This window comes from Miscanthus floridulus, chromosome 9, assembly GCF_019320115.1.
Source record: "Miscanthus floridulus cultivar M001 chromosome 9, ASM1932011v1, whole genome shotgun sequence".
Lineage (NCBI taxonomy): Eukaryota > Viridiplantae > Streptophyta > Magnoliopsida > Poales > Poaceae > Miscanthus > Miscanthus floridulus.
Genome location: NC_089588.1, coordinates 141,003,883 through 141,075,971, shown reverse-complemented (window position 1 = coordinate 141,075,971; position 72,089 = coordinate 141,003,883). Strand labels below are relative to the sequence as shown.

The following is a 72,089-nucleotide window of genomic DNA, read 5'->3' as shown; positions in this document are numbered from 1 at the left end:
ATCTTGGACCCAATAGATTTTTTCATCCACGTCCACAAAATTCTTATCCCTAGGGCACATTAGAGCCTGTGTAAAAGTTTGGTACCATTCTGGATCTTTTCGTGGGTAGACTTAGTTCAACCTATAATTAAACGATGTCGTCGCGCAAAAATTTAATTAAACCTCAGAAAGTAGCAAACCTTCTCCGAAAAATCCCAAGCTTAGTGTTTCCTTCACACATGGCACGTGCAAGCCTAAGAAAAAGTTTGAGACCAATACGACACCAGAATGCCTATGAACCATAGAAATCTTGATAACCTATGTGTATAGTCATGGTTCGATGAAAGGGCACATCGAATTCAGCTCAGCACCGCACTGATGAACCAATGCCGCTCTGGGGCAGGAAATTGCCCAGAGCACACCAGGTCTCTCTGGACATACAGTCCAGAGCGCACCACAGCGGATGGCTCTATGAACCTCGTGGCATCTCCAATCTTTGGCGTTGCTCTATCTTCAGTAGCATTGTTCTAGTACCTCATGTGTGCACCATTTTGGTGGACTACGATGGATAACGATATCTGTGGTAGGTGGCAGCAGTGTTCCAACTGTTGTGGTCATGAGAACACTGTTGGCATGTGAGGAGCATCTATACATCATTGTCGGTTTTAGTTTAAAAACCGATAGTGAATTGGGCCTTCTATGTCGGTTTGAGTAACCGACTGTGATAGAAGCTATCACTTTCGGTTTTAAAACCAAAATCGGCAGTGAAGGGCCCTGCACCCATCTTTTAGTAAAAAAATATAAAAAAACACTGTCGGTTTGGAGCCTGCCATCGCAGCCTTTTTGTAAAAAATATAAAAAAGTTTGGCCCGCTGAATTAGGATAGGGAGTTTAGTTAGAATGGTTTTATTTTTTTTATTTATCCCATTGTAATGCACTACTAAATAATAAATGCAAAATCAAAAAAAGTTTGGCCCGCCTGGGATTCGAGCGCGGGTCTCAGAGTACAGAGTGCGTGGCCTTAACCGCTGAGCTAGGATAGGGAGTTCGCTAAGATTACTTTTCTTTATTTATTTATTAATAGAAATAATGCAGTTAGTTTATATTCTAAAATAACACAAAAATTTGTGTCTTGATTATTTAATTCTATGATAATTAATTAATGGCTTATAATTATCAAATAATAGTGTTTGTGAACATCATCTTAATATTTGATTACATAGTCAATAATTAAATTGTAGAGATGCACACAAAATATAAATTAAATATTCAGTGTGAATTACTGATACAGCATCTGCATAATGATTACATAGTTAACAATATCTAACTATCTTTAGGTGCATCAACAATTAGGGCCTCATTGTGATCAATTCGTATATAAGCAGGTTCATCGCCCTCTTGAAGGATAGGTAGGGGTATGTTCACCCCGAATGGAGGCATTTCCTGATAGCCCCTATAGTCTTCTTCGTCCGTCACTCCATCAACACCGACAATCCTCCTTTTCCCTTCTAGGACTACTTTTAGCCTTCCTTTTGTCTTGTTGTCCCTTGCATAGAAGACTTGCATAAGATCTCTTGCAAGGACAAAGGGGTCGTCTCTGTATGCGGTCTTAGTGAGATCAACGGTAGTGAACCCTTCGCTGTCAGTGTTGATTTCCTCGAGCCGGACCCACTAGCAGCGAAAAAGAGCTGCCTTCAACAGACCGTTGGCTAGCTCCCATATCTCCTCTATAAAACCATAGTATGTCGCCTACACGTTGCCATTTTCGTCGTGAGCATCAAAACGAACACCACAATTTTGGTATGTGCTCTTTCTATCTTGCTTTTTGTGTAAAATGTGAATCCATTGATCTCATACCCTTGGTACTTAAGATATGTACTCAAAGGTCCCTTGGCTAAGGCATCTAGTTGATTACCCAACTTTATTCCAAGCAAGCGACGTCGTAACCAGTTGACAAATTCATCCTTATGTTTTTATCCTGCCAAGCCTGTGACTTGCTCGGATACAGAGTTTCAGCGATTGCCTGTGCTCGTCAATGTATGGCATCACACCCTCAGCTTGCTGGAGAACTATGCCTGTCTAAAAGAAGCAAGGTCGTCTACTGTAATAGATTTCTCCCCGATCGTTCCTTTGCCACGTAGTCTTCCCTCGTGACGAGATTCTGGAACTCTGACCCTTTTGATGTCCAGATAATATGGGCAGAACTCAATGGCCTCCTCTGTTGACCATCCTTCAACCATGCCCCCTTCTGGCCTAAATCTGTTCCTAACATACCTTCTGAAAACTTTCATGAATCTTTCGAAAGGGATCATCTGATGAAGGTACATTGGGCCAAGGGCTCTAATTTGGTCAACAAGATGAATGAGCAGATGCAATGAGATATCAAAATAAGTCGGCAAGAAATGCATCTCAAGCCTAATGAGAGTTTCGGCTATGTCCCGCTGCAGCTGCTCTAGCGTGGACACATCAATGACCTTTTTTGAGATCGCGTTGACGAACGAGCAAAGCTTTATGATTGGGGCGCGGACCTTTGGGGGGAGGATACCATGCAGGGCAATAGGGAGCAGCTGAGTCATAATGACATGACAGTCATGGGCCTTCATAGGGCCATAGTTGAACTTGAGTTCTCTCATGTTCACTAGCCTCTTTGGGTTCGCACAGTAGCCCGTCGGGACTTTGAGTTCATTGAAGAAAGAAATAAGCGCATGCTTTTCTTCCTTCTTCAATGTCCATGACACAACCGAAAGTTTGAACTGGCCATTCTATAGCTCCACGGGATGCAGCTCCTTCCTGATTCCCAAGTGTTGCATGTCCAGGCGTGTGGCTAGTGAATCCTTCGATGTCCCCGTGGTGTCCATCAAGGTGTTAAGAGTGTTAGCGTACACGTTTTTGGTGATGTGAATGGGATCAAGACAATGGCGTACACTCAGAAATGGCCAGTAAGGTAGTTTCTAGAAAACCGATTTTTTCTTCCAAACGCTCCCATTAGGCGCTACTACTGCATTGTCCACCTTCCTAAGGACAACCTTCAGTTTGTTGAGTTCTCGAAGTATCGCAGGCCCGTCTCGATATTTTGGAGTTTACCGTTTCTCAATAGTACCGTTGAAATCTTTTCTGTTCCTACAGTAAGGGTGATCCTTAGATAGGAACCTACGGTGTCCCATATAAACTATCTTTGAGTTATTTGGCAGATTTACCGTATCGGTGTCGTCCAAGCACTCGACACATCCAGTATAGCCTTTTGTCTTCTCTTCGGACAACGAACCTCAACCTAGCAGGTCGGTGATTGTAGCAATAAGTACTCCCTTGATCGTGACATGTTCCTTTTTGTACTCATCCCAAACATCCGGCACACTCTTTTCAAACATCTCCACTAGTTCATCGATCACTGGTTCCAGAAACACATCAATGTTATTCCCAGGTTGTCTTGGCCCTTGGAGTAGTAGTTACATTTGGATGTACAACCGCTTCATACAGACCCAATGTGGAAGGTTGTATATACAGAGCGTCACTAGCCAAGTGCTATGATTGCTTCTAACCTGGTCAAAAGGATTCATCCCATCTGTGCTCAAAGTAAACCAAAGGTGCCTTACCTCTCCACCGATGTCCTTATAGAACATAGTATTGATAGTCCTCTAGTCATGCCCATCGGCGGGGTGCCTCATCATTGTATCTTTCTTACGCTCTTCGCCATGCCAGCGCAACAGCTTGGCTGATTTTGCACATGCAAACAACCTACGCACCCGGGGAGCTATAGGAAAATACCAAACGACCTTTACGGGACCTCCTCTGGTCTTGGTACCCTCATCTGATGGTCCTTCCTTGTATCGTGGAGCTTCACACTTGGGGCACTTGTCCAAGTCTTTGTATTTTTCTCCACGGTACAATATGCAGTCATTGGAACACACGTGGATTTTTTCAACCTCGAGGCCAATGGGGCAAATCATTTGCTTGGCCAAGTATGTCTTTTCTGGCAACTCATTTTTTTCTGGGAGCATTTTCCTTATTATACCCAACAACTGATCGAAGCCTTTATCACTCAATCCGTTTGTCGATTTGAACTCCAACAGCATGATGTCGGCTTCCAGTTTGCTCATTGGACAATTCCTATACAATGGTGTTTTGCTATCTTGTCTCATTTTCTCTAGCTTTCTCAACTGTCTTTCACTAAGACATCCGGTCTTTACATTATGCAGCAGCTAAGAAATGCTATCGTTATCCTCGGTGTCGTCAGCTAGCGTGTTCCTAAACACATTATTAACTGTGGCCGTAGGTTCCGTGTTGACACCAAGTTCCTCATCAGCATCGTGGATGGCTACGTTAGGCATGTCCACATCATCATCGTTTTCCTGCAAAACATTCGCACTAACCCTCTGATAATCAAGTGCGATCGTATAGACTCAATTTGACGAAAGTTCCTATGATTCTTGCAATCTTTGCATGGGCAGAAGATAGGGTTCCTATTCCCAGTATGGGCTTTGGCATCGATGATAAACTGGCTGACGCCACGCATGTACCTCTTGTCCGTTCGGGACAGATGCATCCACTCTCGATCCATCTCTGCACAAAAAAATACTGAGACAGTAATTACAAAGAATTAATAAGAAATCAAGCTTCATGAACAACAATTGTAGCTCGACAGTACCATTTTTGGAAAACATTATTGTACACTAATTATTGGAAAATTGAAATTGGTAGCCCCGGCCCTATAAATTAAAAATCATAGTAAAAATAATTATTTCCACAATATTGAAGAACAACTATTCTACTCTACTTCTAAGAACTAATTATAGCATCACATACTAACAATGATGATCTTGACCACCATGGAATAAGTGGCTAGAAATTTAAATGTGTTCATAGACACCAACCGTTTGGATGATGGATTCACCACAATTTGAGTCTTGCACAAATGTCCAATTGAAAAAGTGCTCTCTAGAATGGAGAAAGAACTAGAATGAGAATCAAGCAATGTAGCCATCAAAACGAAGCTAATTAAGCAACAAAATCAAAGGAGCGGATATTTGTTACTAATCTTAAAGCAAAAAGATCAAGCCATTCTTCAAAATCCAAGCGCTAGCTTCATGGTGAAGAGCAGCCGCAATAATAGAGGGAAGGGCCCAAACGCGCACCTCTGTTCTCGGGATGGAAGAGAGGAGGAACGAGAGGACGGCTGCAGCCTTTTTGTGTTGTAGGCTTATCACCGTCGGTTCTTGGCTAGAATCGACAGTGATAGTGCCCAATCACTGTCGGCTCTTGGCTTAAACCGGTAGTGATGAGTGCCCACCAAAACACTGCTGGTTTAAGCCACAAACCGGCAGTGATGTGGTCCTTCACTGCCAGTTTTAGCCCAGCCCCAATCATTTTCTCATTTTCAAGCTCATAACTGGTAGTGAAACTACATCACTGCCGGTTCTCACAAATCTGTCAGTGATGAGGCTGACAGTGATGTGCAAATCTGGCGTAGTGATTGTATACTTTAGTATATATAAATTACGTAGCTATATGTACATAGAGAGACTAAATGGTGCTGGAAAGGACTTTTGCATTCAGAATTGTGCTCTGAATTTTATGGAGTCATGACACGGCATCACCCTTCAGGCTTTAGTACACCGAAATCCTTCTTTGTCGCTGAATGCTTGTCATCTCGTAGGTGGCAAGGATACAGGACCGGGCAAGCGAGCGATATTGTACGTGCAGCTCGGTACTCTGATCCATGGTCCATGCATGTCTAAGTGGTTCTTGTTGACGAATGCCCGGCCTGATGAACTTTATTTTCGCGCTGGAGCTCCGTGCATCTACAAGCATGCCGACGAAGGACGGTGGACGGACAGACAACAGGTTCTGCGGCAGCCGCAGTTGCGTTACTGCATCACCTTTATCGCTGATGTTGTGGTAGTGGTACATAAATACGTCAAGTCTTTGAAATCCACAACAGAAAATGGAGTAACACAATTAGATTGCATCTACTCCAAACAGGAGATCAGGAAACAAAGGGTCCGGTCATCCGGACTTCATGCAACTACTGCTCGAAAGCCTGCGCTTAATGCTGTAAATTGGAAGGAAGAGCTAGGCAATGTCGTGACTTCACTACTGGAAACTCGCATTCCACACAGAAAAATGCGAATACCGTTAGAAATTTTTTTTCTGACGGTGTATCCTCAGAAAAATACATACGGAAATATAATGACAGAAAAATTCACTTGTTCTGTGTGTTCGCCATCAGAAATAATTTTTTTGTGGGTGTTACATGCACAGAAAAATTACGTTAGCCTAGATTAAATTTAAATGTTGTGTGCGTTAATCCTCACAGAAAAAAGAAAAGCCCGATAGAAAAATGATTTTTCTGTGGGTGTTACACGCACAGAAAAATTGCGTTAGCCCAGATTAAATTTAAATGTTGTGTGTGTTAATCCTCACAGAAAAATCGAAAAGCCTTTTTTGTGTGGATGTTGTCCCGATAGAGTCGTAGAGGTACACTCACAGGAAAATTTTATTTTTCTATCGGTCTAGGTTAACGCACAGAAAAATAACAGACCAACGATAGAAAAACCCTTAACCATGCAGCAAATTAGATACAATAATTATATAGAAACAGAACAGTAGCAACAACATATTAAATATGGACTGCCATACTGTAATTTCATCACAACATAATAGATAGCATACATATAAAGATCCAAATGTTTAGCACATTCATTAATGGCATCCGGGCTACATATAGATGACGTCCAAATGGTCCGGCATCAGTACATTCAAAAGCATTACCATCTCATCTCAGCAGTTCATGAATTTCACTACTGATAACTACAACACTACATATGCAAGTGTAAATCCAATTGACTATATGTTGCCTCACTGCCAGCCTTCCTACTGTCCTCACTTGGCAATTGCTCCTGCTTAAAAACAAACATGTCCCACTGAGTGAAGGTATATATAGTAATAGCTGAGAAAATTTTAATGGTAACTATGGTAATAGCTGAGAAGATTATCAGCCTATACTTTCAAGTTACATGATGTCATTTTCATCACAGGCTGAAAAGCAAAGATTTTCATCATTTGCACCGCTGTCAGCTGACAGTGCAACAACAATACATGGTGCATCAGCAAAAACAGTTTTTACATGCACCAAGCACTGAGGTACCATATAGCAATGTGAATTCAGAGATAGATGCATGCATCATAATAAGAGCACTTAGTTGCAGCCCAAATTAGCATATCTAATTTTTCTCAAAGACACAGTAGCCGGGGCTCAGAAACTAAAGATCTTATATGATATAGTGTAGGATAATAGGATATGCAATAAGCAGGCTACAACTGGAAGGTAAATGATATGGGCTCATATCTGCAAAACCCCAAATCACAGGTGCTTGATATATGAACCTGTATCATCAACATGGGTATGAGAAACTGAAATTCTTCGCTAAGAGTTACTGATCTAAATTCAGTAGACTATAAGGAAACTGGAAAAGTATACCTTGACTACTTCAGCTCCACCACTCTGGTATGCGATGTGAGGTATTTAACCTCTTCTGAGGTGAATGAGCAGGAAGGATTCACCTATTGAACAAGGCACGGCATAAAAATAAATTAAAAAGTGTATACAACACTCCATTAATATAAAAACCTAGATACAAACCGTCACATGTGTGCATAATAGCCCTTATCATGATAAAGACAAACCTAAAATATCTTGGCCAAAGTCAGAAGGCAATCCATGAAACTCTGTCCTTGTTCAACATTCGATCAACCATTGCTATGCTTGGATATCTATAACTCCAAAAGGATAAGGGGTGTGGTCATGGTTGAAAGCAAAAGAGCCACAGTGCATTGCTAGACTACATCATCGATTCAGATTTAAGAAACTTTGGTGTTGCATACATACTTATCCCATGGACAAGGCTAACTGACAGACCCAAGTCCCCAATACCCTACTGTATTGCAACAAATTCTAAAAATAAACTACATAGTAGTATAGAACACCAAGCAAACATGTATAGGTGGCGACAGTCAAATTGTCACACAAGAAAGAGGAGCCAAACCTGATCCAATCTGAACAAACATTCAAGTCCTAACTCTTAGCATCAATCGGAGCACAAAAACAAGCTCAAATACATGTGTCAGCTTAGCTAATATATTGAATTAAAAAAGTCATGTTCTTCTACAAATAGCAATGCAAAAATCACGCTCTATTGAACTGAGCTGTAATTTTAAGCATAGAAAAAATACTGAAATTTTCTAGATCATATTTTTCATAGCTAGAGCATATCATAACAAAGCCTACAAAATTTGTTTCATATTTTTTATCACACTTCTATAATTACTTATGAATTAAACAAGAACCAACACATTTATTCATTTTCTGAAAAAGATTAAAGGCTGAAAACCTTTTCTCAATCTCCTCCTCTCTACTCTCTCTCACTGACACATGGGGCCATGTCAACACTGACCCCTCCTGACCTAGACCGCGCGCGCGTCGGCGGGTATGCCGCGCAGTTCACCGATGGCGAGGTCGACGGCGACGGTGAGGACACCAGAGTGCTCCCCGAAACCACGCGCATCGATCTAGAGTATCGGTTGAACGGATAAGGACTCGAAACAAGCTCGACCGCGGCCATGGCGGCATGGCAGTGCATGACACGGTGGCACAACGATGAACTCGCCGTTACCTGCCCTAATAAGCCTAGCTAGGACTCGTCACACGTCCCAGAAGCTCACCACGACTTGATAGGCTGCTTGGTTGGATCAGAGGAGGTGCAGAGATAGTTGCGGATGGTGAGAGCGGACGTGGCAATGTGAATCGACGTCGCGACGGTGTTCCGGCGTGCCGTGCATGGTAGCTGTAAAAAGGAAAAGTCAATCACCAACCACCATGGCATCAATACGAGCTTAGAGCAAGGCAGAGGAGGGAGAGAGATGCACCCGAGCACTCTAGCCACGGTGAGGGTCTCACGGCGGTGTTGGCGGACGACAGCGAGGAAGACAGTGGCGTGCAGCTGACTCTGACAAAATTGGATGGCACAAGTAGGCTCATTGATGTTTTGAAGTTGGTGATAGAACCTACTTTGGACCAAGAAAGTAAGGAGGATCCGTTGGAAGGTGAGCATATGAAGAAAGAGATTTGATAGTATGGACTAAAAAGGAAAGGTGTCCTACTGATTGGAGTTACCTGAGAATTGTTTGGAGCACCTATCAAAATCTTGGAATTAGTTAAGCAATATACTTTGAGTAAGGTTATCAGAGTGGCGCAGTGGAAGACGGTGATAAAATATGAAAGGTGCAACCTTGGAAGAGACCAAGGTGGTAGAGAACACCTAGCTTTTTGAAACAATTTATGAATCACGAGGAAGGGAAGAAGATCTAGGCAGAGTATCCATATCTCTTCGATTACCATCTTCCGAATCTCGAGGACGAGATTCATCTTAAGAGAGGTAGAATTGTGACACCCTAAAAATTGCAATTTTGAAAGTAGGTTTAAAATGATTTATTTTGGTATGTTATGTCCTCATGAAAATTTAGGAAATAAAACTTTTCATTAAATTAAAATTTATCATAGGGTTAGAAATACATTTGAGCATTCAGGGCACAGCATATGAAGTATTTGGTTGATTGTTTTTTACTAGAATTCAAAATGAATTCAAATTCTTTTGAAATGTATTAAAAATGGCTCTGAAATAAAATAAAAGAAGGAAAACGAATTTGAAAATGAAAGGAGTTTCAAAAGTTTGAAAAGATCAGTTTTGAAAGCCTACCAAAAGTGCTCATTTTGATTTGAATTGAAAAGTGTATTTGAAAACATATTCAAACTAATTTAAAATTGCATTTGAACATGACTTTGAAAATTCAGAAAAGAAAAAGCGAAAGGATTCCTCTCTCCCTCCCCTCTAACCTTTTTAGTCCGAAGGCCTAGTTTCTCCCTTCTCTATCTCCCTCAGCCCTTCCTACAGCCAGCCCCGCCTGCTCCTTCCTTTCTCCCTCTCGGGCCGGCCTAGCTCTCAGCGCGCAGCCGCTCTCCCTTAGCTTCCTGGCCCGTTCCCCACGGCCTAATAGCAATAGCCGATGGCAGTCCCGCCGTTCAATCACCGATAGGCCGGTCCCACACGCCAGTCTACAGTGTGTGCCACGCTGCCTTCCTTCTCTCTACGACTAACACTCCAACCCGATGCCCACTCTCTCTGATCCGTGGGCCCACGTCGCCAGTCGTCTCCTACCTCTCATCCTCATGCCAGACTCTGCTCCGCCGAGGAATCCATCTCCGCCCCAACTCCTCCATGGCATGGCCTTCGCGCCATCGCCCCCTTAAATAGCGGCCCTACGCCCGCACCGCCTCCCCCAAACCCTAATCGCAACAGCCGTGCCCTAGAGCTCTCTCACGCGCCGCAAACCTAGCTCGCCCCACCGCATGCGATTCCGCCACGGCTATGCTCCACCGTCACCTTCTTTTGCTTCCTGGCCTTCACACCTTGGTAAGAAAGCTTTTAGGTGTCTATTTTTGCCCTCTCATCCTCCTTCTCTGTCCGCACGCCGTTGTCGGAGCTTCATCGGTTTACCTAAGCCACCAAATCAAGCCCAAGGTCATCTCTGTGCCGCCGTGGCCCTTCCCTGTCTCCTATCCGAGTTTGCTGCTCTCACCTCTTCCTCCCAGTGCTTACACCTTGCGAAACCATGGCCCATAGTCCCTTAACCAGTTTCTCCGGTGATTTTTCTTATCGCCGGCAAAGGTAGCCGCCGTGCTGGCTTTCCCCTCTGGCCGGCCGATCCTAATCTCCCTTCCTTCTTTTCTCGGCCATCCAAAACACGATGAATGGCTCAGATCTGTTTTGACTGAAGTCAATACCAGTCAACACCGGTCAGCCTAGTGTATTTACAAAAGAGCCCCTCTACTTATTTGAAATCAACCCGCCATCCATCTCTGTTCAAAAATATTTATAAAGAAGACCCTCTTTCTTCTGTTTTCACCCCTATCCTTTTCAAAAATAATACTCGCAGTCCCTATCCGTGAGCAAAATCCCAATTTCTTTTATTTTAAATCAACAATCAAGTTTCAATTATTTACAACAATGTCACTTCCTTGTTTTGTAGCAACGTGTAGATTTGTTTTCAAATCCTTTTTCACTGATTGGTGTATTGTTCTAATGTAGATACACTTGTATGTTATGCATGTTTCTTCGGATGCTTGTGTGGTGCTTTATGGTCGTGTCCAGTTGGTGAGTTTTACGTGGTGATCAAGAAGCAGTTCTTTGAAGGTTACGAATCAACAGAAGAAGGATCTAAGTGTGAGGCAAGTATAGCATGGGATCATCCTTGTTACCTATTCACCTTTAATCACTTAATTGATATTGCATGTGTCTACCTTGTTGCCACTAAGGATACCCTAGTTATTTGATATCTTGTACCTTGACACCATGGGTGATTTGCATTGGGTAGTATTATGCTAGTGCTCAAGATAAATAACCATGATCTTGTAACTTGATTAATGGTATATGCAATAAACGTTTAAAAGATGCTTTTTAGCAACATGGAATCAATAGGGCTAGAGCATTGGGTTTTTATGGTGCTCTAGTTTCTCTCCCTAAGGACTTATCAGTAAGAGATCATCCGGGACTTACAGTACAACCATGAGGGCTACATGGCTCTGGCTTTAGTCAAGTATGAGGTTTTTTCTAGCTTGTTAGAGGTTACCTTTATGGTGCAAAACGGGCTTGACAAGACAGGTATAGGACAACCTCTATTCCTATGAGTATAGCCATGAAGGTATTGTGCCATTCGAAAGGGGGTTCCTACATCTGCTTGCCACCAAATCCTAGCGGCCCTAACTTGTTAGACGAACCTTTGAAAGACTTCATAGTGAACCCTGCCGACCTTCCTTGGAAGTGGGTCAAGAGGCTAGCTACCTCGGGCGGAAGAGCAAATCACGACTCACGGGTAAAGTTGTACAACCTCTGTAGAGTGTAAAACTGGTATATCAGCCGTGCTCATGGTTATGAGCGGCCTTGGACTCCTTACTGAATAGATGATGAACACTGATGATAAAGATGCTCACTTAAGATTATTGTTTTTGCTATACATTATTCTTGTTAACATGATTAGGTGGTTATTTGGGGCTATTGTCGAACTTGTTGCTACTCAATGGTTAAAAGAAGACTTGCTAAAAGGTAATTGCAGTTAAACCAGTGTCAGCCTTTTGAGCTTCATAACCTCATGTTATATTGCTGAGTACGACATGTACTTACTCTTGCTTTATTCTTTTTAATACTTTGGAAAATACCGGATGGGTACCAGATTGCTAGAGTCTGGAGGAGTTATGCTTGTGATCAACCAGTCAGTTGTCCCTGTGGATTTGGAGCTTTAGAAGAACTTGCGGATTAGAAGATGTGAAATGTATTAGAGGAACTTGCAGATGCACTTAGAAAATTGCTCAAAGCATGAAGTTCTTACCCTTACAATTCAAACAATTAATGCAACAGAATAAGAATAGAAATACAGTTACCCTTGTGCTCCTTGGTAGCGTCATGTACTCAGCCTCCTCCCCCTCTGGCACCCCGTGCAGTACATCCTCACTTCCTCAACACCAGCCACCATGGACAAACACTCAGGCTCCCCATCCTCTGTGGAGTCGTCATCAAGGAAACGCACGACCACAACGGTGATGCATGCAGTAGTCGCTCACGCTGCCGACCCTCCCATTGCTAGTGCTCGGCGCAGCACCGAAACCCTTGCTTCTCTACGGAAACACGCGTTCCATATGTCAGGATGTCAGGAAACACTCCGGGCCCATAGTTAACACTTAAATCAGATATGCTAGATGTACATCCAACGGAGGAGATGTAGGGTGGGTAAGATTTTTTTAGGTGACAGATATTTTCCAATTCCTTCGCTCCTTTATAGTATAGATTGATAAAACCTAAGGCCCATATTAAAGGTTATGTGCAATATACTTTTAGTCCCTATGGAATTTTGACTAGACATTGACTCAACTTATATGGTTGGACTGTATGTGTATCTATTGAGACATTGACGGAGAAAAAGGGTTCGCCACATGTGCGCGTGAGGCTGCCGCCGCCGCCGATGCGAGGCGTGATCACGACACTACTAGAAATGTGGCAATTCATGTTGTATATGGCATGACAACAAGTATAAACATCATTAAATCATCTGGTTTATGACGTTTCTTGAAGCATTTTGGCTTAGTGACAAAAAAAAATTCATGATTCAAGTCCAATTTATTGGGTCATAATAGGTTAATTACACCTATGTCCGAACCCAACAGTGACCCTAATTGTATCACTGCTGGTTGATGCCTCAACCCAGCAATGATACTCAACATATCACCATGAGCCAATCCAGCAGTGATAGCTGTGAATTATATATTAATTATTCTGCATCCTACCCATGGACTTATCATCTTCCCCTAGCTGAAAAAGATATTGTCCTTGAGTTCGTACTGATTGGAGCCAAGGTGGTATTGATGCCATCCTTCTCGATGGAATACGTGTTGTGCTTCCCATCGTGCATACTGTGCCGATCATACTACCAAGGCTGGCCCAAAACAAGGTGCCAAGTATCCACGTGTATTTCCTCACAAAGCACATTGGAGTAGTGTTTACACTAAAATTTGAGAGAAGAGAGCGGGAACTCGTAGGCTTCCAAGATTGTGCTAATCAAGGAGTTGATTTTCTAAGGGTTGATATCTGTCGGTTTAGATGCGACACTGGGATCGATTCTCTCTGAAGGACGTCAACAGATAACGATGATGGGATATGATTGGCATCGAGAAGATGCATATCAGACTCTACAAAAGGGGAAAGATTAGAGTCCAAGTTATCTTAAAATAGGAATGTTTTCTTTGTACCAAAGATTGTACTGAGTCGTACTCGAGTAGGATTCGTTTTTAGGCTCCGGGTATAAATATCAAACCCCGGCTATTGTAAACAACACACAATCAATCCAATACAAGTTATTTACTTTTTTTGGCTCTGGCCACCCCTTAGGAGTAGAAGTAGAGTAGATATCGGCGAGTTATTCAGTAAGTACGGCTGCATCGATCTAGTCGACCTCCACTGCTTGTCTATAAGTACCGTCATAGTTTATACCTCTGTTCGTATGGCTGTATCGATCCGGTCAACCTCCACTGCGACTCTGGTATGGGTTAGTTATCGACTCTTGTCTAGTTCAAGTAAGGCTGCATCAATCTGGTCGACCTCCACTGCTCGAACTAGATTAAGGTTAAGTTATCGGCTCTATCTAAGGGTGGCGTTCCTTCGGATAGATTCATTAAGTTACCAATATTGCTTATTGGTTCCATTATTTATTCAATTACAGCAATATCACTTCGCTTGATTGGGATTGATCTAGATCGGCCTTATATCCTTTTTAACCCATCGTTTGTTAATCTAAATTTGATCTAATCTGCACTTTAAACGATGAGTTATGTTTTATCGACTGTTTTATATCAATCTTGATCGTGTATAGCGTGCGGTTAAGGCGTGTCTGATTTTGAGTAGATCTATTGGCTAGCGAAAACCGTTCCATGGCCCGTTATCATGGCCTGTGTGATTCTGCCTCACACCCCACTGTTAGCACCGTTGAGTGGGGATCGTTATTTGGTAGATCTGTTCCTGAGAGGGCATGACCTTAACTGTGCGCTATGCGTGAATCAGCTGTTTTAGCCGATATTGAGCGCTTTCACGAACAATTCACATCATGAGATCGTTGAAGTAGGGATAGGTTGAAAGATGTGTTAGCCTCATGATCTTATTATTGTATTACAGCCTGTATGATTCTGCCTCATGCCCCACTGATATTAGTAATAAGGTAGGGTCGTTGAGTCTATTATTGTTTCCACGGCCTGCATGATTCTGCCTCATGCCCCATTGGTCATAGCGATATATGAGATCTAATATGTTCATTAGATTTATCTTTATTAAATGGTTGAATGATGATGAATTATTTCTTTTACATAAAATGGGTTCGGTTACTTGTAGTCATTGGCTTAGCATAAATTAATCATTGTTGACATCCTTTTGCCAATGATCAATATTTGTCTAAATAATGATATCCATCCTAAATGATAACCGATTCTTCTTACACAACCCCATGAGCTTTGACCAATTTATTCTTATGAATATGCTAGAATCGACTATTTAGTCGATCTCCTTTCATATTGGCTCTCAGAATCGATTCTTCTTACACAATCCCATGAGCTTTAACCGATTCTTCTTACTGATGAACTTGCTCTCCTTGTCAATTGAAGGGTCAAATTGATTGGCACATCTCGGTAGGAGTGCACAGGATCGACCATCCCTACGCTGAAGCTAGGTGGATCTCCAGTTCCATCGAGCGGACCCTTCCAGCTTGCTCATGTGCCCTCGGCACGGGACAAAAATTCCATGTCAACACACATTTCTGGCACACCTGGTGGGACCCCACAATCGTCATGGTGGCTCACAACAACAATGACATACTTATGATACATTATGAAGATATATCTGATGGAGATAAAGATGTCATCGGCAAAGCTATAGAAGAATTTTAGAGCAAATGTTTGTTGTCCTACACCAAAACACGTGACAACACAATTGTTCAGAAATTTCCACTACCAAGAGTTCTATTACACAGGCAGACAGACACAACTGAAGCTGAAGACAGACGTTTCTTTACGGAAGTTGTAGACAAATCTGTTCGTAATGCATGTCAAGTCATAATGAAGCTTTCTTAGACACATTCGACAATGCCATGAAAGAAGCGATTCATGGGTTTCCAGTTGGTCAAGCTGGGCTGGTTTATTACAACATTCCAGATCCGTCGACCCAAGGAACTAATCAAGTCGGTACAAGCCATCAAGAACGAGCACCAACTGGTAATGGCAATGTCCAGGCAGTTTAGGGTTCATCTAAAAAAAGCTCAAGGTACTACTACGAATCAAATACAGTATAATCCTGGACCGTCAGTACAAGATGTGCAACAGCGGGCGGGGCAAGGTCAAAGTTAGATGTTTAATTTTGGCACATCAGGCAACGTACCATCGTCGACTCAAAAAATAGCACCATCGATTCAAGGATCCGTAGAGATATAGATCCTCATGTCTACAATCAGAGACTTCAAGCAGCAAGCCAGCAAAGGACCCAGCAGATGGAGATTCCATAGGGTTATCACTATGGCACAGATTATAACAACCTTCACATGATTCTGAATCCAGGGTATCAAGGCACACAGGATTTCAATCCACAGATGGGTCAGCAGGTGTAGAGAAATCCAAATTTAAATGTTGATGAGTTGTTGCTGAAGGTGACCAAGATGCTGAAGAATCAGTTCGGTCTAAAGCCAAAAGGGCTGACCTTTTCGTACAAATGCCCATATCCAGAATGGTATGATTTGGTTGTTCTTCCTGCAAATTACAGGCTTCTGGAATTTGCTAAGTTCACTGGCCAAGACAGTACAAGCACGATAGAATATGTTAGTTGGTATCTTACACAATTGGATGAAGCAACAGTTGAGGATTCCCATCGAGTTCATTTCTTCTCCCTGTCCCTGTCAGGGCCCACCTTCACTTGGTTTTCATCACTGCCAGTCAATTCCATTACCAATTGGGCTCATCTGGAAAAGAAATTACATACATATTTTTACACTGGGACTGGAGAAAAGAAGATTACCGATTTGACAACTATAAGGCAGAAGACCAATGAATCGGGCACTGAGTTTCTTCAAAGGTTCTGAGAAACTGGAAATTTGTGCTTCTCATTAAACTTGGCTGATTATCAGTTAGCTGCTTTAGCCATTCGAGGAATGCCGCCAATGTGGAAAGAAAAGCTGTTGGGATAAGAATTTGACAACTTGGGTCAATTGGCTCAACGAGTGGCAGCGCTCAATTACCAATTTCAGAGTATGCATAGGGACACTCGATTCCAGAAGAGTACCACAGTGGCCGAAGCTTATAATCCGTACTTAGTTGATGATGGCTATGAAGCTGAAGAAGAAGAGGTTGCTGCGGCTGAATGGAATTGGGGCAAAAAGACAATGATGGTGCCAAATCTTTGGGGAAGAGGAGTCGAGGAAAGCTATGATTTTGATGTCACAAAATCAGACAAACTCTTTGTTTTCTTGCTTGAGAAGGGACAGATCAAGTTGCCTGATAATCATGTTATGTTGCCCCCTGATCAGTTGAAGAATAAGAAGTTGTACAAGTTCCATAATGCTACTTCTCATTCCACTAATGAATGCAGAATTTTCTGACAGCATATACAGAGGGCTATTCAGCAAGGAGGGCTCAAATTTGATACGCCTCAGAAAATGAAAGTTGATGATAATCCTTTCCCAAGAGATTAAAACATGGTTGATGCTAGGCTGATCAAAGGGAAGACTAAGGTCCTAACATCAACCCAATCTAGAGAAGCTGGAACAGTCGATTCCAAGATGCAAATATCGGCTCACGAGTACAAAGAGATTAGAAGATGCCGCGCTAAGCAAAAGAGCCGATATGAGCAGGGGAAAATGTCAAAAGATGGTGCGACAAAGCCGCGAGTCACATCTCGGATCCTATTGAATAAGTTGTAGCGGCAGAGGGAAACGGATTATCAGCATTGGTTAAAGGATCAAGAATATTAGCGTCAACTGAAAAAAGAGAGGTATGAAAGGAAGCAAGTCGAATCACATTGGAATTGTCCTTTCTTTAGACATTACTGGAATAAAGGTTTGAAGTTGCCTACCAGACATGACTGTCCAGAATACAACAATCAATATTGGGGTTTAGGCAATCACAAACCAACCGCTGGTATATCCATGCTCAAGATGCATATCATCATAATAACATGGACCGGCGCTTAAAAATGAAAGTATTCATAATCAGCTGGGAAAAAGAGTGGTTGATCAAGATTGAGCTGATTATGAAGGCAAGAGAAAATATGTTTGGTAGGAAGGCCAAAGATGTCCAGGAGGTTTGACAAGAAGCCAGAAGAGAATGGTGCAAAGCTTAAGAAATAAAGAGTTGGAACAGGCTTAGGCATCCGGTAAACCACAAGTATGGCGTACTAAGCAAACAGCCGATAGAAAGCAATCATCGGCGAATATCCAAATGGCTTTTCTGTTGCCATCAGAATTCAGAGTTCCAGCAGATCAAGAAGTTTATTTGGATTTCGATAAATCAGAGGATGAGGAGATAGTTGCCAAGTTGACGGTTGTACAACAAGCAATATTTGATAAACCAGTCAAGCATCGGCACTTAAAGGCTTTATATATGAAAGGTTTTGTTGATGGGAAGCCAATGAACAAGATGTTGGTAGACGGAGGTGCTTCTGTCAATCTTATGCCTTACACCACTTTTCGTAAACTTGGCAAAGGACTAGGAGATCTGATGGAGACTGATATGATGCTTAAGGATTTTAGAGGTAATGCATCTAAGACCCGAGGGGCATTAAATGTCAAATTGACAATCGGAAGTAAGACTCTGCTCACCACATTCTTCGTCATCGATGGAAAATGGTCATACAGTTTGCTCCTTGGTTGTGATTGGATTCATGTGAATTGTTGTGTGCCATCGACCATGCATCAGTGTTTGATTCAATGGCATAGAGATGATGTCGAACGGGTTCACGCTGATGAGTCTGTGAGCATCGCAACAGTCGATCCAGTCTTATGGGAATTAGGAGACTTCGAATGCTTTTCTGGCATGTTATGGGAAGGAGGTTTCATTAAGATTAGCAATAAAAGCCAACAGCCGATGCAAGCTATCGGCTCTGAGAATTTGTTTTAGTGAATAGTCACGGCTTCACATCGGCCATTGGAATAAAGAAAGTAAGAATTAGTTCTGAGTATGGGTTTAGGCCGACGTATGTGCATGCTAAGTCGAATCATAAGTAATAGATCTATTAAAGGAAGTTATGTTTCACTTAAAGAGATGCTTGACCCGGATCGATCGATCGTTTAACCTTTGGTCTGGAAAACCTATCAATAGCGATCGATGAAGATATTTAAAGGGATATTATCCTAGCATTTGATTAACACTTGATAGCCGATTCGATTAACCATTGGCTCTAATAGCCGGTATTAGAAATGTATCGCCTCTAGTTCAAAAAATGGAAAATCTTCAAAGACATAAAAGCCGATACGATATGTATTGCATTCAGAGCAAAAAATGAAAACAAAACAGTCATACACAACGGCATCGCACTAAGACACATTCATGAAAGGATAGGAGTCTTTGTTCACCGGTTCACCCTAAGTACAATCTAATCAAAGACCTTGTTCACCACATCTTGAGCGGATGTAATGTCTACTATGGCCTCCGCTGCCATGCCGAATTCTTCGAGCAGGTCTTCATGTTCCTCAGGGCCATCGCCCATCGAGAAACTAGTACCCCTGGCATGGAGCTCGTACCTAGTTTGGACCTGTGTCGCGGTCAGCGCCACCACCACACCATGATGAACGTCGTGGAGGGCGATCTCCTGAACGCGGGCCGAGATGTCTTGGAGACGAGTGTCGATGGGGGTGCCCCGGGCATTGACGGCGTCTGTGGCAGCGTTCGCCGCTAGTTGGAGAGATTCCAACTGCACCGTCAGGGCTGGCAATCACAGGAACAAAAAGACTATCAAGATAAAGACAACGGAAATCGGAATGAGGCCTTCCTGGAATTCATCTTACCCACCACCATGGCGTCAGACTCAGCCAGCCATGCTCGGACGGCACTGGCCTCCTCCTCGGCCGCATGAAGAGCAGCCTAAGAAAACTCGAGGCAGATCTCGAGCTGGCCGTTCTCCTGAGTCACCTTGGAATAGCGATTCTGAGCCGCCCTCCACTCTCGGAGGAAGCGCCGGGCATTGTCGCCATTGTACGAATCGGAGGAATCTGACGATGAAGCCGGCGTGGAAGACCCAGCATCAAAGGGCTCGCTAGCCCTAGGAAGAGGACGGAGGCTGTCGTTCACAACAAACCTAGAAACAAAATAGAAGAGTTCATCACTATGAGTAGAAGATTACAGATCATCGCCATGAGCAGAAGTCATCAATCTCACCTCATGCGTCGGAGACGCTGGTTCATCGGCATGATCTCAGGGATCTCCTCTGCCGCGCGCTTGCCTCGATTGTCCTTGCCGAACATGAAGGATGATTGGATCTACAGGAGGCAGAAAGAAAACCGCTACAGGGTTTTGGAAGGTGGAGAAGTGTAAAGGAACAGTTGCGAATAGAGATGTGTTCGAGGCCGAAGCCCTCGGCTGGTATTTAAAGACATGAAGCGAAGAGGCGGACGCCTCGGGATGCACAAAAGGCAACCACAATTAATAGAAGGTGAAGTGCCACTTCACTAATGCCGATGAGAATATGGCGTTGGGCAACTAAAGGCAGAAAATCGAAGGGTTCTCTTAATAAAAGATGGGTTTTCAGACTTAATTGGATTAAGATTGGAAGTACGGAGTCGGCTACCTTCAAATTGGCTCTTTAGCCGAAACAAAAATACAAAGAGGCAATGAAAACATAGTTATGATTGATTCCATAAAAGATACATATCAACATACAGATTACAAGTCTAGAACGTCCTGGATGGTTTTCAGTACTTCTAGCCGAGCAGCATCAGCTTCTGCAATCTTTTGCTCATATTCTTCGGCTGTTCTAGAAGTGTTCTCAAGGCTACTTCGGATGGTTCTGCCCTCTTTAACTTTGGCCAAAAGTTCTTGTTTCTTCCTTTTGATGGCATCAGGCATTTGGGGCAGAGTACACTTGCGATGGTCAATGGCAGCCTTCATGATTTCCAGCTCCTTCTCAAGTTTTGCACGCTTGATTTCTAGTTGAGACAACTCAGGATCGGTCCTGAGGGAGGAGTTCTTCAAGTCATCAATCAACTGCGTCAGCTCTTTAGCTTCTTGCCTATTGGAGTTCCCCTTGGCCATCAAGGCTTCACGATTACACAAGTTCCTCTAGGTCTTTTTCACCTTTAGGGCCTGATCTTCGAAAATAGACAAAGATGACAAGACTCTTAGGAGAGCTGGGGATGGATCACCCTTAATGGCCAAAAAGACTCTCTGCATTGAATCGGTATCTTGGACCGAATCGGCTATATCCTTCTCGAATATTAGCAAAATATTTCTTAGTTGATTTCTGGTCTCCTCCGACAAAGCTTCATTAGAAGATGTGGCTGACGATCTGATTTCATCTTCATCAAAATAATCCTCAAGATTGAAAGAGTAGCTTCAGGCTAGAAGATCGAGTACCTGTGTACAACAGAAATCTTGATTAGAAGGTTTGAAGCGGTTTATCATAAAGTGGATGGTGAAGAGGATACAGTACCTTCTCTGTAGTAGCCTCTATCTGAAGAGGGGGAACAACTGATGATGCACCAATAACATCTAGTTGAATCGGCTCTAAGCTTCTAGTGTTGGTATCTGCAAGGAAGAATTTTTTAATTCATGTTTGTTGCAAAGAGATGAGCTGAGCATATGACTTTCTTACCATTGTTTGTGTGTTGGACCGGGGAATCGACAGTTTGGACATCGGCAATAGCAGGATTATTTTCAATAAGGAGATAGTCAAACTCCTGCTCTTGCATGAGTGTTTCCTTGGGAAGTATCTAGCATAGCAAGAAATTGGATGAAGGATAAAAGTTGAGTAAATCAAGAAATTAAAGATAAATTCCCACAGGCATCAAGGATGAGACCCACGTTTTCTGCTATTGTAGAAGCATCGATTGTTCCAACTAAAATTGGCTCCTTTTGAGAATCAGGTGATGGGGGTTCAATTGGTGTTGAATCAAGTGCCTGGGATAGCAGTTCTGCACCCAGAGCAGACTGGGATGAAATGCTCGATAGCTATGAAAGAACAGGATCAGAAATTGAACATCAGTTCGAGGAAAATATGGATCGTTCACCTGAGCAGCTGATGGTCATGTCCTATGGAGTCTTTTTGCAGTGGTGTTTTTTTGAGTTGCCCCTTAGACCACCTTGCGCTTTGGAGATTGACATGTCACAATCATGGGGGCAACGTGAGTTTTCATCAATTTCTTTAATGAAGGTGCAGCCGATCCTAATCTTGTAACAGGACATGGTGGTTGATAGTTTATAGGACGCCCTTCCTATCTAGGCTTGGAGGATCAAATTTAGCATCCCAAAAAGGATTGGTTAAAACAGTTGGCAAAAGAATTCATCAAATAATTTTCTTGAAAGAGCATGGACCAGCACACAAAGGGTGGACCAGCCCACAGAAGTGAATTCCCCGTCCAAAGTTGCACACAAAGGGTGGACCAGCCCACAGAAAAGATGGGAGTGCCATTCTTGCCACCAGGAGTCGAAAAGAGTGGAAGAGAGGCTGACTCTGACCCAGTCATGCAAGCAAAAGGAAGGAAGGTCTGATCCAGTTGAAACACTCTAGAGGCTTCCAATACTTCGCTAATGTCTTCCCTTGGCCTCAGTATATCCTTAAAGAAGAGTCGAGGGGGCAATTGGCTGAGGCCGAACTGACAGCCCACGAAAGACGGATTGTAAAATTCATACGTTGGAAGGTCGCCTAGGATAAAGGAGCCTGTAGTCATCTTGCCACGACCATGATGAAATTCGGCCGGGAGAACACAGGGCTTGACAAAAGAATTAAAGATTGCAGCCGCTGCTTCATCCGAACAACCTGATTCAAATCAAAATCCGAATGGGAAAATCAGCTCATGATTCTCATCATTGTCATAGGGCAACCAAGTCAGAACATCTGTATCAAACCCTCTATAAAACTTTTTGAAGAAATGGCCAATGTCAACATCAATTACTATGGCCGATGCAGCTTCACCGTAGCTCATGAATGGACGGGTTCTTCCTTCTTCATTCTTGTCTTCCTCATCAAAGGTTGAGGAAGGAAAGCTTAGGTTTCTAAGATCAGAACTTACAATTTTGTGCATATACAGGTTCAATCATAACTGTATCAACCACCAAGGGCCACTAATAGTGTGTACTGGTTCATTCTTTAGCAATTGGGCAGCTACCTGGTGAATCAGATGGTAAGCGGCTCCTAACAAATATTTTCCAAGGGGAATACTGTTACCTGCTACCAGATGTACTATCATAAATTTGTGATTATAAGTTTGTCCACAAGATGACCCACAGAAGATGATTCTTTCTAGCCACATGTTTAGAAAAGCCACATGTTCCCTCTTGCTGACAGCTGATCCATCCTCAACATGGTTTAGAATATAGCCTACCCATCCTGAACAGTCTGATATTTTGGCTAGCTTCTTGGACCCAGCACTCAAGTACTCATAAGGCTGCATTAATCTAGTTATTCTGAGGCCGATCAACATGTAAACAACGGCCATGGTGATAGTCATTGGGCCGTGACCAAAGATGAAAGCATTCAGGGCATTGGACCAGAAATAAGATGCATCAATCAAAAGTGAGTCGTTCCTCTCCATCCCAGACAATGAAAGAGTCAAGCATTGATTTATATCATAAAGTTCTCAATCTCCACCCTTTTTCTCGGACACCCTATGGAACCAATTTCTCCATCCCTTAGGCATCTTTGGCCAATTTTTGAAGAGAGTTTTGGTATTCCAAGAGGATAAATCCAATGCAGATTGTTTGAAGGGGATTTGGTTGGTTTCTTGGTGAATGAAATCAGATGGATCGAGATCGCCCATAGGCCCAAGAAAATATATATTGGGGGCAACGGCTGATGGAATTAAGATTTTATTCCTCATTTCCTAAGAAATCGGACGAAATAAGTTTGAGAAGAAAAAAATACAAGGTAGCGGCCGATAATTAGAGAATGGAAACTTGGAGACATACCTCAGGGACAAGGTCGATGGTCGCCATCATGGCCGAAAATTGGTTTGAATCTGGCGAGGATCGCTTGGATGATGGCTTGTTAGAACAGATGGTTTGCTAGGGTTCGGGGCCTTGGTGATGACGACGTTGGCTATTAAAGTTGGCTTGAGAAGGAAGGAGAAAGCGAATAGGCCGAGTGGGTTGCAAAAGATATTGTAGGGATGTTATATAAAACTCGGGCTAGGAAGTCAGGAGTCATGCGTATATCTCAGGATAGTACAGTTGTGACATGGTAAACCAATGCACTGGAATTTTAGGATAAAATCATTTTATCCCAAAATTAGGGGGCATGTGTTTACACCAAAATTTGGGAGAAGTGCGCGGGAACTCGCAGGCTTCCAAGACTGTGCCAATCAAGGAGTCGATTGCGTAAGGATTGATATCTGTCAGTTCGGATACGACACTGGGATCGGTTCTCTCTGAAGGACGTCAGCAGATAACGATGATGAGATATGATTGGCATCGAGAAGATACATATCGGACTCTACAAAAGGGGAAAGATTAGAGTCGAAGTTATCTTAAAATAGGAATATTTTCTTCGTACCAAAGATTGTACTGAGTACGAGTAGGATTCGTTTTTAGGCTCCGGGTATAAATATCAAACCCCAGTTATTGTAAACAACACACAATCAATCCAATACAAGTTATTTACTTTTTTCGGCTCCGGCCACCCCTTAGGAGTAGGAGTAGAGTAGATCTCGGCGAGTTCTTCAGCAAGTACAGCTGCATCGATCTGGCCGACCTCCACTGCTTGTATGTAAGTACCGTCATGGTTTATACCTTTGTTCGTACAGCTGCATCGATCCGGTCGACCTCCACTGCGACTCTGGTATGAGTTAGTTATCGACTCTTGTCTAGTTCAAGTAAGGCTGCATCGATCCGGTCGACCTCCACTGCTCAAACTAGATTAAGGTCAAGTTATCGGCTCTATCTAAGGGTGGCGTTCCTTCGGATAGATTCATTAAGTTACCGATATTGCTTATTGCTTTCATTATTTATTCAGTTACAGCAATATCACTTCGGTCGATTGGGATTGATCTAGATCGGCCTTATATCCTTTTAACCCATCATTTGTTAATCTAAATTTGATCTAATCTGCACATTAAAGGATGAGTTATGTTTTATCAGCTGTTTTATATCAATCTTGATCGTGCATAGCGTGCGGTTAAGGCGTGTCTGATTTTGAGTAGATCTATTGGCTAGCGAAAACCGTTCTATGGCCCGTTATCACGGCCTGTGTGATTCTGCCTCACACCCCACTGTTAGCACCGTGGAGTGGGGATCATTATTTAGTAGATCTGTTTCTAAGAGGGTATGACCTTAACTGTGCGCTTTCGGCCGTTTTAGCGTGCGGTTAAGGCGTGCCTGAATCGGCCGTTTTAGCCGATATCGAGCGCTTTCACGAATAATTCACATCACGAGATCGTTGAAGTAGGGATCGGTTGAAAGATGTGTTAGCCCCATGATCTTATTATTGTATTACGACCTGCAAAATTCTGCCTCATGCTCCACTGATATTAGTAATAAGTTAGGGTCGTCGAATCTATTGTTGTTTGTACGGCCCGTATGATTCTGCCTCATGCCCCACTGATAATAGCGATAGATGAGATCTAATATGTTCATTAGATTTATCTTTATTAAATGGTTAAATGATGATGAACTGTTTCTTTTACATAAAAGGGGTTCGGTTACTTGCAGTCATTGGCTTAACATAAATTAATCATTGTTGACATTCTTTTGCCAGTGACCAATATTTGTCTAAATAATGATATCCATCCTGAATGATAACCGATTCTTCTTACACAACCCCATGAGGTTTAACCGATTTATTCTTATAAATATGCTGGAATCGACTATTTAGTGGATCTCCTTTCACATTGGCTCTCAGGGCCGCACATTCAGGACTGTCTGGCAACACCGGCACGTTCCGCCCTTAATACTGGTGAACTTTCTCTCCTTGTCAATTGCAGAGTCAAATTGATTAGCACGTCTCGGGAGGAGTGCGCAGGATCGACCATCCCTGCGCTGAAGCTAGGCGGATCTCCAGCTCCATCGAGCGGACCCTTCAGGATTGCTCGTGTGTCGTCGGCACGGGACGAAAATTCTGTGTCGACAAGTAGTAGATGTGTCCAATAGAGAGGTCCAGAACACAATGTACACCTTCACCGTGTGTGAATTGTTATGCCAAACCAAGTTGTATATCTGAGGATGATGTCCTAGTGAAGTCTTTTGTCCAAAGAATTTACATGTGCAGTATCAAATTTCAAAAGACATGCGAAATCAGTATATAATCAGTGAGGCAGAAGGATTCGGTCACAAATATCCAAATTTGTCATCTTACTCTGTGTGTATGTGCTCATGGAACGAGGTGTACATGTTTCCGCTGGTATTCACTATACAACTGTTGCGTCAAAAGTTTCACGCACAAAGATGGTACACAATATCCAATCATCAGTGATCAAACAAGTCCAAACTGTCAAACAACCCCGTAACCTGTCCAACAACATTGTATGCCTATATCCTCTACATACATTACGTACTGTGACCAAGGGCCATCCAGCTCCAGCAATTTCATTTTTGTGGGGTCAGCTTTTCGCCGCCCGTCATTTCAGAAACTAGAATTGCATCTGTATTATATTACGCATATGATTCTAATTAAGAACAATCAACTGCACTGAAGCAGTTGGCCTAATAATCAGTCTGGCCGCAAAACGGGCTGCGTGTCCCCTTTACGATGAGCTTGTTGAATGAGGATCAATTTATGAGATGTGTCCCAGGAGACAAATGATGATCAATTTAGCCTTAGCAATAACGATTAAAATACGGCTGCTAGATATATATAAGGCCCGTATGGCATAGCTCAGCATCAGCAGTGAAGCTTCATGAGCTGCTTTTTCGGTGAAACTAAGCTGTTTTAGAAAAAAAAAATGTTTGGCAAAATAGGTTCACCAACAGCCTAATGCAATGGCTTAATTAGAGAGGGAAATGAGGGAGAGAGCCGTGAATTTTCAGTTCCACTTCTCTCCGTTCCTCTATCAGAGCATAAAAAAGGAGCTTCACCCCATGAGCTGTTTTAAAAAAAATGTTTGGCACAAAATAACTCACAATAGCTCATGAAGCTGTTGGTAAAGCTGTGCCAAACAGGCCTATAGTCGTTGACCATATTTGTTGTATAGATTCCCTGCAGGTCAAGGACTCTTGGTCAGGATGAAAATACTGCAGCTAGAGACAACATGAGATTAAAATTCGGCTCCTAGGAACATCTGTTTAGCAGGATTAAGTGCCTCGAGATTGGGGAGGAATACTAAAACATCACCGCTAGCCGCCTCAAGACACCACTGCTATAGCATCTGCTAGCCACCTGCGCTGCAAGCGACAGATTTTGTGACCAATGGTCGAGCTAGATCTAACTGTATGTGTGGTTCTTTTTTAAGAAAAGAAATTTAACCAAACAGTTTAATGATTTATTTACACTGAATTGATCCCCGTCAAATATTGCTGACACGTCTTCTCCATGCTGGTCGACAAGACTCACCATTATTTACTATTATATATGTGGCTTCACAATTTTTCTAGACTTTGATGTGATGTAACCTCCTAAATGACAAAGCTTTGACATCGCTTTGGTTTTATTGGTAAGTCATTGTACCCTGCTCCAGGGTGGGCTTTTGAAAAATGAATTAAAGAAGAGTAACTTCAAATCATATATTAGAAGTAGAGTTCACTGGTAGAGCATCCTAGGGCATTTGTTTCAAGCAAACACATATCACACTAAAATAAGATACATCCAATAAATTCTTACTAGAGGTGTCTAATGAAGCCTTCACGTTAATCTTCTTGAGATTTGCTAGGGGGAAAATATAAATATTAGAAATTCTCACAAAATCTGTAACATTAGGCCATCAATTTTGTTGACTATAATCGTTGTTGATGATAATAGCCATTGGATTTATTCTATTTTCAAAATGGAGATGGGACGAGGTTGAGGAATGGATGAATAATTACCCACGTCTGGTATTGTTTAATAATCGTAAAGCATATATATGTTTCTGTATTATCAACTTCTTTTAATATTAATATATTCAAAATTTTATTAAGGTAATCATACATGGTGTACCACCTTGCCGATCAATAACACGTGCATGCATGAACAATAAATATATATGTTATGCTTTAGCGATCATAAAAATATTTCCTTAATGATTCATTCTAACAATACTAACAAATTATTTTAAAATCCGGGACATATAATTTATATAAGTTATACTTTAAATATAATTATACATTTTAAAAAATATGTTTGACATATCTATATTGATAATATAATCATTATTGTACATACAATTCCTTGATAAGAAATTCAAAGAAAATTGAAAATAAGAGTTAGTGCATATCATAGGTGCCTATATCTTCTGTCCTTAAGATTCCTTTAGAGTAAACAATCATTATAGATATTAACATCCTCTGAAAATTAGCAGCACTATTCTATCCTAGCTCAAGCACTGATCTTATGCAATGTGATACTGGTTATATATGATTATTTATGCCATCATTGTTTTTAAATTGAGGGTGTAACCTATGATGTCAAAATCTTATTTTATAAAGTACAAAAGGAGAGTTCGTAATAGATGTTATAAGCACGAGAGTTTCAACTTTTTTTCAGAATAAAAAATTTATATAAATTAAGAAGATTCAAATTTAAAATAAAGAAAATAGATTAACTATGTCATATAAGAAATGGGCTGCAACTACAGTCACTATAGTTTAAGCCGATGTCTCAATTAAATGTATATTAAATGCCTGTTTGGCATGGCTCCAGTTCCAGCATGAGATTCTAAGGAGGAGAAGTATCAAACACTTTTTGAGAGACGTTTACTGGTGAATTGCAGAAGAGTAAGGAATATTTTTTTGAATTAGGAGCCAAAGCTGAAAAAATTGGTGTTGGGATTCGAGGGACACGACAAGGTAGGAGAGACAGAGAGTTGCAGCTCTCCCCTTGAACTCCGAAGGCTCACTGCAGAGCGGCAGCTTTCGGCATGAAGGGGCACACAGGTGCCGAGGCAACGTCTAGGGTTTTGAGCCAGAAAATCACTCTCTATTCATAATTCTCATGTACACAATTGCCCTTAGGCTAGCTAAGGCATATTCCAGGATATTCCTACCCGAGAGTGATCCCCTTCAGGTCTTTGGTGTCTTTTCCAACTTGAAAAGCCTCTCTTGATGGGCCTTAATCGAGCCGGGCTGCGCGCCATGCCGTCTGACTCCCGCCGCCGCTAGGACGTCAGCGTTGCATCCCCTTCAATCGCCTTCGCTTGACTCTTTCTGATCGAAGGCCCTGTTCGCCGCCACACTCCATCAGAGAGCCGAAGACTGGAGAATATCAGCGAAGGCTCCCTCCTCATGGGTTTCTCGAGCAGGCCTTCGCTTCTCCACTCTTGGTGCTCAGCTGGCCTTCGCTTCTCCGCTCTTGGTGCTCAGCTGGCCTTTGCTTCACCAACCACAGCAGCTCTCCACCCTCGGCTAACTCTTCACCACGGTACCTGCTCAAACATCCCCGTAAGATTGGTTACTTTGTTAGAGAGCCTTCGGGCGCAAGGCTTCGCCCCCAACAAGTGGCTCCTTGGGAGGAGCACTTGAGGAGGAGCTGTATCGAATGAGCCCTAAAGATTCACATAGATGACATGCAAAAGGAACAAACTATCGATATGGATGAAAACATTTAGTTCAGCACAATTCATAAGTTTATCAGAAAATATACGTATTGTACTAAAAATAAGCAAAGAAAAACATGCAATTTATTAAGTATCTTTTAAAGTGAAATACACTGGCGGCCTTTAACTTGTCGGCCTGTGCCAAAACAGGTCCGCGAACTTGCAAACACGAAAAATAGACTCCTGAACCTGTCAAGTTGTTCACCGCAGGTTCATTTCCCATCCGGCGCGGCCTCTAGGCTATGTGGTAGTGCCAGCGTGGCGGACGAAGCACGTGAGCCGCACGTTTCAATGGGCCTGCCACGCTCACTTGCCGGTCGCGCAAGCCCCGCTCGGCCACGCCGATCGTGCCGCGCCGCTCGCCTGCCAGCACCGCGTGCGCTCGGCCGCGGTATCGTGCTCGCCCGCTGTCTCCGTGTGCTCGTTGCCGCATGCGCTTGCCGGAACCGCCGCGCCGCCCGCCGGGGCGGCCACGCTCGGCCGCCGGCACCGTATGTGCTACTCCACGGCACGGCGCTCGCCCGATGGGCGCTGGCTCTGCGTGCTCGCTGCCACGTGCGCTTGCCGGAGCCGCCGCGCTGGCCCGCCGCTGCCGCCATGCTCGCCCGCCGGCACGGTGTGTGCTCCTCCGCGGCACGGCGCTTGCCCGCTTGGCGCTGGCTCTGCGCGCTCGTGTGCTTGCTACCGCGTGCGCCTGCTGGAGCCGCCGCGCTCGCCCGCAGGTGCCGCCACACTCAGCCATGTGCTCGCTGCCATGCTCCCTGCCGCGGTCGCCTGTGTGCTCGCCCACCAGCTCCCAAGGGCGCACGAGCACGCCGGCGCGGAGGTACTTGCAGACAAGCTCAGCATCCCAGGGCTGGTCGCTGTGCATGGGCCAGGCCAGGATGGGCTTCCCATGGCTGAGGCTCTCCACGATGGAGTTCCAGCCACAGTGGCTCATGAATGTCGCCGTCGCGCCGTGCGCCAGGATCTCCAGCTGCGGCGCCCACCTGGTGACCACCACGCCAGCATGGGCGTCGTCAGGGCCGAGCTCGAACGCCGCGGCGGCACAGAGGGTCTCGGCCACGGCATCCCCTTCCCCGCCGCTGCGCAGGTCCGCGCAGTCGGCGTCACCCAGCACCCACACGAAGCGCGCCCCGCTGTCCCACTGCACGGCGGCCAGCTCGCGCACCTGCTCTAGGCGCAGCGACGACGACGGCTGCACGTCAAGCCTGTCCAGGCACTCGTGCCGCCGCGAGCTCCCGCTGCCAGTCCCACTGCTCGTGCCGGCATCGGGGAGGAGCACCGGGCTGAGAGGCCCAACGGCGAACAGCCTGCGACCGTTGAAAGATATGGGATCCCCTGGAGCGCGTCGAGGAAGTCACCCTCAAGAGCGCGGCAGGTGTTGACGACCATGCCGGCGCCGGGCGCGCACTGGCGCTCTTGCCCCATCCGCCTGGCGAGCGCGACGAACTCTGCGGTGGCGCAGGAGTCAGGCAGGTGGAACACGAGGCCGTGGCGGCGCAGCAGGGCGTGCTCCCGGTCCGCCCACCCGACGTGGTAGGAGGCGGGGAGGCAGTGCACGCCGAGGGTCGCGGCGAGCTCCGCCAGGAGCATGGCCAGCGGGGCCCGCGCGCCGGTGTAGTAGGCCTCGAAGAGCGGCTGCATGTACATCGGGAAAGGGGAGCGCGGGTCCGGGGCGGGGGACTCATGTGCGGGCACGTCCAGCGCGGCCTCCTGGAAGTGCGGCTCCGGCGCCATGAAGTGGACCGGGAGCCCCTACGCGGCGAGGAGCAGGGATAGGTGTAGCAGCTGGTTCACGTGCTTCGTCCGCCACGCTGGCACTGCCACGTCGCCTGGAGGCCGCGTCGGATGGGAAATGGGCCTGCGGTGAACAACTTGACAAGTTCTGGGGCCTATTTTCCGCGTTTGTAAGTTCGTGCACCGGACTGGCACAAGCCGACAAGTTAAAGGGCCGTCAGTGTATTTCACTCTATTTTTTATGTAACTGATGTTGGTTCTAGCCCATACGAGATCACGGATTGATGGACTAGTGTGCTAATGATGCATTGTGAAATATATTGCCAGTGGTTAGGACCTTGTTTATCTCTCCTTCTCTTACTATACCATAGTAGATAAAAGTAAAACAAAAAATGTACAAATTTGGGGAGCTACATTTTATTATCTGAATAATGATAACAATTACAATAATATGGGACTCTCATCTATATAAAGTCCTGATGAAGCGTAACATTTTGATAAAAACTTATATAGAGAGCAAACCAGGCTTTACATTCCTCTCCCTCTTTTCCTTCTTGGTTGGACGACAACAGTTTGTAGACCAGAGACAGCCTAAGATAACAAATGGTTAATTTCTGTAATCAACTTTTCGTAAAGTTCAGAAACTGCTCCTGGACAGTTGCACTGCATCTAGTGGAGTAGGTATCTAAGTACAAAATAACTAATACTCCTCTATAAGTAAAAGTCATCTCGTTTGCTGAGTACCTTAAGCATCCATGGAGATATGCAGACTCGCCCTTGTCTTCCTGTTTCTTTCTTCACTGCTCATCCTTGTATCATCCTTCCGGCACAGTTCGAGAGCCAACACCAAGAAGAGGTGGCCACCGGGGCCATGGGCCATCCCCTTCGTCGGCAGCATCCATCACATGGTGACCTCGCAGCCACAGGCCGCTCTCCGGGACCTCGCCGAGAAGCACGGGCCGGTGATGTACCTGCGGCTGGGACAGATCGACACTGTCGTGGTCTCCTCGCCGGCCGCAGCGCAGCAGGTTCTCCAAAGCAACGACGTCAACTTCGCGTCGCGCCAGGCCCTGATCGCCGCGGAGATCATCGGCTATGGCACCCTCGACTTTGCCTTCTCGCCCTACGGCGACTACTGGCGGGCGCTGCGCAAGCTCTGCGTGCTCCAGCTCCTCAGCAAGCACAAGCACAAGGTCCACTAGTACAGAAACAAGCTGTACTCCCGATTGGGAAACCCTTTCAGTCCCGGTTTCCCAACCAGAGCACAAATCCGGAACTAAAGGGCCCCTTTTTTTAATGCCGGTTTCTCGCCCGGGTTGGTAATACCAACCGGGGCTAAAGAGGCCTCCTAGCCTGGCCACGTGGACCAGCCCTTTAGTCCCGGTTGGTATTACCAACCAGGACTAAAGGTTTTTTTTTTTTCTATTTTCAATTGATGATTCGTTTTGATTTTCGAATAGGTTTTCGAATACGCATTCTACACTGCTAATAATATACGTATTCTACACGTTTATAATGTTCGAATATTTTGTACAAATTAAAGTATAAAACTAACGTATATATTACATGCATATACATATATTATACGTTATTTTATATACATATAATATGTATATATATATTATAAATAAAGCTTGCATTGTATATTCTATCATATCCTTCGGATAACAAATTCACTCCATCTGGTTTGGCTTCCATGTTTCATTCATGTCATTGTAGAACTCACCGGCGGGGTTTAAGACCTGGTCATTAAAAAATCCTACTATGGTCTCTTGAATTGCTTTCAGTTGGTCATGTCGTATGACTTTTTCCTTCAACCATAGAGTCTTCAATAAAAGTTAAAGAAAAAGTATTAATATACATATATATATATATATATATATATATATGTTGGTCACGTGATTACTTATATATATTAGCAATAAAAGAAATTGTGAATATATAAATATATTTATATAACGTACTTTGAGGATCTCTTCAGGAGTTCTTTTTGAGTACGCCATGATGAACTCGCAAATATAGTATCAGCAGTAGTTGGTCCCCTGTTCTTGCCTCAGAACCCACTTTTACGAGAAAAAAGATCCGGTGAATTGAAAGCATGCATGGTGTTAATTGAATTATATATATATAAATGTAGCTAGTACTTACTTTGTGTGCGATTACATCCAGTGGCGCTTTGTAATGTTTCATGTGGTGTTCCTCAATGAAAATTTTCCAAACACTGCGCCCAATAAAATAAAAAATTAATTTGGCCTTTAATAATTATTGCAGTTAAGAGATCGGGGTATATATAGTTGCTAGATAGACCAAATTACCCTTGGATAATATCTATCATGTCTTGGTACTCTGTTTGCTCTTTTCTTAACGAGTCCAAGATGCTCAACCGACTATTGGCCACATAGATGACCATCAATATCCAGTGATTGCTGCATATGTTGTTATACACAAATATGATCCACATTAACTAGTGTCAACATATATATATGGGAGATAGCTTAGCTAGTAAGCAAATAATTGAACAAATGTCCATATGATCGACATTAATTATTTAACACTCACTTGAAGTTGTAGGGGAAGAGTATGTCCTTGTTTTGTTGGTTCACTAAGAACCTCTTGAGATTTTTGTCGAGTTCAGCTTTCCATTGAGGCGGGGGAGTAAGGTGTTTGAATACGACATTTGGATCAATTAAACCAACATCATTATCCTGAGTCCAGGGGGCATAGTTGGTGTAATTCTAAAAACTCAACATATATAACGTCATCGCCACGGAAGTAATGTTGGTTTCTAACTCTGACAGAAACAATGGTCTCTCCCCATTCACACGCCGCCATGTACCACTTATTTAGCAAGTATATTTGCGTACCCAGTTCACCTAAGGCCTCAGGGTTGTATAGACTCTTTACAAGTTTAAATTTCTTCCAAGGATCCACTTTCGGAGCAGATGGTCCTTCAGCGAGCACTTGGGCAAGGTCCAAACCAGTATCCTCATAAAACCGAACCAGGTCCTCAAAATCGACATCCAGTAAGTCTAAGTTTGAACCATATTCATTACGAATGACAAGAGGGGGGACTGATTGTTGCGATTGTTGTTCGAGTTGTGCAACACCTTTCCCTGCTCTAGTCTTTTTCTGCGCCGCCTCAAATGACTTGGTGAGAGAGCAGTCGTAGTTCGATTTTGGCAGGGTCTTTTGAGATTCCCACTTTTTCTGGTCCACCTTCTTTCTTAGAAGATCTGGAGGTAGGTAGAAGTACGGTTTCTTCGGGTTCTCCCTCGCTTTTCGTTGCTTTCTTACTTTTTCGAAGAAACTATTCACATCTTTTTGTACTGCAGCATTTAATTCCTTTTCACTTTTCTCGTAAGATAGTTTTTGGGGAATAACTGGATTAGAGGAGGCTTTCTTCTTTGCCGGCTGGTGGGCCAACGGCTTCGTTTGCGGGGCGGACCTCTTAGGAGTTGGCTGCTTCTTGGTCGTAAAGGGAGGCGGGGCAGGCGTTGGAGACCTCCTTGTAGGCGTTGGAGACCTCCTTGGAGGTGGCGGCGGTGGTGGCGTTGCATAATCATTGCCCAAAGCACTATGATGATCTGGAGATTGAATAATTGGACTTAGGTTGGCTGAGGCCCTGCTGTGTGAGTACAAAAAAGAATAATTAGGTATAAGAAATTGTTATTATTAATCATGCATGTCAATAGAAAATTAGTGAAAAAATTGTTTCGTTCACTTTTGTCTGCACCTATTGTCTGGCAGTTGAGGAAGCGGCGGTGGACTAGAGATCCCTGGAATAATGATGTAGCTCTTGCGCCATAGTATGAATGTCTTCTCTGCTTCTCCTAGAGTCTTCTCCCCATCGCCTCCTGGAATGTCAAGAGCCAGATTACTAAAACCTTTGTTAACTCTATCCACTGAGACGCTAACATATCCAGGTGGCATTATTGCCCCATGGATTCTTGGTGTCTTGGTAGGATCTGGAGGAGAAAAAACACCAAGAGCCACCATGATTGTGGCATTCCCTTTTGGAATATGTAGCTCACATGATGTAAACGGTGCAGTGATGTCATCCACGGGGAAACGTATCATTGCGTCATCTTGATTTGGCAACTCCATGGAAGCGTAGCTACTTTTCAACTGATCAGGGGGGCTAATATTAATGTTGATTCCTGGATTTGATGCCTGTCTTTGGACACTCATTGCTATTTGCACTTGCTTTATGATTTTATCCTGCATTCTAGCTTGCATGTCTTTTTCGTGCTTCTATGCTTGAAGCAACGCCTCCCGTGACTCATGAACATATTCCTCCAACCTGCTGATCCGTGCTGATTCCTCATCCTTCTCTCTCTACCGGCTTCTGTAGGTATCTCTGTCGTTAGGGAAACCATGCCCCCAAGAAATGTTTCATCCTAAACCTCTCATTCGGTCACTGTGTTCAACAGTCCCGATGGCATACATCAGTTCATCCTTCTCTCTATTGGGCCTGAACGCACCAATAGCTTTAGCTTGTAGAGCATAAGAAAATCTTTGTGTTGCTCTTTTGAGTTTTGGGCCATGAACCAGCTTCCCGGTCTCTAGGTCCAGTCTTCCCCCATGAGCGAAAAACCAATTCTTCGCGTGTTTGGCCCAATTAAGTGATTCTGGAGTGATACCCTTGGCAAGAATGTCCGCTTCCATTTTTTCCCACTTGGGAATGGCAGTCGTGTAGCCACCTGATCCCATGCCATGGTGGTATACCTTCTGTCGGGCATTCTCTTGGTTCCTTCTCACCCGTTCCTCACCCTCTTTCGATGTCTTGTACTGTACAAAATCATTCCAGTAGGGCCTCAACTTCGCGAGCGGGCCCCTAGTATTGAAATCGGGCGTTAGATTCTTCTTGACGTATTTTGTGTATAGGGATTTCTTCCAAGTCTGGAATTGTTTGGCCATCTTCTTCATAGCCCACTTTCGAACTAGCTCCTTCAATTCATCATCGTTGATATCATCATAATCATCCGCTTGCAACCTGAAATGTTGAAGGATATCATCCCAAATTAAATTCTTATCAAGATCTATGGACGAGGACAACGCGCGCTCCAGCGAGAACAAGCGAGGCACGTGGGCCAGGGACGAGCGACGCGAGTTGCGGCAACGATGGACGAGGATGAGCGAGGCGTGCGCTAGCGCGCGTGTGAGTGGGGCCGGTGATAGCGTGCGTGTGTGATAAGGCAAGGCTAGGGTGGTCGCCTAGGGGCTTTGGCGCTGCTGGATCGGATCGATCTGGTGGAGAAGATGAGGCGATGGCATGGCGGAGACAGAGAGGAAGAGAACTAGAGAAGGGAGAAGGGCATGGTTTATAAAGGGGGACCTACAGTCCTAGGTGATAGTTAGAACCGGGACTAAAGGTCTGACCATTAGTCCCGGGTGTAGCCACGGCCCGAGAGTAAAGGGGATTTTGGCGGGCTGCGAAAATGTAGCCCATCTTGTGTCTCTGGTGGTTGATCCACCCAGGAGTAAAGGTGGGTTGCAGTTTGGCTTCCTACTAGTTTCAAGCTCCATTTGTTTTTTTATATATTTCTTTCTATAAAATGTTAAAGCCTTGTCCATTGCACAGTAAATTAAAACACAAGGCATAAAATTGTTTTAAAAGAATATGAATTTACTTTTGCTTTATTGCACACAGAAAAATTGTGTCACCTAAAGTTTTTTGTTTTTTCTTATAACTATTGAAACATAATGTCATTAATATTTACTATTTCGTTAATGCAAAAATGTAGTGTTTAATTTAAATCATTAAAACTTTTGTTTTCGATTGGAAATTTGTTTTCACATCATTTTAACATAAATCTTTTCATTTTTTCGTCACTCATTGTCCAAAAGTGACATGGAAATCCCACCATCAAACATAAATTTAATCTGAACGTAGAAAAAAAAGGAAACACCTAATAAACATCTCTGAATTCACAATTATTACATAATACCTCTAAAACAAACTATTAAACATCACTATATATATCAAGCGGGCACGGTAGTGAACTTCTTCTTAACATACATCCCTTGGTTATGATCGCGCCGTAACCATGGAGTGTCCTCATCATTTAGCTGGATGGTTGTGTCTTTGTTCACCATGAAGGGTGGAATTCGGTCATCCTTTTCATAATCTTCTGATATGTCTGACTTGTCTTCAATTTCGACGATATTTCTTTTCCCTGAAAGAACTATGTGGCTCTTTGGCTCATTGATTGGGTCGTTGTTGTTTTTCCCTCTCTTCGGTTTTGTAGACATGTCCTTGACATAGAACACCTGATTCACATCCTTGGCAATGACGAATGGTTCGTCTTTGTACCCAATATTGTTGAGGTCCACGGTTGTCATTCCATACTGGTTGTCGACTGCTACCCCACCTCCAGTCGCCTTTACCCATTGGCACTTGAACAAAGGTACCTTAAAAATAGGTGCATAGTTTAGTTCCCATATCTCCTCTATGCGGCCATAATATGTTTGCTTATTTCCATTAGGGTCGGTGGCATCTATGCGGACACCACTATTTTGGTTGGTGCTCCTTTTATCTTGGCCTACTGTGTAAAATGTATTCCCATTTATCTCATACCCTTTGTATGTGAGGATATGCCACGATGGCTACCTTGCCAACAAATACAGTTGCTCATCAATACTGTCATCACCCTGACATTCTTTTCGCAACCAGTCGCTGAAAGTTTCCATGTGCTGACGCGTAATCCAAGCTTCAGACTTCCCTAGAAACTTGGATCGGAGCAACTCTTTATGTGTCTCGATATACGGATCCACCAAGGAGGAGTTTTGCAGAACTGTATAGTGTGCTTTATTAAAATAATTGTCCTACGTACCAATATATGGTTTCTTCCCTAGTGTCCCCTTTCCACTTAGTCTCCCCTCGTGTCGTGATTTAGGAACACCAATCGGGTCAAGGTCGGGAATAAAGTCAACACAAAACTCAATGACCTCCTCTATTCCATAGCCCTTGGCGATGCTTCCTTCTGGCCGAGCACGGTTGTGAACATATTTCTTTAGGACTCCCATGAACCTCTCAAAGGGGAACATGTTGTGCAGGAACACAGCACCGAGAATGCTAATCTCCTTGACCAGGTGAACTAGGAGGTGTGTCATGATATTAAAGAAGGAAGGAGGGAACACCAACTCAAATTTGACAAGACATTGAACCACATCATTCTGTAGTTTAGCTAGATCCATTGGATCGATTGCCTTATGAGAAATTGCATTGAGGAATGCACATAGCTTTACGGTGGCTAGACGTACATTTGGAGGTAGAATTCCTCTTAATGCAACTAGAAGCAATTGCGTCATCAGCACGTGGCAGTCATGGGACTTTAAGTTTAGGAATTTCTTATGTAGCACATTTATTATACCCTTTATATTCGAGGAGAATCCAGAAGGTACCTTGATGCTTGCTAGGCATTCAAACAAAAGCTTTCCTTCTCTTCTTTGCTAAGAGTGTAGCTGGCAGGACTTAAGTAATGGCGTGCATCATCTATCTTCTCTAGATGCAGGTTGTCTTGTTCTTTCAAACGCCGCAGGTCCTGTCGTGCTTCAAGTGTGTCCTTAGGCTTCCCATACACACCCATGAAGCCTAGCAGGTTCACACAAAGATTCTTCGTCAGGTGCATCACGTTGATCGCGCTATGGACCTCTAGGACTTGCCAATAGGGTAGCTCCCAAAATATGGACTTCTTCCACATGGGTGCGTGACCCTCGGCGTCGTTCGGAACAGGTTCACTGCCATGTGCCTTTCCAAATACAACTTTCACATCCTTGACCATATTGAGTACATCCTCACCAGTTTAGTTGCCTGGCTTGGTCTGCCTTACCTTTAAAATGCTCGCCTTTCTTTCTTAGGGGCTGATTCATAGGAAGAAATCGACGATGGCCAAGGTACACGACCTTTCAACATTTTTTCAAGAATATACCTTTAATGTCATCGAAATAGTGTGTGCATGCATTATATCCCTTGTTTGATTGTCCTGAAAGATTACTTAGAGCAGGCCAATCATTGATGGTTACGAACAACAATGCTCGCAGGTCAAAGTGCTCCTGTTTGTGCTCATCCCACACACGTACACCTGGTCTGTTCCACAAAAGTAGAAGTTCTTCAACTAGTGGCCTCAGGTACACATTAATGTCGTTGCCAGGTTGCCTTGGGCCTTGGATGAGCATTGGCATCATAATAAACTTACGCTTCATGCATAACCAGGGAGGAAGGTTGTAGATACATAGAGTAACAGGCCAAGTGCTATGACTATTGCTCTGCTCTCTGAAAGGATTCATACCATCTGTACTTAAAGCAAACCTTAAGTTTCTTGCGTCATTTGCAAACTCCGGGAATTCTCTATCGATTGCTCTCCACTGGGACCCATCAGCAGGGTGTCTCAACATATTGTCTACCTAACGATCTTGTTTGTGCCATCACAACAACTTTGCACGGTCTTTGTTTCTGAACAGATGTTTCAAGCGTGGTATTATAGGAGCATACCACATAATCGTGGCAGGGATTTTCTTCGTGGGACGTTCGCCCTCAACATCACCAAGGTCATCTCGCCTGATCTTATACCATGATGCATGACATACCGGGCATGCATATAACTTCTCATACTCCTCGCCACGGTAGAGGATGTAGTCATTAGGACATACATGTATCTTCTGGATTTCTAATCCCAAAGGACAGACTACATGTTTTACTTCATACGTAGTGGCGGGCAATTTGTTATCCTTTAGAAGCATCTTCTTTTAGATTTTTAGTAACTCCCCAAATCCCTTGTCAAATACACCATTCTTTGCCTTCCATTGCAGCAATTCCAGTGTGGTACCCAACTTTTTCTACCCCGCATCACAAGTTGGGTATAGCAATTTCTTGTGATCCTCTAGCATGCGCTCGAACTTGATCTTCTCCTTTTCACTTTCGCATTCTCTTTGTGCGTTACGAATGGCCTGACCAAGATCATCAGCGGGCTCATCTTCTGCCCCTACCTCTTCTTCAGCTTTCCCCATTGCAGTATCATTGAAGGCACCATATTTAGCAATAATGTCATCATCGTCCCATTGTTCTTCTTCACCTTCTTCCATTACAACCCCGGTTTCTCCGTGCTTCGTCCAACAAATATAGTTTGGCATGAAACCCGACTTCAACAAAGTGTGAATGAAGACTCCTTGAGCTAGCATATTCCTTCAAATTCGTACATATGGCACATGGGCAACACATGAAACCATCGTATTTGTTTGCCTCGTCCACACGTAAGAAAGAATGCACGCCCTCGATGAACTCTTGGGAGCGGCGATCAGCATTGTACATCCAATGCTGGCTCATCTGCATTACATGACATACATACCATATTAAAACCTAGAACATAATTAGTTAATTATACGACATGCATGCCATAACCAAAGGTATTAATTTATGAAAGTCTCGCTACAATGTAGACAATCCCAACTACCACTATAAAAACTAAAGCTAAAATGCACTTCAGCAACATAAGGATTTCGCGACCAATGCCAACTAAAACAGACAGATCATGCGTTTGTTCAACATCTATGGGCTTCTTCCGCAGGATCACTGCCTCATCAGCCGCCGTAGCCGCCTGTGCAAGAGAGTTTTGCACGTGTTCAACATACTCTTCTTCCCAGTACCAGCCTGGACATCCAGTGCCATCCCACTGAAATTAAAACAAAAAATTAGAACTTTAATCACAATCATCATGAAAATAAGTATAAATTAACCATAATCATCAAATGCGACAAAATAACTCATATTGTGATCCGGACACTTGTAGAACATACGGCCCTTGTTGGGACACTCCTTCCTCACTCGGTAGTCCATCACAATCTTCTCCTCACACTTGCCGCATGCAATGAGAGGGGGGTCCAGCCTCAGTCGCTTTGGAACCCGATGAGAGGCCGAGGACCTAGAAGCAGTTGCCATCTACTCTCTATACTCATTTTTAATATAATATAAATTTCTCATTTTATAAACAAATAAAATTAAAAAAACTCTAAAATTCTCTATATCTCTAAACCATGAAGTGTGCTATGCATGCTAGAAATGAAAGCTGAATACTAGTTTTGAATAACTACTTTAACCTTCCTTCATCCAAATATGCAAACTTTAAAGTGATTTTGAGCTTAAATGGCTTCAAATAAAAAAATCCACCATAAAAAACCACATATATATAGTCCACAAAATGAGATATGCTACTGATGAAACATGAGAGTATAAAGTTGGTAACCTTTAGAACCCAAGAATCGATGGAGGAATCGAAGAAATCTTGTGATTACCGGCGACGAGGAAGAAGAGAGGCCGGCGATGAATCAAGAATACTGAGCTCGAAGTGGCTCGGGCTCGGGGAGGAAGAAGGGGTATATAGGAGGGAACCTTTAGTCCTGGTTGGAGACAGCAACAGGGTCTAAAGGTCACTTTCTATTTCCGGACGGAGCCTCTAGCCGGGAGTAGACTTTTACTCCCGGTTGGAGGGACCAACCGGAAGTAAAAGTTAACCTTTAGTCCCGGTTGGTAGCTCCAACCGGGACTAAAGGTCCCCTGCAGCAAAAGCCTGCCGCAATAGCCATTGGGTAGGAACCTTTAGTCCCGGTTGGAGCTACCAACCGGGACTAAAGGTTTCTCTGGTCCCGGGCGCAAAAAATACCAGGACTAAAGCCAAATTTCAAAGTGGATCAAAAGTCGTTTCTCTAGTGGTCAGGCAGCTGGCGCCGATCAGGGACAGCGAGACCATGTCCCTAGTTGCAGTGATCCACGCCACCACCGCTGCCAGAGATGCGTGAAGCCTTTCACAACATAATCCCACGTCATCACTAGTCTCATATAGACAGGCTACACTACACAAGGATGGTGATCATGGAGACACTGCGGCTTCACCCAATTCTACCCCTCCTCGTACCACATCTATGCCGGAAGACCTGTGACATCGGTGGGTACGAGGTCAGCAAAGGTTCTATGGTGGGGATCAATGCATGGGCAACGGCAAGGAACCCAAAGTATTGGGACAATCCTGAGGAGTTTAGGCCAACAAGATTTGAGAACACTACCTGTGACTACAAAGGTTCAGAATTTCATTACTTGCCATTCGGTAGTGGGAGAAGGATGTGTCCCGTCTTGAGCTTTGGGGTGGCCGTACTGGAGCTCATCGTGGCACGGCTCCTCTACTACTTCGATTGGAGCCTACCAGGCAAAATGCTTCCAGAGGAGCTCGACATGGACATAACAGTTGGTGCAACAGCAAAGCGGCGCAACCAACTACACCTTGTGGCGACGCCTTATGATGTTCCAATTCCATTTGAAAATTGAAAATTGCAGTGAAACTAAACAGTATAACAACTTTTGGTGGTCCTATTCTTATCACGTGAGTTAATGTGAAAATACTTTGAAGGTTTTAGTGCAAAATACACCACAGATCTAAATTGTACCAAGCGCATGGATGTCTTATCTTTTTTGATTTTGTGTCTGTCCTATGGCATTGTAACTTGATTTGTGTGGTGTGTGGTGTAAAGGAATTCTTGTTTATCCATAAGTACGAAGAGTAAATACACTTCTGTTCAACTTCTACACAAATAAAAAAACACAACTATGACTCGTTTGCTGCTACTACTTTATAAATTGGTCCTACGCACGAATGTTACAGGATCTTTATTATCCATTCACTACCGTGGAACGATTTTAGAGTCAGTCAAAAATGGTTTTCATGGGCAGTTTTCAAAACTGACACTATGTCATCAGTTGTAAAGATGAGGCCTTGATAGTGTCGGGCTTTCAACAGGCCTTGGAAATCCATTTCTAGAGTTCCCTAAAAAAAATCCATTTCTAGAGGTGGTTGCCTTAAGAGAACAACCCCTGGTGCAGTGTTTTTGGGCTCGGACAGGTAATCCATTGAATCATGCACAGTAGATCAGATGGGTTGCACTCGGACCTGAATTTATATTTGTTCAGGTACAAGTTACTCTACCCCAGGAAATGCAAATCGATGGGGAGTGATTCCATCCACCAGATCCACCTACGCCGATAGAACCATGTTTTCACAATCAAATCTTCCTACCAGCTGCCTTAGGTTATAAATAAGCCCCAGTGTTCCTTCTGCTCACCCAAAGCCATCGGCAGAAATCATTATGCCCTCCCATATGTGTTTCCATAATCTCTATGTGGTTGATCTACGATCAAGATCTCAAATTTTCCATCCAAGTCTTCCAGTAGATGCCATCTTTCTAGGATAGAGTCCAACACATAGATGTTGCCTATGTCGCCCGTGCTATGCATGAGAAGCACCAAGAGAATGTTCAATAAGATTATTGCACCTATGGTGCCCACAAACATTGATTGCATGATCTGGTTGGTCCTTGGGATGCATGAAGTTCTAGGTAGCTTTGTCTAACTCCATTTCGCTAGCAATGGTGGCTCCTTTAGTGCGCTCGACACCTTTAAGACACCACTTGGGGGGTATAAGAAGATTCATGAGTTGGTCATAGGAAGTTGCCGTTAATCGCACACGGCCCATATCCAGGTGTGGCATGGATGATGCAGAGTGCAAGAAAACTCTCCTCTTACTATAGGTGAACCACCCCCTACTGTTCATTCAGCACTAGTTTGTTGATTTTGATGATAAATTTATCTAGTTAGAAAATTTTGACATGGATAGATCTAGATATTATTGTATATAAAATTTTAAGACCCCACATGGATAAAATTTTGAGACCCACGGCTGTGAAGTTCAGAAAACAGTGTCCCGCCTTCACAGTAAAGATGTTCTAGATTGACGACAATATGATTATATTTTTTAAAAATAAAATTATAGGTTCACGGGAATGGTATTCCATAATATTCATGTCTAATATTGGAAAATGGAAAAAAATTCATGCATAGTGAGAACATTTTACTTATACTATGGAAGATCCCATAGATATCAGCAAACGACATCAAAATCTAGCTTGGAATATCTCATAGGTACCGAGTGAACAGTAAAAAATACATCATGAAACATACAATGTGAAGTACATCATATTTATATGCCCGTGAGTATAGTTTTTCAATGTAGCAATAAAGTGCGTTAAAACTTAAAACAAAAGCGCTCTGAATATTGGTAGATACTCCACCCCAAATAGTTTGGAAAGAAGTTTTAGAATGAAAGTTTTTAGATCTTTGGTCTTTTTATACTATGACACACATGTACAAAATGACATCTATTATGGATTTTAACATGTCAACATTGTTGTAGTGGCTTATAGGATCTATAACCTTATAGTGCTACTAATAATCAAGGGCCTTTTCTGATTTGTGTGCCATTTTGAGGTGTTTTCAAAGGCATATTTACATGCCTTTGGTTCAAGCTACAAATGGAGGATAGCGTGTTTAGTTTCGTGTCACTTTGACGGATATTTAATGTCACATTAAAATTCATCTTTAGAAGGCCATAGATGGTGGTTTGATACACTTTACAATGTGCCTACAAGCTACGGGTTGTCCAAAGCATGTTAAATTTCCTTTAAATTTGAATTTTTTTTTTGGTATTGCATGAAAAAACATATTTTATGGCTACGCATAGTCGTTTGATATGCTTTGTGATGTATCTAAATGCTAATAATGATTTAAAGCATATCTAGCTTCATCTCATTTTGAAACATTTTTAGTACCACGTCAAAAAAAATCTTTAATTGGCGTTGAACCATTGTCTAGTGCACTTTGTAATATGTCTAGATACTATTTACCATTTAAAGTGTATCTAAAGCTTTGCCATTTTGAGACGCTTTCAATACCATCTTAAAAAGTGGTTTTAGATGCCTTTTGATAGTAAAAGCATATCTAAAATTATTTCAAGAAGCATCTTTACGTACCTAGAGATGCTTTTCGGTTCCGTTACTACGAAACCACACCTAGAGGGCCTTTTTCCTTTAGTATGTTCATCCTATTAATGGGATCCGTGGCACCATGACAACATTAGGGACAAGTGAAGTTGTGATGGTCAGTGGCACGCTACAAGACGGTGTCTATCATACGAGATGTTAGCAATGGGGAAGGATTTTGATTCAGTGGCATGGCAGGTGCTGTGAACCTTCATATGAGGAGGAAGAAGATGTTTGAGTTGTCGATCTATTGCGTTGATGTGCGAACACATGGTTGATATGTGCCCATGTGTATCGATTGATGATGGCTGATTGTGAGCAGATGACCAGGCTTCGGTTGAGTTTGGGACTAACCTCACTGTGAGTGTGTTGTCCAACATGTCTCTTGGCTTTGTGGTGTGAAGGTGTGGAACACTGAGAAGTTCGACGGCAATGGAGAAGGTTAAGTAGGGATGTGTCGTCTCGATGGACTGGGAGCGGCGAAGGATGGACGTGAGGCTTGGCCCGAGAGACCAAATGGCCAAAAGATAGGCCGTGGGTGGCTGACACTTGGGACCATCGACGAGCAAGAGTAGACTATGCAGACTATGCTGACCAAATCAAGACGACGCTGACTAAGTCTAGCAGAGGCGAAAAGGACTTCGTGACCAGGCTGTGGTCGAGGACCGACGGTGACACACGTTGAGATCATGGAAGAGGCGTAGCGGACGCTTCTGCAGCTGGGATTGGTGGTTTGGACTTCAAAACCACCGGCGGACAGTTTTACCAGGTTTGGGCCTCTAAACCTGGGAGCGGAGTTAGAGGCGGCACGTGGCGACATCGGGGAGTTTGCATCAAGGCGAAGCTATCTTGTCAAGGTCTCGTGGCCGTCGAATTCACGGATCTCCAATTGGACCATTTTGCCACAAGGGTTAAGTGGTTCAGGAAAAATATCTAAGGGCAATGAAATTGTGTGATAGCTCTATAAAAAAGAGGGGAGGCTGCCCAAACTAGCCTATCTCTGGTTGTCATTCCTTGGGGTTTCCCGGTCTCTAGTTTTATTCCGCAATCCAGATAGAGATCCGCAGATGTGAGTTTGAGTCCCTTAGTCTGTGTAATCCTATCATCTGTGTGTATGACTAGACCTTGTTGATCTTGGCAATAAAGAAATCTTGTCCTGTAGAATCTCTTGTCCAAGATCTTGTCTCGAGTTCTTTTGGTTTGAATCAATTTGGATTTTTGTCTTCCCGAACCCCTTCCCTTTGCGTTTTGGTGGTTTTGGAGATTATGAGGATTGAGACCGATTGGGATGGATGGATACGTAGGACCTTAGAGGAACATATCTACCAACTGGTTTGGTCAGACTTCTCATGAGCACGAGTTTGGGGGAATTTGAGCAAAGTTGAGAAAACCCCTATCCGGTCAGTAAGAATCCAGATCCCCAGAGTTTCCTTGGGTTTTTGGAATTGATCTTGTTGGGTTACCTTCTAAACTACCTAACCCTCCCCTGTGCCAAGTTTGAGCCCAGTCGGAGTTCGTTTGGATCAGATTTCTTTTTTGGGATTTTGGTTCGTGGTGCTGAAAATATTCAGGGCCGCACTTCTGCGCCCAAGTGTGGCAGTTAGAGTTCCATTTTTCTGCTATTTTCTTTGAGTTGTTTAGACGGTATCCAGTCAACGGTTGGCCTGTGTACTCTTCAGTTGGAAGTCTTGGTGTTCTGAGCGCTTTGGGGATCGATTTGGGACGGCGGCCGAAATCGAAAGTAAATTGGATTCAGCTCCTATTCAACCCATCTGGTCGCCTTTCTTGTCCTCTTCATGATCACTGCTAACAGGCAAATCCATTTGATCCTCTCTGGGCCAGACATACACACAAGTTGGGAGCCAGGATGGTTTGTTGGCCATGCGCTTGCTGGGCTTAGCCATCTTGGAGTTAGTAGGATGGTTGTAGTCGGGGACGAAGAACACGACGAGATAGAGGTCAAGTGCCTGTAGAAGAACGCGCATGCAAATCAAAGATCCAGAAGTCAAAGGGATAAGGCAAAGGGTATGTTTATATCTTTTAGTAGAGTGGCAGGAAAAGAAGAAAAGAATCTTTTTTTGGAAATGATAATAATAAGGAGAAGACCCTGTGTTGAAAGAATTTGCATTTTGGAGTGTCATATTTTAAAAGGCATGTCAAATGAGTATTATAATCAGTGAGGCGGACGTACTCAGTTCTCAAACATCAAAATTTCTCATCTTACTCTGTTTGCGTATGTGCTCGTTTAACAAGGTGTACATGTTTCCGCACATATTCACTATGCAATTGTGGCGTCCAAATTTTGACGCACATATCAGTGATGAAACAAGTCCAAGCTGTCACAGAATCCTGTAGCAAGTGTAATACCGGTCCAACAACATTGCAGTCATATATCCTCTATATACATTATGTAGTGTAGATGCATTAGTACTTGACCAAAGGCCATCCAGGTCCAGAAATTGCATTTTTGTGGGTCCACTTTTCCCCGCCCGTCATTTCAGGAACTAGAATTGCATATGAATCTGAGAACAATCAACTGCACTGAATAAAAAAATCCATAGTGTAGTGAAGAAGCAGTTGGGCTAATAATCTGTCTGGCCGCAAAACGGGCTGCATGTCCCCTTTACATGAGCTTGTTGAATGAGTATCAATTTGTCAGATGTCTCCCAAGAGACGAATGAGGATCAATTTAGCCTTAGTAATAACAATTAAAATACGGCTGCTAGATATATATAGTCGTTGACCATATTTGTTATATAGATTCCCTGCAGGTCTTGGACTCTAGCTTTGTCAGTATTAATTAGAATACTGCTGCTAGAGACATCACGACATTAAAATTCGGCTGCTAGGGACATCTGTTTAGCACGATTAATAAATGCCTCGAGATATTGGGGAGGAATACTAAAACATCAGCGCTAGCTGGCTCACGACACAGCCACATGCGCTGCAAGCGCCGGATTTTGCAACCAATGATCGACCTAGATCTAACTGTATGTCTGGTTCTTTTTAAGAAGAGTAACTTCAAATCATACATTAGAAGTAGAGTTCAGTGGTGTAACACCCCAAAATTTGCTACTTTCGAAATATAGTTAAACTGATTTAATTCTGTATTTTTTGCTCATGAAAATATAGAAAAATAATATTTTTTATTTAATTAAAATTTATCATAAGATGTAGAAACATGTTTGAGCATTCATGCTGGTGCACATGATTTATTGGAATGTGTGGTTTTGACCAAAACACAAAATGATTCAAACTACTTTTGAAAACTAGTTTGAAAAATGTTTTGAAATAAAAAAACAAATAAAAAGGAAAACACACCATTTGTTTCTTTCGGCACGAGAACCCACTCTCCCTCTGCTTTCCTCCCTTTGGTTTTGGCACATGGTGCCATCTGGCCTGGCCTGCCCGCTCTCCACTTTCCTCATCTCTCCCTTGGGCCGGAAGACCCCGCGCCGCCCACACGGCCTCCCCCTGCGCCAGCAGTGGCCCAGCCGCCGTGTGCCCACTCTCTTCCCCCTCTGTTGCGCTGGCACCGGGGGCCCACTCTTTCATCCGCTGCCATCTCAGGCCCGCTTGTTAGCCACGTCTTCCTCCTCCCATCTCCAAGCCGGACTCCTCCCCTGTGGAACCCGATCCCGATTTCCGTGGGATTCGGCATAATCCCCACGCCATAGGCCCTATAAAACGTGACCCCAGCGTGCGCCGAACCCTTTGAACCCTAAACCTAGTCATAGGCCCTATAAAGAATTTACATGTGCAGTATCAAATTTCAAAAGACATGCGAAATCAGTATATAATCAGTGGGGCAGAAGGATTCGGTCACAAATATCCAAATTTGTCATCTTACTCTGTGTGTATGTGCTCATGGAACAAGGTGTACATGTTTCCGCTGGTATTGATCACTATACAACTGTTGCGTCAAAAGTTTCACGCACAAAGATGGTACACAATATCCAATTATCAGTGATCAAACAAGTCCAAACTGTCAAACAACCCCGTAACCTGTCCAACAACATTGTATGCCTATATCCTCTACATACATTACCTACTGTGACCAAGGGCCATCCAGCTCCAGCAATTGCATTTTTGTGGTGTCAGCTTTTCGCCGCCCGTCATTTCAGAAACTAGAATTGCATCTGTATTATATTACGCATATGATTCTAATTAAGAACAATCAACTGCACTGAAGCAGTTGGCCTAATAATCAGTCTGGCCGCAAAACGGGCTGCGTGTCCCCTTCACGATGAGCTTGTTGAATGAGGATCAATTTATGAGATGTCTCCCGGGAGACAAATGATGATCAATTTAGCCTTAGCAATAACGATTAAAATACGGCTGCTAGATATATATATATATATATAAGGCCCGTCTGGCATAGCTCAGCATCAGCAGTGAAGCTTCATGAGCAGCTTTTTCGGTGAAACTGAGCTGTTTTAGAAAACAATGTTTGGCAAAATAGGTTCACCAACAGCCTAATGCAATGGCTTAATTAGAGAGGGAAATGAGGGAGAGAGCCGTGAATTTTCAGCTCCACTTCTCTCCATTCCTCTGTCAGAGCATAAAAAAGGAGCTTCACCCCATGAGCTGTTTTAAAAGAAATGTTTAGCACAAAATAACTCACAATAGCTCATGAAGCTGTTGGTAAAGCTGTGCCAAACAGGCCTATAGTCGTTGACCATATTTGTTGTATAGATTCCCTGCAGGTCATGGACTCTTGGTCAGGATGAAAATACTGCTGCTAGAGATATCATGAGATTAAAATTCGGCTGCTAGGAACATCTGTTTAGCACGATTAAGTGCCTCGAGATTGGGGAGCAATACTAAAACATCACCGCTAGCCGCCTCAAGGCCTATAGTCGTTGACCATATTTGTTGTATAGATTCCCTACAGGTCATGGACTCTTGGTCAGGATGAAAATACTGCTGCTAGAGACATCATGAGATTAAAATTCGGCTGCTAGGAACATCTGTTTAGCACGATTAAGTGCCTCGAGATTGGGGAGCAATACTAAAACATCACCGCTAGCCGCCTCAAGGCCTATAGTCGTTGACCATATTTGTTGTATAGATTCCCTGCAGGTCATGGACTCTTGGTCAGGATGAAAATACTGCTGCTAGAGACATCATGAGATTAAAATTTGGCTGCTAGGAACATCTGTTTAGCACGATTAAGTCCCTCGAGATTGGGGAGGAATACTAAAACATCACCGCTAGCCGCCTCAAGACTCCACTGCTAGCATCTGCAAGCCACCTGCGCTGCAAGCGCCAGATTTTGTGACCAATGGTTGAGCTAGATCTAACTGTATGTGTGCTTCTTTTTTAAGAAAAGAAATTTAACCAAACGGTTTAGGCCTCGTTCGGTTTTACAGAAATCATTCCCAGCCGCACAAATCATTCGCAAATTTGTACTAGCCAGAAACTTTTCCACGCCGTTCCCGGCCTGTTCCAACGTAACCGAACAGGGCCTTAATGATTTATTTACACTGAATTGATCCCCGTGAAATATTGCTGACACGTCTTCTCCATGCTGGTCGACAAGACTCACCATTATTTACTACTATATATGTGGCTTCACAATTTTTCTAGACTTTGATGTGATGTAGCCTCCTAAATGACAAAGCTTTGACATCGCTTTGGTTTTATTGGTAAGTCATTGTACCCTGCTCCAGGGTGGGCTTTTGAAAAATGAATTAAAGAAGAGTAACTTCAAATCATATATTAGAAGTAGAGTTCACTGGTAGAGCATCCTAGGGCATATGTTTCAAGCAAACACACATCACACTAAAATAAGATACATCCAATAAATTCTTACTAGAGGTGTCTAATGAAGCCTTCATGTTAATCTTCTTGAGATTTGCTAGGGGGAAAATATAAATATTAGAAATTCTCACAAAATCTGTAACATTAGGCCATCAATTTTGTTGACTATAATCGTTGTTGATGATAATAGCCATTGGATTTATTCAATTTTCAAAATGGAGATGGGACGAGGTTGAGGAATGGATGAATAATTACCCATGTCTGGTATTGTTTAATAATCGTAAAGCATATATATGTTTCTGTATTATCAACTTCTATTAATATTAATATATTCAAAATTTTATTAAGGTAATCATACATGGTGTACCACCTTGCCGATCAATAACACGTGCATGCATGAACAATAAATATATATGTTATGTTTTAGCGATCATAAAAATATTTCCTTAATGATTCATTCTAACAATACTAACAAATTATTTTAAAATCCGGGACATATAATTTATATAAGTTATACTTTAAATATAATTATACATTTTAAAAAATATGTTTGACATATCTATATTGATAATATAATCATTATTGTACATACAATTCCTTGATAAGAAATTCAAAAAAATTTGAAAATAAGAGTTAGTGCATATCATAGGTGCCTATATCTTCTGTCCTTAAGATTCCTTTAGAGTAAACAATCATTATAGATATTAACATCCTCTGAAAATTAGCAGCACTATTCTATCCTAGCTCAAGCACTGATCTTATGCAATGTGATGCTGGTTATATATGATTATTTATGCCATCATTGTTTTTAAATTGAGGGTGTAACCTATGATGTAAAATTCTTATTTTATAAAGTACAACAGGAGAGTTCATAATAGATGTTATAAGCACGAGAGTTTCAACTTTTTTTCAGAATAAAAATTTTATATAAATTAAGAAGATTCAAATTTAAAATAAAGAAAATAGATTAATTATGTCATATAAGAAATGGGCTGCAACTACAGTCACTATAGTTTAAGCCAATGTCTCAATTAAATGTATATTAAATGCCTGTTTGGCATGGCTCCAGTTCCAGCATGAGATTCTACGGAGGAGAAGTATCAAACACTTTTTGAAAGACGATTACTTGTGAATTGCAGAAGAGTCAGGGATCTTTTTTTTTTTTTTGAATTAGGAGCCAAAGCTGAAAAAATTGGTGTTGGGAATCGAGGGACACGACAAGGTAGGAGAGAGAGAGAGAGAGTTCCCTCGCCTTGAACTTCGAAGGCTCACTGCAGAGCGACAGCTTTCGGCATGAAGGGGCACACAGGTGCCGAGGCAACGTCTAGGGTTTTGAGCCAAAAAATCACTCTCTATTCATAATTCTCATGTACACAATTGCCCTTATGCTAGCTAAGGCATATTCCGGGATATTTCTACCCGAGAGTGACCCCCTTCCAGTCTTTGGTGTCTTTTCCAACATGAAAAGCCTCTCTTGATGGGCCTTAATCGAGCCGGGCCACGCGCCATGCCGTCTGACTCCCGCCGCCGCTACGACATCAGCGTTGCATCCCCTTCAATCGCCTTCGCTTGACTCTTTCTGATCGAAGGCCCTGTTCGCCGCCACACTCCATCAGAGAGCCGAAGACTGGAGAATATAAGCGAAGGCTCCCTCCTCATGGGCTTCTCGACCAGGCCATCGCTTCTCCACACTTGGTGCTCAGCCGGCCTTCGCTTCTCCGCTCTTGGTGCTCAGCTGGCCTTTGCTTCACCACCCACAGCAGCTCCCCACCCTCGGCTAACTCTTCGCCACGGTACCTGCTCAAACATCCCCGTAAGATTGGTTACTTTGTTAAAGAGCCTTCGGGCGCAAGGCTTCGCCCCCAACAAGTGGCTCCTCGGGAGGAGCACTTGAGGAGGAGCTGTACCGAATGAGCCCTAAAGATTCACATAGATGACATGCGATAGGAACAAACTATCGATATGGATGAGAACATTTAGTTCAGCGCAATTGATAAGTTTATCAGAAAATATACCTATTGTACTAAAAATAAACAAAGAAAAACATGTAATTTATTAAGTATTTTTTATGTAACTGATGTTGGCTCTAGCCCATGCGAGATCATGGGTTGATGGACTAGTGTGCTAATGATGCATTGTGAAATATATCGCCAGTGGTTAGGACCTTGTTTGTCTCTCCTTCTCTTACTATGCCATAGTAGATAAAAGTAAAACAAAGAATGCACAAATTTGGGGAGCTACATTTTATTATCTGAATAATGATAACAATTACAATAATGTGGGACTCTCATCTATATAAAGTCCTGATGAAGCGTCACATTTTGATAAAAACTTATATAGAGAGCAAACCAGGCTTTACATTCCTCTCCCTCTTTTCCTTCTTGGTTGGACGACAACAGTTTGTAGACCAGAGACAGCCTAAGATAACAAATGGTTAATTTCTGTAATCAACTTTCCGTAAAGTTCGGAAACTGCTCCTGGACAGTTGCACTGCATCTAGTGGAGTAGGTATCTAAGTACAAAATAACTAATACTCCTCTATAAGTAAAAGTCATCTCGTTTGCTGATTACCTTAAGCATCCATGGAGATAAGCGGACTCGCCCTTGTCTTCCTGTTTCTCTCTTCACTGCTCATCCTTGTATCATCCTTCCGGCACAGTTCGAGAGCCAACACCAAGAAGAGGCGGCCACCGGGCCCATGGGCCATCCCCTTCGTCGGCAGCATCCATCACATGGTGACCTCGCAGCCACAGGCCGCTCTCCGGGACCTCGCCGAGAAGCACGGGCCGGTGATGTACCTGCGGCTGGGACAGATCGACACTGTCGTGGTCTCCTCTCCGGCCGCAGCGCAGCAGGTTCTCCAAAGCAACGACGTCAACTTCGCGTCGCGCCCGGCCCTGATCGCCGCGGAGATCATCGGCTATGGCACCCTCGACCTCGCCTTCTCGCCCTACGGCGACTACTGGCGGGCGCTGCGCAAGCTCTGCGTGCTCCAGCTCCTCAGCAAGCACAAGGTCAGGCAGCTGGCGCCGATCAGGGACAGCGAGACCATGTCCCTAGTTGCAGAGATCCGCGCCACCGCCGCCGCCAGAGATAAAGCCACTGTGAACATCGGCAAGCTGCTGGTATCGTGCACCAACTCCATCGCCGGACTGGCGACCTTCGGCGACGTGTGCAACCAAGAGCGCAAGGAGCAGTTCCATTCAGCGGTCGCCGTGGTGCTGAGCCATAGCTTCGGGTTCTGCCTCTCGGACGTCTTCCCGTCCCTGTGGATCGTGGACGTGGTGACCGGGATGAGACGCCGGATGCGGAGGGCGCACAGGCAGCTCGATGAAATGTTCGACAAGATCATCGAGGACTGTGAAGCCAGGAGGAAGGAGAGGATGGTCAATAGTGGTGCAGGGGAGGATGAGGCTGCAGAAGATAATCTTGTGAGCAGCATGCTGAGGATCCGGGACGAGGAGGAGCTTGGATTCCCCTTCAAGAACACCAACATCAAGGCCTTGATATTTGTAAGTCCCGATTAGAGGTTATTATTATATGTCTTCTCTACTAAAATGCAACTCCAAACTGAACTTTGGCCGCAGGCTAATCTGAAATTTCTGAATCTCCCTTTTTAAACTGAAAGTTGTAATTTAGATGTACCAGGGTATGATCAACGTTTTTTCCCCCAACATGATTTTGATTGTTTTTCTATCAACTGTATTTGTATGCAGGATATATTCACAGGAGGGTCAGAAACAAGTTCAGCTTTAGCTGAGTGGGTCATGTCTGAGCTCATGAGACATCCGAGAGAGATGGCCAAGGCACAGGCAGAGGTGCGTGAAGCCTTTCACAACGTAATCCCACGTCATCACGAGTCTCATATGGACAGGCTACACTACACAAGGATGGTGATCATGGAGACACTGCGGCTTCACCCAATTCTACCCCTCCTCGTACCACATCTATGCCGGAAGACCTGTGACATCGGTGGGTATGAGGTCAACAAAGGTTCTATTGTGGTGATCAATGCATGGGCAATGGCAAGGAACCCAAAGTATTGGGACAATCCTGAGGAGTTTAGGCCAACAAGATTTGAGAACACTACCTGTGACTACAAAGGTTCAGAATTTCATTACTTGCCATTCGGTAGTGGGAGAAGGATGTGTCCCGGCTTGAGCTTCGGGGTGGCCGTACTGGAGCTCATCGTGGCACGGCTCCTCTACTACTTCGATTGGAGCCTACCAGGCAAAATGCTTCCGGAGGAGCTCGACATGGACATAACAGCTGGTGCAACAGCAAAGCGGCGCAACCAACTACACCTTGTGGCGACGCCTTATGATGTTCCAATTCCATTTGAAAATTGAAAATTGCAGTGAAACTAAACAGTATAACAACTTTTGGTGGTCCTATTCTTATCACGTGAGTTAATGTGAAAATACTTTGAAGGTTTTAGTGCAAAATACACCACAGATCTAAATTGTACCAAGGGCATGGATGTCTTATCTTTTTGATTTTATGTCTGTCCTATGGCATTGTAACTTGATTTGTGTGGTGTGTGGTGTAAAGGAATTCTTGTTTATCCATAAGTATGAAGAGTAAATACACTTCTGTTCAACTTCTACACAAATAAAAAAACACAACTATGACTCGTTTGCTGCTACTACTTTATAAATTGGTCCTACGCATGAATGTTACAGGATGTTTACTATTCATGCACGAATGGTATTCCATAATATTCATGTCTAATATTGGAAAATTGGAAAAATTTCATGCATAGTGAGAACATTTTACTTATACTATGGAAGATCCCACAGATATCAGCAAACGACATAAAAATCTAGCTTGGAATATCTCATAGGTACTGAGTGAACAATCAAAAATACATCATGAAACATACAATGTGAAGTACATCATATTTATATGCCCGTGAGTATAGTTTTTCATTGTACCAATAAAGTGTGTTAAAACTTAAAACAAAAGCGCTCTGAATATTGGTAGATACTCCACCCTAAATAGTTTGGAAAGAAGTTTTAGAATGAAACTTTTTAGATCTTTGGTCTTTTTATACTATGACACACATGTACAAAATGACATCTATTATGGATTTTAACATGTCAACATTGTTGTAGTGGTTTATAGGATCTATAACCTTATAGTGCTACTAATAATCAAGGGCCTTTTCTGATTTGTGTGACATTTTGAGGTGTTTTCAAAGGCATATTTACGTGCCTTTGGTTCAAGCTACAAATGGAGGATAGCGTGTTTAGTTTCATGTCACTTTGACGGATATTTAATGTCACATTTAAATTCATCTTTAGAAGGCCATAGATGGTGGTTTGATACACTTTACAATGTGCCTACAAGCTACGGGTTGTCCAACGCATGTTTAATTTCCTTTAAATTTGAGATTTTTTTGGTATTGCATGAAAAAACATCTTTTATGGCTACGCATAGTTGTTTGATACGCTTTGTGATGTATCTAAATGCTAATAATGATTTAAAGCATATCTAGCTTCATCTCATTTTGAAACATTTTTAGTACCACGTCAAAAAAAATCTTTAATTGGCGTTGAACCATTGTCTGGTGCACTTTGTAATATGTCTAGATACTATTTACCATTTAAAGTGTATCTAAAGCTTTGCCATTTTAAAAAGTGGTTTTAGATGCCTTTTGATAGTAAAAGCAGATCTAAAATTATTTCAAGAAGCATCTTTACGTACCTAGAGATGCTTGCCGGTTCCGTTACTACGAAACCACACCTAGAGGGCCTTTTTGCTTTGGTATGTTCATCTTGTTCATCCTATTAATGGGATCCATGGCACCGTGACAACATCAGGGACAAGTGAAGTTGTGATGGTCAGTGGCACGATACAAGATGGTGTCTATCATACGAGATGTTAGCAATGGGGAAGGATTTTGATTCAGTGGCATGGCAGGTGATGTGAACCTTCCTGTGAGGAGGAAGAAGATGTTTGGGTTGTCGATCTATTACGTTGATGTGCGAACACATGGTTGATATGTGCCCATGTGTATCGATTGATGATGGGTGATTGTGAGGAGATGATCAGGCTTCGGTTGAGTTTGGGACTAACCTCACTGTGAGTGTGTTGTCCAACATGTCTCTTGGCTTTGTGGTGTGCAAGTGTGGAGCACTGAGAAGTTCGACGGCTATGGAGAAGGTTAAGTAGGGATGTGTCGTGTCGATGGACTGGGAGCGGCGAAGGATGGATGTGAGGCTTGGCCCGAGAGACCAAATGGCCAAAAGACTGGACGTGGGTGGCTGACACTTGGGACCATCGACGAGCAAGAGTAGACTATGCTGACCAAGTCAAGACGACGCTGACTAAGTCTAGCAGAGGCGAAAAAGGACTTCGTGACCAGGCAGTGGTCGAGGACCGACGGTGACACACGTTGAGATCATGGAAGAGGCGTAGCGGACGCTTCTGCAGCTGGGTTTGGTGGATTGGGCCTCAAAACCACTGGCGGACGGTTTTACCGGGTTTGGGCCTCTAAACCTGGGAGCGGAGTTAGATGCGGCACGTGGCATCATCGGGGAATTTGCATCAAGGCGAAGCTATCTTGTCAAGTTCTCATGGCCGTCGAATTCACGGATCTCCACTTGGACAATTTTGCCACTAGGGTTAAGTGGTTCAGGAAAAATATCTAAGGGCAATGAAATTGTGTGATAGCTCTATAAGAAAGAGGGGAGGCTGCCCAAACTAGCCTATCTCTGGTTGTCATTCCTTGGGGTTTCCCGGTCTCTAGTTTTATTCCGCAATCCAGATAGAGATCCGTAGATGTGAGTTTGAGTCCCTTAGTCTGTGTAATCCTATCATCTGTGTGTATGTACTCAATCGAGCCAACCACGAATCAGACTCAGGAAAGCAAGAATATTAGACAGTTATAAGTCCAAGAACAAGGAAACATCTCTTGCATAATAACTAATGAAAAACACTGATTGGCCTATTATAAAAAAGAACCACTTGATATATATTGGTCATTTGACGTCATATGATAGCCTCCGCATTTCTTGCTTTTTCACTCTCTGAAAGGAATCAGTTTCCCTAGTCTAAAACCATTTTCACCTATGATTTCACACGGCATGGTAGAAACGACAAGCCAGTTTTTGGATTATGGAAGCAATGGTGGAGGAATCACACTGAACTAGTTATTATTTCCAGCTCTGAGCCAAACTTTAGCTTAAGAAACAGTGGTCCCCCGACTAAGCCCAAGCTTTAGTCCTAATCAATGGTGACCATCAGGACCTGCTTTGTTGAGTTTTTTTTTCACGAACGTGCGTAGGCATGTATTGCATTAAGAAGAAAGGAATGTTCAGAATAGCACACTGCTTTCTTGCGGAATTGCACGGAATTTTGCAGGGTAGTTTGGATCTGGTAGGTGTGGCCAGCTGGAGCTACCCTTGTGTTGGTGTTGATTGTTGAAGAATGAAGACTGATTGTCTCTATCCATGCAATTCAGCTTAAGTTAATCCGAAGCGTGATATGCATAATGAATACATGCTGAACTTTAGGTGTGCATGTGCATATTTATTTAGTTGAGTTCGTGATCCTTATGTTCAGTGTTGCACTTGGCACTGACAGTGTAACGGAAGCCTAAATGTTACTTGGTGCTCACCAACCACCACTGACATCAATGTCTTTGCCGAGAGCCAATGATCACTTGATACATAATACTTATTTAGCTAACCCACAACGTGTGTTGGATACAAGTTCCTTTCGCCAATCACTGTTTGCTTGAAACTCCATCTAGTTCATACCAAATCAGTGACAAAGGCTGCGGCAGTGAGGAAACTGATTTGAACGTGACATCGGACAAAAAAAATATTCCAAGCCAATCAAGGAAACTGTTGTAAGGGAACTCCGGATACTAAGAAATTTCACATTTATGTTATAATTCTTTGCAATGAATGGTTTCATCAGTATTACAACTTAAGAATATCTCTGATTTATTTTAAAAGTTGTCTTCATTTTTGGCATCATGTCTCCCTGTCTCAGACATAGATTAAAACAGAGCTTAGAAAACATTGATGGTCAATGGATACAGAATATGAGAATAAGAATCCAAGCTATATAAAAAAAACTACAATTAGTAAGCACTGTCTTCGTTTTGCATCATGTCTACCCAAACTAAATTTAAAGCTGTGAGCGATTTCCTACTCTGTCTGCTCAAAGTTGAAAGCAGAGGACCCTGATGATGGGCTTAAGTGGGCCCCAACTGTCCCTCCTGGTTCCTGCATTCCACGGCCCCGCATAGTAGTAACTGGGCCGAATATCCCGAGCAACCAGCGATATGGCCCATTCACCATCACCGCTGAAAAACACGCAGGGGCTTGAGTTACACTTTCGAAATATAATGCTTGCTTTATATCTCAAATATAACCCTATATCAAACCTAACTTATACATTTATTTATGACCACTAATTCCAGAGTTATACACATGTCGTACTCAGATAGTTTTGCGTATAACTAGTAGCTCTTTCCACTTTTATCCTGGTCATGGCTTTCGTGCCAGTCTACACGCCGGCCGTCGCATGCAGTGCCAGTGACTGACGAGTTCGTAGTCGTAGTCGTACGCCGAGGGGCATGCAGAGCAGCAACACAACACAACAGGGCACAACAAAACAACACGGTTTCAGAGTTCAGACGACACTTTGCAGTTGTAGCAGCTGAACTGAACCGTACGAGCACCACAAATAGCTTCTCCGATCCTCCTCGAGTCCTCGACGTATTGGCCATGCATCCAATCCAAACAGCTAGCTACACTCTGGAGCATTCTGGACTGCAAGTCTGCAGCAAAACTCCATTGCTGCTCTTACCATGCACTCACCACTCATGCCCCGTATGTATGAACATGGCGAGGTTTCGCCACAAGTTCCTCCGATCCGGCATCGTTTTTCGTCTGTTTTCTTAGCTTCAGGTGTTCGGCTTTGATTTTCTTTAGGTGTCACAATGTGTTCACACTCTTTGCAAAAAGCTTCAGTTAACTTCCTTGGCGTCTACGACTGGAACAAGAAGTCTATTATGATTCTGGCTGGTATATTTCCATGATTTAAACTTGTCAATTGTCGTAAAAGATACATTTACCGTGTTCATAATCCTTCTACTTGAATTTATAAGGTTTATTATACTCCCTCCGTTCCAAATTATAAGTCATTTTGACTTTTTTAATTTGATTTATTCATTTTGCTAGGTATCTAAATATAATATTATATTTAGATGCATAGCAAAATAGGTGTATCAATTTCTTAAAAAAAAATAGATGTACCAAAAAAGTCAAATTGTTTTATAATTGGGAACGGAGGGAGTATTATTTTTGCTGATGTGTTTTGTGAGGATGAATGTGGAGTCCCTAAACTGAATCCCCGAATAGTACTTTAAGATTATTTTAAGTTTGGCCAAATTTGTTAAAAATTCAGCAATATTTATGACATCATATTAGTATCGTATACGATTTAGAGTTGGAAGTGAATGGAGGGTCAAATGATTGACCGGACGCTGGTCTAGTTGTGACCAGACGCTGAAGGATGAGTCCGGTCAGTTCATTTGATCAACTGCAGTCGTCTAGTACTGACCGGATGCTGAGTGGGAGTGCACCGGACGTTGGGTGACAGCATTCGGTTAACTCCAGAGAGGTTCCAGAGAGAGATTTTCCTGACTGGATGTGTCCGGTTGGTGCTGACCGGATGCTGGTCAGGATGCGGTAACTGACCGGACGCTGAACAGTGAAGTGACCGGACTCTGGGTGCCAGTGTCCGGTCAACATCAATAAGGTTCCAGAGAGCGCTTTTCTTGACCGAACGCGTCCGGTCAGTGCTGACCGGATGCAAGTCAGAGTTCGATCAGAACTTAACGGCTCTTTCTGACATAGTGGCGGGTATAACTAACCGGAGCGTCCGGTCACCCTGACCAGAGCGTCCGGTCACCCTGCAGAATGCTGACTAAGCCTCCAAATATTATGTTTTGAATGAGGGGGTATAAATACTTACTCCACTCGTCCAAGAGAGGTCTCTTACCCATTTGTTCAGCTGAGTAACACCTTGAGAGTGTAAGAAAAAGTAAGAGCCTAGTGAGGTGATTGAGATTTGAGAATCCAAGATTAAGGTCATCTTTAGTGCAAGGAGAGTAGCAATTGTGCATCCACCCTTCTCATTGGGCTTGTCGTGGTCAAGTGAGAGTTTGTGCTTGTTACTCTTGGAGATCACCATCACCTAGATGGCTCGGTAGTGATTGGGAGCTTGGTAATCATTCGGCGGAGCTTGTGGATGACCCAACTCAAGTTGTGAGCGGTTGTGGGTGATTCACCGTGATGGAGTGTCGAAGAATCATCCCGTAGAGAGCACTTGATTCTTGTGCGGATCAAGGGAGAGCTACACCCTTGCGCGAGTGCTTCAACGAGAACTAGTGGGGAGTGACGACTCTCCGATATCTTAGGAAAACATCGCCGTGTTCCTTTTCCTCTCTTTACTTTGAGCATTTACATTTGAGCAATTCATTTCTTGTCTTTATATTCCTAGAATTGTCATGGTAAAGTAGGAATGAAACCTAGGGTGCAAAACTTTTATGTGGTAGAACAATAAAAACACATTCTGGGCACAAGGGATGAAGTGGGCTAAGTGTAGGGTTTAATTGTTGCTAAAATTTCGAATTAGCCCAATTCACCCCCCCCTATTGAGCATCTTGATCCTTTCAATTGGTATCAGAGCCTCGTGCTTGCTAAATTAGGCTTAACCGCCTAGAACAAGATGTCCCACGGGAATGGACCTCCTCCTATCTTTGAGGGAGATGATTTTCCTTATTGGAAAATTCGCATGGAGGCTTATCTACAAGCTTTAGATGTTGGAGTTCTTAGAGCCGCCTCATAAGGCTTTCCAAAACCTAAGGATCCCACAAACCTTCAAGACGATGAAGTTAACTATGAGAAATGGAATGTAAAGCCTAGAAACACCCTCTTTAGAGGCCTTTGCAAAGATGTTTTCAACCGTATGCAGAACCACAAGGACACTCATGCACTATGGTTGGACATTTGTGCGCTCCATGAGAGAACTAAGAGTGAGCATGAGGAACGCTACCACCTTATTATGAAAAAGCTTAATTCATTTGAGATGCTTCCTAGAGAAAGTGCTAATGAGATGTATTCACGCTTGAACGTTCTTGTAGAGGAAGTCAATGGGCCTGGACTCACACAAATACAACCCTCTGACGTTGTAAGAAAGATCTTGAGTGTCCTCCCCATTGACAAATATAGGCATATTGTGACGGTGCTTCATCAAGGTGATCTTTCCACCGCTACACCAACTCAAATATTGGGAAAGATCAATGCACATGAGATGTACATGCACATCACACCACAAGATGGCTCTTCTTCCACCAAGAAGAAAGACTTGGCATTCAAGGCTAGCCAAGAGAAGAAGGGCAAAGCAAGAGTTGATCATGATAGCTCAAGTGATGATAAAATTGATGATGCAAGCCTTGCTCTCATGGTGAGAAGAACCGCCAAGACACTCAAGAAGCTCAACAAGAATGGTGTCAAGTTTGATGGCAAGAAAAAGAAATTCTTCACTAGCAATAGAAGGAAGCCCATCTCCGAGATGGATTGCTATAATTGTGGAGAACTTGGTCATCTAGCTCGTCAATGCCCCAAACCGAAGAAAGACAAATACAAAAAGAAGTACAAGGGCAAGAAAGATGACTCAAGTGATGAAGATGATGATGAGAAGAAGAAGAACAAGCCATACAAAAAGGAGTATCACAAGAAGAAGAAAAATAGCAAGGCATACATTGTTGGTGATTTTCTCACGGATATTGATTCATCAAATGGCTCATCCGATGATGATAGTGAGAATGAGAACGAAATTGTGGCCGCTATTGTAATTGATTCTTCACTATCTTCACCGACACCGCCACCGTCATCCTCTACACACCTATGCCTTATGGCCAAGGGTGAACGAAAGGTACAAAATGATGATGATAGTAGTGGTGATGATAATGCTAGCAATGATGATAGTGATAGTGATGAAGAATTTGAATCACCCTCTTATGATGATCTTGTCAAGTTGCTAAATCAATACACTAAGATCATTAGAAAGACAAGAGCTAAAAATGAAAAGCTAGAACTTGAGAATGACTCACTCTTAGCAAAATATGACATAGCCGAAAAAGCTAGTGTTGAGCTTAGAGAAGAAAACAAAACTGTGTCGTCCAAACTCAAGGAGCTCAAATCCTCTAAAAAGGAGCTTAAAGAAAAACATGATAAACTTGAGGGGATACATAACGAGCTCACCACTAGCTACAATTTGCTAAAAGAAGAGTATACCAATCTCAAGGTTAATCATGATAATCTTATTGTTTCTCATGAGTTATTATCCAATGAGCCACATGACACTACTAACAATGTTGTTAAGATTGATATAGCTACATCATGTAATGACTTGATTGTTGAGAGCATTGAGCAAGGTTCTAGTAGCAAAGGCAAGAAGGTGGTTGAGGCCGACAACTATGATGAGTATGTCAAGCTCAAGAATGAAAATGAAAAGCTCAAGAAAGATCTTGAAAAGCTATCAACCACCAACACAATTATGATAGAGAACCTTGACCATGATTGTGATATAGCTCTTGAGAATGAGAAGCTTAAAGAAGAGAACAAGAGACTCAAGATGGAGAAAAATCATGATGAACTTAAAGAAGAGAACAAGAAGCTCAAGTTGGAGAAAGAACATCTCAAGACCGGTTTGAGCAAGTTCATAAAAGGCCAATATCTCCAAAGTGGGTTACTCATGAACACCATCATGAAGATGGATAGAAGTGATATTGGGTACTTGGCAAATCAAGAGAAGAAAGCTCAAGCTCAACATCAACAACAACACAAGTCTAAGCCTAAGCCAAAGAGATGTGTTGAGTGTGGACAAGAAGGTCACTTTGCCCATGAGTGTCAAGCTCCACCACCACAACCCTTGCCCAAGCATGCTAGACCCTTTGCCTTCAATGCTCATTACATGCTTAGAAAGGATTCTAGTGAAAAAATAAAAGTCATGTTCTTAGGTCCTCCCAACAAGAATAGGCCTAAGAAAATTTGGGTTGCAAATTCTCTTGTTGAGAAAGTCAAGGGCCCTCATCAAGTTTGGGCCCCTAAACAACTAGCTTGATCTCTTATGTGTAGGTGAACTATAAGACCGGTGGAAGTCATTGGGTTATTGATTGTGGTTGCATTCAACATATGACCGGTGATACTCGTATGTTCACCTCACTAGATGAAGAAGTAGATGGTCAAGAAAGGATAACATTTGGTGATAATTCAAAGGGCAAAGTTCAAGGATTGGGCAAAGTTGCAATATTAAATGATCATTCAATATCAATTGTGCTATATGTTGCTTCCTTGAGCTTCAACTTGCTATCTGTTGGTCAATTATGTGATCTTGGCTTTCAATTCTTGTTCACCGAGAAGTGATTGTGTCTAAGAAAGATGATCAAGTGATATTCAAGGGCTTTAGATATAACAACATATATCTAGTGGATTTCACCTCCGAAGATGCAAACTTGAAGACATGCCTATTCACCAAAACATCACTTGGGTGGCTATGGCATAGAAGACTTGCACATGTTGGGATGAGCTCACTCAAGAAGCTAATGAAGAATGAATTGGTGAGACGTTTGAAGGATGTGAAATTTAAGAAGGACAAGCTTTATAGTGCATGTCAAGCCAGCAAGCAAGTTGCAAACACTCATCCTAGAAAAGCTCCCCTATATTGTAAATGTATGTTTCATGTATTTCAGTCGTTTCAGAGGTACGTTGCAATTGTTTCATATGAATATTGCAAAAGTAAATCGGCATATGTTGAGGTATGTTGTAAGTGTTTGTTTAAAATGTTTCATTTGTTTCAGTATATTGCAAGTGTTTTGATCTTGATGTTGCATATATTTCACACATATGTTGTAAGAATATGTTCCAAATATTTCATTTGTTTCAGTCTTACGTTGCAGCAAGTATTTTCATATTGCAAGTTGCAGGTGTTTTATCTAAATGTTTCATATGTTTCACAAATATATTGTAAGTGTATGTTCTAAATATTTGTTCTGTTTCGGACGTATTTTGCAATCAATTTTTCCATGTTGCAAGTGTTTCATATTGTTCAGAGAGTCAAGGGGACGCGGTGAGTGATCGGCGTACAGCCCGGGCACCAGGGGGATGGGGCGTGACGAGCCGGGGGCCTGAGGACGGGGCGCGTTGGGGGCTTGCGGTCGGGGCGTGCAAAGCGCCTTGGGCCTACGGATGGGGCATGCTTGTTGTTTATCTCAGCTCCTGGTCCTGCCCGAGTGGAGAGAGAGGAGGAGGTCAGGGGAATGAGTGGCGGGCGCAACGATGGTGGCGGGCTGCGCATGTGGGGTGGGCAAATCACGGCGGGCTGCGCGGCGTCTTGACATGCGCGGACATTTGGGCGCTAACCACGCCGATGTTTTTTTTTCCCAAAGATCTGAATTGGTTGTGGTAATATATGCCTACGGCACTGAACTCAACAGGTTGTGGTACCTATGCATACGTGATAGTTGAGCCTCTCTTGTCATCCTCTGCTGGATCTCGATTTGACATGTTGCACAGCCCTGTACTTAATAATCTAATTCCGATGTAAGTACGAAATGGGAAAAGTGTAATGCTAGTCTGAAGGACCGGTGACTCAGAAACCTATACAGACTCACTAAGGGCCCTTATTTCTTGAAAGTAGAAGGACAAAAAGAAAAGAACCAGACCAAGACTCAAAGCACCCCTCGCCTCCTGAAGGAGTGAAAGGGGCTTTACTAATATAGAAATGGAAATATGATAAAGATGCCTAGTCTGCGCTGTTAGAATTCATTGGAGAAAGGCTTGCTCACTTCATCTGTGAGATACTGGTATTATAATAATTTAGAATAATGGGATTGGACCTTGCTTCGATCCCCTCTTTAAGAGACTCCAGAAACTCGTTGACCCATAGATGTAATAGCCGAAATGAAAGTATAGAATTCTAAAAGAGGTCTTTCCTTTACATCGTAAAGAGAAGCATGTGCCTTCCACCTATCCTTCCACGTATAGCTGGGCTTTAATAAAGAACGCATCGGGCAGCGAGCAGAAAAGAAAGTCGATTGAATCTTGGTAATTGAGTGAAGAACAACCCGTAAATCTAGGAAGTATTGAATCGGGATGCGATCACTTTTGGTACACTCGAGTCATAAGGCGTGTACAGACGGGTGTCACTACCGGAAACTGGGTGTTTGCTGAGTGCTAAAATATTTGCCGAGTGCATTCTATCGAGCACTCGGTAAAGAAGCTATTTGCCGAGTGCTGTCACAAAACACTCGGCAAAATAATTGCACTCGGTAAAAGAGGCAAAAAAAAAACACTCGGCAAAGTTTGGCACTCGGCAAACAAGAAAGAAAACACTCAGCAAAAGATAGGCACTCGGCAAAGATAAGTTTGCCGAGTGCAGACACTTGGCAAAGATAATTTTGCCGAGTGCCGTGATCTGACACTCGGCAAACTTAGCTTTGTCGAGTGTCCTACATTCGACACTTGGCAAACTCGGCATCTTATAAACTCGCGTGGCCGCCTCCCACTCCCTCCCACTCTCCCTCGCGCCACCCCTCCCTCTCTCCCTCTCTACCCCGGCGCTGCCCCTCCCTCTCTCCCCTCCCTCCCTGAGCACGGCACCCCTCCCTCCCCTCCCTCCTGGATTCGGCCAGCGGCGGCACCCCTCCCTTCCCTCCCTCCCGGATCCGGCATGACGCCCCTCCCTCCCTCCCTCCTGGATCCAGCGGCCGCAGGTGAGGAGGAGCCCGGATCCGGCGGCGCGGGGGCGGCGGCGCTCCTCCTCCGGCCACAGCTCCCTGCGGTAGCGTTACTCCTCGACGTCTGCGTCAACTCCGGTGGCGGGGGAGACCATATCCGGCGTCACGGGCATCAACTCCGGCGTCACGGAGGTGGTGGGGTTTTTTATATTTTTTGAAATATTTTTTGCCGAGTGTCGGGTTTAGCACTCGGCAACGTCTTTGCCAAGTGCTCGACAAAAAACACTCGGCAAAGACAGCTTTGCCGAGTCTGTGTTTGCCGAGTGCAACACTCGGCAAAGGCTTTGCCAAGTGTGTTTTTTGCCTTCGCCGTGTGCCGTGGGCACACGGCAAACCTGTGCATTCCGGTAGTGTGTACAGACATGTTTCCTTCCTCCATTAGCAAATGCTGCGTGCTCCCACAAGCAAAGAAGGATTCGAAATATGACGTCGATGTGATCATAGTAGGATGGACATTGAGGATGGGCCTCATGGTCTTTTCGCTCAGTTCTTCCTCAACATGGTCATTCTCTGCCGCATAGAGCGCACTCTCGGGTCCGTCTTTTGCTTGGGTGAAAAAGGACTTTCACTGTCGATCCTGCTACTAGATTAGGATATGCAATCATTCGTCTCTTCCTTACTCATAAGCTCAATCCCACGGTAGGCTATGCGGACGACTGCTCGACTCGTTCTTCAATGGCCAAAGGTACTTGGGTAGGAAGAATCCTACACCGGAAAAAAAACCTTTAGAATCCAAGACCAGAAGAAAATGAATACGCACTAGACTCCGTCAAATAAGCATATTGGGGGAGAAAAGAGCTCTGTTCATCCAAGCAATCGGGGACACTAGTTAATCTACAGAGTAGTTGCTCGGAGTTAAGGTTTTGGGTCGGCTAGCCTTATGTTATAGACACGTTCCAGTTTGCTGCGCCCAACCCTGTTTGCTACGACTTGTACTGCCTCCCTGTGCTGAGTCATGCGGCCGATTGGTAGAACACCACATGCTACCATTTCATGTCTCGAGCGAGCTATAAAATGAAGGGAAAACTAAGCCAGGACAGTCGCATAGTACCATCTCTTCAGAGAATATTAGGGTTTGGAAGTGCTTTGTTTAGGTCCCGAAAATCACACATATGCGTATCCGACCATTCTTCTTCTTGACCAGAACGATAGTGTAGGCGAGCCCGGATGCAGAGATGGATGGTGTAGATGTGTCTAGATAGGAACAAGGCAAGTAGGCATGAATGGGAATAGGCCTCCTTTCCTTTGAAGGAGCGGGAAGCACCGGTTCCGGCAAGAATAGTCTTGTGAAACATAGGCATAGGTATTCATGTAATAAATGGAATATGAATCTAGATAGCTAGCTAGGGAAAGTAGCACAGAAAGGAATTCAAGCATGGGCAGGGTGTGATTATTTCCATTGTCAAGGTCAGTCACAGATCAGTCATCTAGTATGGATGCACCGATGTATTAGGACGTTTGGGTGTTTTTGAATAGTAACCAGGAGCCTTTAACTTTATAGAATAGATCCACTTGCCTATTATATAGTATTTTCGAAAGTAGTCTATGATCAACGAACGGTTGTTATATCAAAAGAAGACGCGAAGCGGTAAAATGGATTATATAAAAGAAGGAGATGATAAGAAGATCAAAGAGTTAGTAGATATAGCCTCGTTGAGCAAAGCAGAAGGGAAAATTGACTATACCATAGCAGGTCACTTGAAGGAGGTACTTATCTTTATAAAGATAAAAGGCGCGTTGCGGCTAACTAGTGAAATAAATCAAACTGAGACTCAAGTTCGTAAGGATCAAAGAGAGCGGTGTTTGTCACAAAGATCAAACCATATACCTTGAGTGCCTATTTGATAGTTGACTACTCCCAATCAAAATGAACCTCCCAAAGGTCTGCCGTCCTGCAGCCTTGGTCTGTTACAAGGCGCGTAGCGAAAGCGTGTCCCCTATATGGACTCTTCAGAAGGCTCAGGTTGAATAAAAGAATCTTAATCAGTAGCTTTAGGTATAGGGCGGTTATAATTAAACAACCTGATAATAGGGTAGACCAAGTAAGCAGCTGATGGCATAATACTTACACAGATCCGGGGGCCGATCCCGGAAGTGAGACACCGAGTGACAAGGATGATGAAGTTTAGATTGATGGTGACACTGAAGGGCAGACCTTAATAATTCGACGCATGCTCCTGTCACCAAAGGAGCAAGAGATGAATCATTGGAAGCGGACTAGCCTTTTTCATACCAAGTGCACAACCTGAGAAGAAGAAGAAATAGATAGTATAGAATGCTAACCCTGTGTTGAAGGTGTGCACCACTAAATGTACGCACTGTGAAAAGAAGCCCTCGTTCCCACTCTTCTTTCCCTCTACCTACCCGGTAGGTAAGTAGGGGCCTCGGTATCTCTATTTCCTATGAGAAACCTACAAACCATCTTAAGAAATTCAGTATTTTTTATCCATTTAACCTCAGTTAGTAGCTTGGCTTGATTCAATTCTTCCAATTTTTCCATTGGAAGATCCTCTAGTTTTAAATTCATTAATTCATCATTTTGTATGGTATCCATCCTATCATTGAGGAATTTTTTTATAAAAGGGACTATTTTGCCCATCTTGCCACAGACTTTCCAGAACCATACTCAACATATTTGGACAATACTCTTTACTGCTTTTCGGGTTTTGGATTGTACTTCCAGAAGTGTCATCTTTCCAAAGTATTTTGCCATTAACTGGGCCAGTTAAACGCCTAAGCTCTTCCAGTATGCTCTCCTTTTTTGAAATAAATCTCATTCGTTAAGTCTGTTTCTTCCCCTAGGCTCAAGGACCTAGAAGGATACAAAGTTATTAAGTTGAAAGATATAATGTCTTTAGCACTCAGAGGAGGACGGGTAGAACTCCCAGGTTCTCCCCGATCCGCCGAAGGGCCAGTGGCCGGGGTCAAGCCGGTGCCCTCCTCAAGGCTAGAGGGCACCAAAATCAAATCCTCAACGGATCGGAGGGTTGGTGGTCCCTCCAGTTCCAACGGCTCCATCGGAGCTTTTCTTTTTTTTTTTGAAAAAAGATTGGCTCATCTGGCGAGGTCGCAAAGGCCACCCCTTTATTGGTTTCTTTTATAATGTCTTCTTTTATTTCTCCCGAGGAGCCTCTCCCAGAGATAAATACAAGAAGGTAGGAGCCCACGGCGGTGAGGAGGTCATAATAAAATTCCAGGCCGTCTGGCCAATTCCACCAAAAAACGAAAGCCAATAGAAGGCGGAAGTAGTATCAGACACCAAGGAAACGTTATAGTTTGGAGTTTCCCTTGAGTTTCTTTTATAGTAGGAAGTTCTCCAAAAGTATGAAAGGCTGGAGGGCTTTGTACCAACCATTCTAGTGTGGTTGGATTCTGTTCAACAGCCCAAGGACTTTCCGCACATCTTTTGTTCTTTCCACTGCTTGAAATGATTGCGACAACTACGAAGAAACGACGAATCCCAACTACGGCTATATAAGAACCAAAACTGCTCAGAGCATTCCATCCGGTGTAAGCATCTGGATAATCTGGAATGCGACGTGGATACACGAAAGCCCTAAGAAATGCATGGGAAAGAAGGTCAGATTAACCCCGAAAAAAGTGATCCAAAAAAGCGTCTTGAGTGACGGCAAAAGAGTTGAAAAAGAAAGAGATTCATCAGCTATGGAATCTGACAGGTATCGGTATTGAACAGAGGGGGCTGTTCACAAAGCATCCCGTGGTGCACTCCAAGGGGAAAAGGTCTCGGGCAGGTTAGTTTCTCTGTTGTTGCCGGAGAGTTCTTGGCGAACAGACCTTAGGATAAGTTGCTAAAACAAACGGAGGGGTAGAATTCCGAAGAAAGACTGTTGGCAGCAGGTGGAGACATTTCTTTGGCCCCCTTCCAAATAAATGCGGGCAGGGTAGAGCTCGGCCGAGGGTTCGAGTGACTAGAGGGGAGTGTATGAGAGTCAATTAAACTTTTTTTGCAAGAGCTTGGCCTATATGCCGAATATAATCCACAGTCCCCTCAAATAGGACTAGCCAAGACCACATAGTCACAATGGACCTACTCCTTATGAACTCGATTGAGAAGATAGGAAGCAAACGGAGATCAAGACGAGCAAACTCGGAAACCAACAGCAAAAACCAACCCAAACCAGTTTCCAAAACCAGCCTGAGCTAGCTTTTCAACTACACAGCTCACGGGAGAACAAAAGTAAAAAACTAATCAAAAAACCCCTAAAAATCATGAAATTTTGTGGAGAAGTTTGTAACACTACAGGGAAGACCTTCACTAAAAATCAGCTTAGTAGGAGCAAGCTGAACAACTGGCCTAAGCCAGTTTTTGCTGTTTTCAGCAGAATCCTCTCTAAGAAAATTTAAAATAAATTCAAACAAGCTCCAAAAATTCTAACACTTGGCACACACCATGACTAACCCATTTAAAATCTATCTGATGAGGACATCACTCATTTGGATGCACCCGCTGATCCTCCAACCATTATGCAAGGTCTAGTGACCGGACTTCGACTACAACAATTAAATTTAGAAGTGAGCTCGTTCTTAAGCGATCCTTTTCATAGTTTTGAGAATAGATTGCTACATAATGATGTTATAATTTCACATACTCCAAACACAATCAACAGCCTCGAAATAAAAGGAAGATGAGCATATCATGAGCAAATTTTTATTAAATAACAAGTTCCGCATGTCCATGCAATATTTTCTGCAGAACTATAGGAAATGGAGAGAAATGAGCTAGTGGGACCACCATAGGGTGTTGGCCGGCCACCCCTATGGACCAACTGGCCCTCCCAAATGCTGCTCCATCGTTGCTATCCTTGAAATGTCTTATGGTGTACTTTTGACCCTTCTCATGGTGTTATGAAACTAGAAGCATACACCACACGTTGCTGCGGGACTTTCTTAAAAATAAAATCGTTGCATGTATGAGTTAAACATACATGTTCTTGCATCGATTCTTATCAAACTTGCTCATCACAATGAAATAATTCAACAAAAAACTAAAATAATTACTTTTGAATTATAAGATAATGGAATGGCAAAACAAACAACAATATATGCATGCCTTGTATGTTCCTTATATGTTGAATATAGAAATTGTACTTAGTGGACATGATGTGGATAGTTTGCATTAAAAGGTTGAAAGTTAGTGGCTAACGTGGTATTAGTGGAAGATGATGTGGATAGAGTTAGTGAGAAATGATGTGGATGACTTGCATGTTAAGATAGAACTTGTAGTGGGGTTTAAAAATATAAGATATATAGATATAGACGTCCACGATGTCTTTTGCACTATTCTCATATTTTCCTCAGAAAAAATTCCTCTTGAAGCCAAAACAGTTTCATCGTAAAAGTGGAACATTTCCATTTAATTTAAAAATAGTAATAAATTATATTCCAGTATCTGCAGGAGCTACCA

The 72,089-nt window shown here is 43.3% G+C and overlaps 3 protein-coding genes and 1 pseudogene across 3 annotated transcripts; 3 read left to right on the top strand and 1 right to left on the bottom strand.

The window, feature by feature from the left end:
- Positions 1 to 21,157: 21,157 nt before the first annotated feature.
- On the bottom strand, positions 21,158 to 31,887 carry LOC136481125 (putative cis-zeatin O-glucosyltransferase; annotated as a pseudogene).
- Positions 31,888 to 31,973: 86 nt separating this feature from the next.
- On the top strand, positions 31,974 to 32,420 carry LOC136481124 (cytochrome P450 CYP99A1-like). The gene has a single exon (XM_066478487.1). The coding sequence runs from the start codon at positions 31,974 to 31,976 to the stop codon at positions 32,418 to 32,420; it is 447 nt and encodes a 148-aa protein (XP_066334584.1).
- Positions 32,421 to 42,076: 9,656 nt separating this feature from the next.
- On the top strand, positions 42,077 to 42,535 carry LOC136481123 (cytochrome P450 99A2-like). Its single transcript, XM_066478486.1, has one exon. The coding sequence runs from the start codon at positions 42,077 to 42,079 to the stop codon at positions 42,533 to 42,535; it is 459 nt and encodes a 152-aa protein (XP_066334583.1).
- A 10,888-nt stretch (positions 42,536 to 53,423) lies between these two features.
- On the top strand, positions 53,424 to 55,190 carry LOC136483129 (9-beta-pimara-7,15-diene oxidase-like). The gene is made up of 2 exons (XM_066480225.1): positions 53,424 to 54,353; positions 54,558 to 55,190. Exons 1-2 carry the CDS (start codon positions 53,424 to 53,426, stop codon positions 55,188 to 55,190), a joined length of 1,563 nt encoding a protein of 520 aa, XP_066336322.1.
- Positions 55,191 to 72,089: the final 16,899 nt, after the last annotated feature.

Excerpts from the sequence above, each read along its gene's own strand:
- LOC136481124 (XM_066478487.1), top strand. The coding sequence starts at position 31,974 with ATGGAGATATGCAGACTCGCCCTTGTCTTCCTGTTTCTTTCTTCACTG.
- LOC136481123 (XM_066478486.1), top strand. The coding sequence starts at position 42,077 with ATGGTGATCATGGAGACACTGCGGCTTCACCCAATTCTACCCCTCCTC.
- LOC136483129 (XM_066480225.1), top strand. The coding sequence starts at position 53,424 with ATGGAGATAAGCGGACTCGCCCTTGTCTTCCTGTTTCTCTCTTCACTG. Across the intron at positions 54,354-54,557 it reads ACATCAAGGCCTTGATATTT|GATATATTCACAGGAGGGTC; the intron begins GTAAGTCCCGAT and ends ATTTGTATGCAG.